Source organism: Protobothrops mucrosquamatus, unplaced genomic scaffold, assembly GCF_001527695.2.
Source record: "Protobothrops mucrosquamatus isolate PMUCROS unplaced genomic scaffold, P.Mucros_1.0 scaffold450, whole genome shotgun sequence".
In the NCBI taxonomy this organism is placed as follows: Eukaryota; Metazoa; Chordata; class Lepidosauria; order Squamata; family Viperidae; genus Protobothrops; species Protobothrops mucrosquamatus.
The window spans coordinates 116,074-188,162 of record NW_015386773.1 but is presented as its reverse complement, the minus strand read 5'-3'; the positions used below and the strand labels follow the sequence as shown (position 1 = coordinate 188,162).

The window sequence follows — 72,089 nt, the reverse complement described above, 5'->3', positions numbered from 1 at the left end:
GCAAGCCATGCCTTTTTGAACATCTGTCAATGGTTTATCAGCACAGATAGAAGCATTTTTAACAAAGTATGATTTTGTAAGCCAACTTCCAACAACTGTTGTATTATTCTGGATCACATATCAGTGAAATACCTTGAAGTATGTTGAAAGGAAGGCATCTATGCTTCAAAGGTAATGCAATTCTAGTTTATTTTGGCTTAAACAATCAAGGAGCTTACCTTTGAGCCATCCAAGCTGATGATCCTATAGACGTTTCTTGTGCTGTCATAGAAATAGGACACAGTAACAGCATGCTTGCTGGTGGGAACCCAGTTCTTCTTTGTATTTGGATCAATTTGGAAGACATGAGCTCGGGTGCTGTAAATGGGTTGCTCCCTGTAGGGCAGAAAGTAAAAGTGATGGATCTGGTTTGGACGTAGTATGATTGTACACGGGTCATTGGAATATTTCATCCATTGGATCCTACTAATGATTTCACTTTGCATCAGTAATAAACTTGCCTTCCTAAGACTTATATGTATAGACTGAGATTTCAGTGTAGCACATGAAAAGTATTCAGAGAACTGCAAGTCCATTAAAATAAATTGAGTGGCCAGCTGTACAGTCAAATAAAGGAGACGTATCTAAATATAGAGGCATTACTGATATACCACCTCCTCCTCTACCCTCCTCCATCTGTCAGCTTCTTTAAATATGGGCTGTCAATATTGCGTTTTCAATTAAAGGTCACCTAATTATATGACTTATTCTGGTTTATTTAATTTATTATTATTAAAATAATATTATGCTATTTCTGATCATTATCAATCTTATTGGTGAAATATGCTTACAAGGACTGATCATGCTGATAGTGGGAGAAAAGAATCCAATAATATCAATTCCCGATCTGTTAATAGAACACATTCCCTTTGCTATGCTCCCTGTGTTGTAAAGTGTTGGGGTCACCCAGAGAGTTGGGGAATTTTTTAAAAGTATCTGAATGACGTCTGATAAAGAACCCTTCAATATTTTCACACTAATCCATTTTCAAATATCAAAAATATGTTTTTCAGCAATAAAAGCTGGAAATACCATCAGCAGAAAATGGAAAAACAAATGAAGAAATAAACAGATCCCAAACATGTTTAAGAAAACTAAAAGGGCTTGGCCTACAGCTTCTCCTACTGCAGCATGGAGTATAGGATGGCCAGTAGTCCATTGACATCTCTCCTTAGTTCATGGTATCCTTCTCAACCTTATTTCTGAACTTATAGGCTTAAGGATCTGGAGAACCTGTAGGAGTAGCTAGACCCTACAAAGCTAAAGAGGTCTTTTTACAAAGGGATAATCTTCATTAAGACTCACAGTTTGATCTAAACACAAGTAGTCTTGTAGCTAATGATCAACTGCATATTTGCTTTCATCTAACTTAATCACTTTCATATGTGCACAGAGATTTCAAAGCTGGTGGTTTATTAAGTGGTAACCATTTATGAATTACAACAAAGATCCATTAAATTAGCTTGGAGAGTTACTACATTCTTTTAGAGCTTCATCAGATAGCAGATAGCCATCCTTGGAAGTGAAATAGATTAGGCCCAATAATCCTTGGATGGGGACAATGAGAGAATATCAGCTCTGTAAGCTAGACTTAGAAGAAGAAAAAAGATATCTTGAAAAAAAAACCCAATATCAAGCCACTTATTATGGCATAGACATAACCATGAAATCGCCAGGAGTTCAGCAAAATGCAAAGTAGATCTGCATCTCAATGCAGATGCTTATTTTAAAACAAAACAGGCAAACTATTGCCTTTCAGATGTTCTAGCTCAGGGGTGTCAAACTCGCAATGTCACATGATATGTCGTGACGTATCGTGATTTTTTTTCCATTGCCGGCAATGGGATGGGTGTGGTTTTGCCATGACACATCCGGCCTGCGGGCCAGCAGTTTGACCCCCCTATTCTAGCCTATAAGAAGTAATTTTAAGGAGACTTCTGGTTTTGCGCCGTAGCGCCTGGTCACGGGATTGCGGACCTCCACACCCCGTGGCTAGTTTCGCCCTTCCAGGGGACCCTAAATGGGTCTAAGTCACCCCAGAGAGGTGGTGAAGAAAAGAAGGGTACTGTTCTGTCCCAGCCTACGTGAGTCTTTGTTAAGCTCACAAGGAGAAATCTCTCTTCCAACAAGCAGGCTGGAACCGAGGAAAAAACCAATCCCCTTTTATTATTTATAGACCTGAGTAAATGTTCAAAGGCAAAGGCAAACAAAACACAATTCATTGAAATCTGATTCCTTAACACAAATGGTTGCCTTCAGCACCTCCCACACCTTCCCTTTTATTATGCAGCCAAGGCGTGGCTTCATAATACCTTCCCCTTTGCCTTTGGAGCCCCCCATTGCATTCTTCTGTCTGACTCTCTTTGCCTGCCGGCATTTACTAGCATCCTGGATATCTTTCAGCTGTGAATCATCACTGTCCAACTCAGCCTCCCAGCACGGCTATGTCTCAGCCTTAGCACGAGTAGAGGGGCCAGGCTCCTCATCAGACTGTAAGTCTTGGAGCTTATCAGATCCTTCCTCTGACTCTGATGTCACTCCAGGCCCCTCCTTCTCCTCCTCTGATTCCCCAGACTCAGCTGCCGGGTCCACTGGCTGACGAGGAATCACAACAGGTGCCCCGACAATTCTGGAACAACGGCGGTCATTTCATCAATTCGGGGAAAGCCTTCTAACCCGACAGAAGAAAGGCTGGTCACACTTTGTTGACCAGCCCAAGCTACTTGCAGCCAAAGTCCAAAGGCACTAACCAGCACAACAGTGAACAGTGTGCTTGAAACTGGATGAGGAATTTGATCTTCTCTCTCCTATTTTATATCTGATTTCCTGGAAAAGTTCTTCAAGAAGCAAAAAGCCTCCCAAAATGAGAAGGGAGGGGATTACCTCATCCTTCTATAGACAGAAGCAGCAAATTAAACCCTTATGGGGAATAAAAATATAAAATACTACAGTTTGGATAAATTTGAAAGCTAACAAAGCATTGAGCTATCTACTACTGAGTGAAACTACATATGTTTAGAACAGTGTTTCTCAACCTTGATAATTTTAAGGCATGTGGACTTCAACTCCCAGAATTCCACAGCCAGCAATGCTGGCTGTGGAATTCTGGGAGTTGAAGTCCACATGCCTTAAAATTGTCAAGGTTGAGAAACACTGGTTTAGAAACTGCTGACCTACTGGGATTACAAACACACTGAGCTGCATTCGTAAACCTAAGAACTATTTGCAGAGAAAGAAAAATCTTGGCCTTTGGCTAATCTTCTAAAGGAAAATTACTGGAAAACTTTTAGATGGTCAAATACTTTGGACTGAATCCTGACTGGTTGATAATTACAAGACTCCTGAAAAGAAGAACTGTCACAAAATATTGTTTTCAGTGGTACCTTGACAATTGGAAACATATTGGATTATAAAACCATTTTATAAAGATAAGAACTACGTAAGATTTGGCTGTTTGGATTTTAAGATGGGTTGGCTTGATAAAGCTAATTAAAAAGATTATGACACTGATGAAAAACTACTTAGAGGGGAGAGATAAAATGGATATTATATACCTATCTAAAAGTGATAGAAAACCATACCCAACACCTTCTGCTGAAGGCCCAAGTTTGGAGCTTCAAAGATCTGCAGGAACAATGACTCAAGACAAAACAAATACATTCCAGGAGAAAATATACACAATACTGTGACAGATTCAAATGATAATTGTTTCAAACTATGAGGAGATTAAAAAAAAATTGACAATATAAACGAACATATCTCTAACTTAAACCTACAATTAAATAACACTCAAAAAATGACAACAAAGAATGAACAAAAAAATCAGATAACAGAACATAAATTAAATGAAAGTGACTTAAATAAAAAGCTACAAATGAAGAAAACTACAATTTAATACAAAAAAAATCTGCAAAACCTCACTATAATAAAGAAGACAAAAAAGATGCTTTATCCTCCAGGACTTCAAAACAAATTTGAGGATAAAATAGAACAACTAATAAAATGGATTAAAGAACTGTCAGAAGAATCATTAAAACGTGGGAGACAAAACCTGATACTTTACTTGATTTGTCTTTTTTGTCCCCAACAACACTTACAAAAATACAATGTGGCAAGCCAAACTTACTGATTTGGAAAGTGACCTGGCAAAAGAAGATTAAAGTTGGAGAGAAGAGACGTGATTCAACCGATCAGATGGAATATTATATGACTAAACACTTGTTTGAATACGGTTAATATATATATAAAGTTTGGACATAAAGGGGCCCCAGAGAAAGATTATTAGATGGTGTATTATAAGATTAAATATTGTTGGAATATGGCCAAAAGAATAGATAAAGTTGTAAAGGGGCCCTATAGTAAGAGGAATAAGATATACCTTAAGTAGTATAATATTTTTAGAATATATGAAATGTTAAAACATTGAGAGGGTCTATTTAAATGAAAAGTTTGGATATTTAAAGGTAATGAATTTTGAGAAAATTATGATGAGTGGTCTAAATACTGAGGGGAAACTAAGCTTCAATAAGAATCTTGAAAACAGGACATATAATGATTTAATAAGATGACTTTTATAAATACAATGGAAACAAGCTGATTAAAAAACATGTTATATGTTGATGTTATTATTATATGCATAAATACTAAAAAATGTTTATATTCAACTTGGTATATACTGAAAATATTAAGAATTATAATTATTTAATGTAGACAAAAGGAGAATATTACAGGAAGAAGAGAGGATCAAGAAATATATTACCAACATATTGATTAATTGTAGAAATTAATTTATCATTGATGGTTTTAAATATATGAACCCAGACAACACACTGTTCACGAAGTACTAAATATTGTTATTGTAAAAAAAAAATACAATATATATATTTTTAAAAGAAATAATTTTAAAAAGAAGCAAGATAATTTCAGAATGTTAATGATTTTGGACCCTTCTGTGAATGACTAATTTAGTGCAGTATCTGAACCCTATTAATGGTGTTCTTCACCAAATAATGGATTGACATGATGTATGAACTTGTAATTCTTTCTGAAAATTAAGCATGATTGTAGTAAATGTACACTAGGTGGTCTTAAAAATAGTTTGTCCATTTTAAAATTTACAATAGGTAAACTAAATCTGCATTACTATAAATCTCTTCTCCAAGAAAGAAAAATTCACTCCACTTTCAAAGAATATCAATGGAATTTTGGAAAAGATTTTGTAAGTTCATTATTATAAACTAAGAGTCTTATAATTAGGAAAAATCATGTTTTTATATTTACATGCTAGTACGACCTACTGAAAGACAGAAAAGCAGTATTAATCATATCAGAGTTCTAAAATCCTCCAGGTTTTTATTGGGAATTTCATCCACAAAAGCTTCTTGATAATTGCTGGCTAGATGATAATCCTAAGTGAACTTTTGAGCTAGGGAGTTAATTCAAGTATGCCATGTCTTCAGAATTGGTCTATAATTAAAAGATCTTTAGTACCATTATGAATTTCTTTCAGATTCAAACATGGGGCAAGATACACTGTTGGACTAATATTTTATTCTAAGTTAGGGAAAAGATGTTACTATATTTGAAGTCATGGGGAAAGCCATTTGATTTCATTCAACTAATTTTACACTAGTCTTTTACTCTGATGAATTTCATAGTTACTATTAACAAAGCCATATATCTCTGTTCTTCTACTCCTTTAGGACTGCTAAATAAATTACTGAAATTAACCTATTCATAGATTACAAGCCAAGAAAATTTCAGAACCTATCTGGATATGTGCACCCATCTTGAGAACTACTTTTAGTTTATTGTACAGGATAATTTGGAGCCAAAAGGCAAAATGCACAGCTTTAATATTAATTATTTGATAAAAGCCTAGGAAGTCTCTGGCTAAGTGGTAAATGATATACTTGAACTGCATAAAAGTCTCAGATCCATCGTATTCCTAATAAAGCAGAGCTCTATCCAGACCAGGGATCTTCAAACTTGGCTCTTTTATGACTTGTGGACTTTAACTCCCAGAATTCCTCAGCCAGTGTGCCTGGCTGAGGAATTCTGGGAGTTGAAGTCTACAAATCATAAAAGGGCCAAGTTTGAAGATCCCTGATCCAGACCATAGAGGAACAGTGCCACAGCCACTGTACTCTTGACTAAAGGCAGTCAAATAGATTAACTCAGTATACATAAGTATCTGCAGGGTAGATGAGGAAACAAGTGACAAAACATGCCATCATGCAAATTCATTCCTTTGCATAGTTGCATGCAATCATGTGATGCAAGGATAACAGAGCAGCACTTCCAATGTGACATCATGATACCCTATTATTTTGTCCTCACTGTGATCAGGAATTGTTGTCTATGTCGATGTCTGCCCAAAGGCAAAGTATTCTAGATATGTTGGCAAGATTGCTTAATACTGTGTCAGCAGAGTACAGGCAAGTTGAAACTACAACATAGACTCTTGTCAATTCCTGATACTGAAAACATTTGAGCTCAGGATCAGTCTTTTTATGTCAAAATAAAGGTCCTAGAACTTTACTTCCTACTTTTAATTCATTTGGTCTAAAACCCAAAGATTGACACTTTTGTTAAGAAACCAGCAGCTAGATACTAAGATCTTTCAATACATTTAATTTACCAAGTACAAAAACTATGGTGGGAGTTTCTGTAGGAGTACTGAATTGCTTTATTCACATATAAGCCATGCACCCTAATTGTAGGAAAAATGTAGTATATGAACAGATAATGGCTCTTAGCACTACTAACTGATATATGGCAGCTATTCCTTCATTCTCTTTAAAATAATATTTTTATTTTTTTAAGTGTATAAATGAAATTGGTATAAGAAAGAAAAATGTTAAGCACATAAGAAAATATATAAAAATTATAAACTAATGTATAGATAATTATACCTATATTTTTGTGTCTTTGAGTCACTGTTGCTTCCTGGTGACTGCCTGAATTATCTAGACCAGGGGTAGTCAACCTTGGCTCTTTTAGGACTCGTGGACTTCAACTGAGCCAGCTGTGCTGGCTCAGGAATTCTGGGAGTTGAAGTCCACGAGTCCTAAAAGAGCCAAGGTTGACTACCCCTGATCTAGACCCTCAGTTTTTGAGCCAGATTTTCAGAAGTTTGTCACTGACTTCTCCACTAGGCTGACAGAGTGATTGGCCATTAGAAATCATAGTGTCCTGGTTTTTAGTCTGTTATTTCAATCACTAGACTAAACAGGCTCTCATTTAGATAATGATCCTCACAGAATTTCAAATTGAACATACTTGGTTAATACAGTACTGTATAAATCAACTTAATAAACAATAGTGGCAGCATTAGTAATAATAAAGTAGTAGTAAAACAATATAGTAAACAATACATTAGATCAATCTTGAAGCTTATACAATAGATCAAATTAAGATTTAATTCCATAGATTAGAGAACCCAAACTTTGGGATATACTTCTCTCTTAAATCTATTTTTCCCAGAAAGAAAAAGAAATCTAGAAATAGCAATGGAAAATAACAGGTAGAAAAATACTTGTCTGAACTGCCCATAAAGGTTTAAGCAGTCCAAGTGCAAGCAGTCAATCATAATATTGACCTAAGTATTCTTATTTTATTTCTAAGTTGCAAATATTTAAATGTAACACATACCCTACTCATTTATCTAATTGTTCGCAATTCCAGGAATTCAACATTCATGAACTCTCCATAAAGAAAAAAATAAAACCTCTGTTATTTGAGAGTACAAGGTAGAGTCTTACATAAATGAATGCATATAAAGAGAATCCCCTCGTATATAAACAATTAGCTAGAATTAGTGTAGATGTATATTTAAGGATGCCTGACAGTAACTTTCTCCTTTTAAATACACCATCGCTGCATTTAATAATTGTACTATATTTATTATGGGCAGAAGGAAGCCCTTAATAGAACTAATACATTTTAAATCAGGAGTGAAGTGTCATGGAACCTGGCAACTAATACTGCAATAATGTCCAGCAATTGCCATTGCCAACTGGATATCTTGGCTGAGTTGCACAACAAAACTGAGTAAATGAGAAGCCATTCCACTTGGTGGCCTTGATGCATGCAAATGCTTATTTCAGGTAAGATGTACCATAAAGTCTTGATACGATTGAATTAAAATGCTCTCCTTGCTTCAACAGCCTTTCTTTTACTATCCTGTTTTCTCTGTCTGCATAGGTACATCTATCTGATATATTTTATCAGCACATGGCCTTTCGTGGCACTTATAATAGTATATAATGAAGAGTGTCAAATTTACTAAACATCCAAACTAAATTACTTCATGGTAGCAATGGTAATACCATTACATGCTTTGCCTCCCTGAATTAAACCAGTGTGACAATCTTACTCTATGTCATTATTTCTCAATTGCAGCAACCTCAGGATGTGTGGACTTCTGGGGAATTCTGGGAGCTGAACTCCACACATCTTAAAGATGCTGAGGCTAAGAAATACTGCTCTACAGTATGTGAGTTTCTGTAGTAACACAAAACAGGTGCTCCTACACTAACCATTTGGAGACACTGAAACTAGGAATTTATTTGGTAAGAAAGAAACTCTACCCATGATGAGAAAACACGGGCAATAAAATACAGTGAAATCTGCACTTCTTCTAAAATGTGATTAAGACAAGGCACCAATGTAACAGGAATTTTTGCTTCTTTCTTCCAGTTTAATTTCCATCGAAATAACTTTTAACTATGGCAGTTTGTTTGGTGTCACAGATTTAATTTTGATACTTGACAACTGCATGGCAAATGCTAGCTGCCTTGGTTTGTTCCATCAAAAATTACTGATAATTCTTCCGAGAGTGTTCCAGTAATCTCTTTGATCCCACCAATCCATATTTCCTGTTATAATCCCTTTCTTCCTCTTCATTCCACCTTGCCAAGTAGAATATTTTCCAGTCCATCATCTCCTTAATACCATAGCAGCAGTTAGTAAATGGCAAACAAAAGAGTCTGAGATAAACGGTGCCATAGCATACTTTGTTCCACATACTTGTCTATATATTGCCAGTTTAATATCATAACAGTAGGGTAGAAGGATAGTGATTTTTAGGTATATAGCTTCTATCAAAAGGATTTCTTCTTACCAACTTTTGAAGTTCTTTAATAGGGTAGATAAATCAAGTCATTCCAAAAGCTCCTTCCAGATGCTGAACCACCCATTTTAAAGCAACTTTCTAACAGTCATGCCACAGGAGATTTTTAAAGGTCCAGGAAAAAACAGATCAAAAGATGTTTTTTCATAAAATTAGCAATCAATCATTAGTTAGCAATCAAGCAGCAACTGATGCAAATAAACTACCATTTCTCCCCAGTTTAGGGAAGCAGGAAATTATTAAATTGGCCCTATTTCATTTGTCATAAACTACCCAGCCAAGTGTCAGCAATAAGCTAGTCATATTAATGGATGATACCTCTGATTACTGGGAATAGTCACAATTCAAACAGAGTTGGGGCAAATTTTTAGAAGAATAATCAGGAATGAAATAAAAAGAAACCATGGTAAAAAAAAAAACTCCATGAAAATACCAACTCAATGTATAGCCAGTATGAAAAGAGCCAAATGCTAGTGGTTATTAAATTAAGAACAGAGCAAGATTTATATTAATGGATTTCATTCACTTTGGGTTTATGCACTGGCTTATTGTTTCAACAGAAATGTTGTGAACTGCCAGAGGTCTTATTGAAGTTAGCAGCCTTTAAGAATGGTAAGATAAATGGACAAATAAATAGATCTTTATTACAGGTCACATGCATAAGATTTTATAAGGTTTTGGTCCTTTTGTATATAAAAAAAAGCATATCAAGAAATAAGGGTGAGGGGAAAAAATGACCAAGTAACTAAGGTACAGGAGAACTTTTCCTTTCAGAAAAAGCTAAATATCTGGACTTTTAAGTTAAGTAATGAATTCAATCATATCAGGAAAGGAAGGCATAAGATAGGTCATTATTTTTCAAACTTGGCAACTTTAAAATGTATGTACTTCAACTTCCAAAAATCCCAAATCAGCACGCTGAGATTGAGAAATACTCTTCTAATGTAACTGGACACAACAATGGATAATAAGCAATTCATCATCATAGTTTGATATCAATCCAAGCAGTTTACTATACATTTAAAATATAGTCTAGGACTCTAGGCACCAGTGTAGTGTAGTGGTTAAGGCATCAGGCTAGAAACAGGGAGATTGTGAGTTCTAGTGCAGCCTTGGGCACAAAGGCAGCTGTGTAACTTTGGCTAGTATTCTTTATTAGCCCTAGTCGAAAGACAAAGGCAAATCACTTCTGAAATCTGAAATCAAAACCATAGGGACATGTCCAGGCTGTCAACAGAAATCAAGCCTGACTCAAAGGCACAATAAAATAAAATAAGGCTCTAAATTACCATTATATTTTAGTGATGTTGATCAATTATTTCTGAATCAAAATGCTTGCTATATGAAGCAAATGAAATCTGATTTAAAATCATTGTTTTAACTTTGTTGTAAAAGAAAATATCTTTCACCTTAAGTTGGGTTATACCAGGGGTGTCAAACTGCCAGCCTGTAGGCCGGTTTCATCATACCGGAGCCACGCCCACCCCATTGCCAGCAATGGCGAAAAAGCTCCGATACGTCGTGCGACGTCACGTGACGTCACAAGTTTGACATGCCTGGGTTATACTTTCTGCTCTCTATTATTTTTATAACTCCTCCTTCTAGGCCACCCTGAACTGTGGCGTTAGGGGGCAGCAGTGAGGCCAAGCCTGAAGTAGAGGCCTGGGCTTTAATTTCAGCCCTAAGGCCACCATTGCCACTCAAAAAGGCCATCTTGGTTCATTGCCAAGATGCACAAGCTTTGGGGAACGGCGCAATTATCCCAGGGGCACAATGATCCTCAGGATCTGCCATGGACCATTTACCTTCAGTTGGTGTTTTTTCTGTCTATAGGCCCCTGCTACTAACAGGCGTAATTGTGCTTACCTTGCACAATTTTCACAAACTCCAGGGGTTGTATGAGAGCATACCTCATTCCCACTCGGCTTCTGCAACCTCTGTAAATACTGGTATGTCATCCAAGATATTGTGACATGTCAGCTTTGACACACGTCATAGGTTCACCACCACTGCGCTACAGCTTCAAGAAAGACTCAGGTTCCTCCCACTGCTAATCTTTTCAACCCTCTCATGGCTCTGGTTGTCTCCCCTCTGCCCATCTAGTAAGTTTGTTTGTTAGACCATACCCAACACAGAAAGTGGGAAGTTGTCCAGAGTCATGTATGTGAGATGGGCAAATAAATTTGAAAGTGAGAGCCAGGTAAAAGAAAATACTATTGGCAAAGGTTCTGCATCCATGGAGTGCCAGCTGGATAACTGATAACATAAAGATATGCACTAACAGACAAAATAATAAAAAGAGGAAGCTTCTGACAAATGAAGACTTTGTCAGAAGACTTCTGATGGGTTGGGAACTCTGCAAGGCTGCAGAAGGCTTTCTAGTAATATGGTAGTAGTAGCTAATTTTACCCCATTATGGGAGTTTTTCAAGGACGAACGGGAAAAGGAGATTGCTGGGTGACAAGATATTCCACCCATCATTTTTAACCTCTCCCCCTAAACCCTGAAAAAAGTCTGAAGTTACACCCAAAATTGCACCAACAAAATTGTCAAATGTTGCAGTATAATTGGAGGAAGAATGTTTATGGAATTTTAAAGGCACAAATAGAAACAAACTGTACTCTCCTATTTAGAATATGAAACATGTTGCAAAAGGAAGGGGGTCATATTTGCTTTAAGAAAATCTTCTACCTTCTCTATGCATGATTGTTTTTATTTTTCAAGTTTCTATAAAATTACAAAATTACTACATGATCTGTACATTTATTTACTTTGAAATGGTATTGAAAGTAAATAAATGTACAGATTACAGAAAATATATGCAAGAAAGTTAGTTATATTCTTTGCTGCTAATGTGATATGCATATGTCAGGAGAAATATTTTTAAGAGGTTTATTTCTGCATAAATTACATAAAGATTGGGAATCCATATATAAACTATAATTTCACTGTCATTTATCTTACCAATTAACTTCTCACTGATGAATGGAGGAAAGAAAACAATTTTACCACAAAGAAATGTAGACAACCCCATTCTATTAGGTATATATTTTTGTCATCGCATTGCAAGAGGCTAAACTAGTTATGATAGTGACACAGAACTGTTACAGATGCACCAAAGAATTTTAATAGCAAATAGAACCATCTAGGCAAGATTCCAGATGCTCATGGTAAAATATTTTTGTTTAATAGTGTGCCATTTCCAACTGTTGTAATTGGAGAAGAGCTACTGCAGGAAGATAAATAGGGAGCACATGAAGTTCTTACTTCATCTGTATACATTCATCAAATAATCACAATTTTATTTTATTATTATTTTTAAAAACTAACCATTTACAAACTACCTTATTTCAATCAGACCATACTATTAGTTTGTAAGAAATGATCATCATAAATATTTTGGCCTGCTTGATAATATGTTCGATCTATCTATCCTGTACAACATGAAACTTTAGCTACAAGTGACATCAGAAGCAGCTGGCTATCATGTGTACCTAAGTCAAAATTAGAGCAACCCAATGACAGATGGGAATCCAGCCAGATGACACACATACACACAAAGAAAATCAACCAAAACTCAAACCATAATTTGTTGCAGAAAACAAATTAATTTATACAGGTTAAGTGTATCTAGCACACTTAACCAAGACTCTATAAAGGGTTCTCTAGAAAACATGATGATTAAACTTGTCCATTTTCTTTTTCAGTAAAAGCAGTAAAATGGCTTGCCAACAAATTATTTTGTAGTATGCTAATCAAATAATTTAAAATGTGAGCATTTTATGAAGCGCTATGATAAAAATCTGAGACCAGTCATCTGGTTGAACAGAAGATAGCTCATTAAAATTTGCAATAAAATATTATGTTTTTAAGATGGCACTGAATCTGTTCTTAATGTAATGTGAATGGGAATATTTTTAAAAATGACATCCAGGAGGATTTTTTTTCAACATTGCCTTAATTAGGACAGTTCACCAAATCATTCAAGATGCTTGGGAAACTCTGAAAAACAAGATATTAAAGCCCAATCAAACATAATACCACAGTGAAAGAAAGAAAGAAAAGAGAACCCAGACAAAGTGAGCATGGTTGCATAAATAGCTCTATGACAAACTGAAGGCCAAAAAGGACAAATATAAAAGATGGAAAGAAGGCTTCATAACGAGAACAGAAAACCAGCAAATAGCTCGAATCTGCCAAGGATGGAGTCAGAAAAGCTAAGGTTCAGGATGAACTAAGACTTGCAACAAATGCCAAAACTAACAAAAACAATTCTTCCAATATATAGGGAATAATAACAAAGTCAAAGACATTTATAGATCCATTAATGGAAGACGATGGCAAGACAATGATGGGCCAGCAGGAGAAAGCAGAACTGTTTAGTTCCTTCTTTGCATCTATTTTCACACAAAAAGAAAAAATAGTCCAACCTATCAAAAACAGCACTGTGGGAAACAGAACAGGAAAGCAGGTCAAAATAGGCAAAAAGATAGTAAGAAAACTCCTTTCAGTTTTAAATGAATTCAGATCGCCAGGACCAGATGGTTTATATCCCAGGATACTGAAAGAGTTGGCAGATGTAATCTCAAAACCACTGAACAAAATGTTTCAGAACTCCTGGAGCACAGGGGAAGTGCCAGACGACTGGAAAGGAGTTGATATGGTTCCAATTTTCAAAAAAAGGAAAAAAGTGAAACCAGGAAACTATAAGCCAATCAGCTTGACATCAATATTTGGAAAAATCCTTGAAAAGGTCATCAAGCAGGGGATTTGTGAGCACCTAGAAATGAACAAGGTGATTAAAATCAGTAGTTCAAGGAAATACTCTGGATATGGTATACTTGGGCTTCAGTAAGGCATTTGACAAAATAGATCACATTCTATTGAAACAATGCGGGATAGACAGTACCACCACCAAATGGCTTTGCAATTGGCTGACCAACCTACTCAATATGTAGCCTTCCACAGAACTACATATACATGCAGAGAAGCATGCAATGGGGAACCTCAAGGTTCTATCTTGGGTCCAGCGCTCTTCAACATTTTCATAAATGATCTAGATGAGGGGATAGAAGGGGAGCTCATCAAATTTGTAGACTGCACCAAGCTGGGGGGAATTGCTAACACTTTGGAAAAAAAATTCAAGATTCAGAAGGATCTTGACAGACTAGAGAAATAAGATGCAGTTCTGAGGTGAGAAAAATAAGGTCCTGCACTTAGGCAGGAAAAACTAAATGCACATGTATAGAATAAGCAGTACCTGGCTCAACATTAATAACTGTGAGAAGGATCTAAGTGTCCTAGTGAACCATCACTTAAGTATGAGTGCTGCAATTGCCAAAAAAGCCAATGCAGTTCTAGGCTGCATCAACTGAGAGATTGCATCAAGATCACAGGAAGTGATAGTACCACTCTATACTGCACTAGTGAGGCCATGTTTGAAATACTGTGCCCAGTTCTTATCACCACAATACAAAAATGATGCTGAGTTCCTAGAAAGAGAATAGAAAAGAGCAACAAACATGATAAGAAATATGGAGACTAAATCATAAGATGAAAGTTAAGGGAAATAAGTATGTAGCCTAATGAAGAAAAGGATTAGAGATGATATGATAGCTGTCCTCCAGTACTTGAGGGCAGTCACAGAGATGACAGGGTTAACTTATCCTCCAAAGCACTTGAGGGCAGGACAAGAAGCAATGCATGGAAGCTCTTTAAAGAGAGATACTACCTGGAACTCAGGAGAAATTTCCTGACAGTGATAGCAATTACCCAATGGAACAGCTTTTGGGTACCCTCTCGCTGGAGCTTTTCAAGAAAAGATTGGACATTTTGTCCGGGATGATATAAGGTCTGTTCCCTAGAACAGAGGTCCCCAACCTTTTGGACACCAGGGACTGGTTCCGTGGAGAAAGGTTTTTCCGCGGACTGGAGAGTGCATGGTTTTGTGTGCTGCCTGCATCTTACAGATGGGGCTTTGCTTGTTTGCACAGCCTGGTTGTTGGCATGCCGTGGCCCGATACTGGTCCAGAGACCAGGGGTTGGGGACCCTGCCCTAGAATACCTCCAAGGTCCCCTCCAGCCCTATAATTCTATGGTTCTAAATGTATATTTCTAACATCATGGGCAACTTTTTTGAAGAGAAGGGTCATAATTAGTTCTGAGAGATATGTCAGGAACCACTCTCTAGAACAGTGTTTTTTATTCTTATTCATTTTTAAATGTATGGCGTTAAACACCCAGAATGCTCACTGCGGTATTCTGGGAGTGGAAGTCCACACATCTTAATATAGTTAACATTGAGAAACACTCTTTAAAAGATCAGTTGGGCTGAAACAAAGAAGGGGTTGATATCAGAACAAATGCTGCATGAACTCTTGATTTAAAGTTCACTGAATTAAACACACTCCCATATACTTAACAATTTTAAACTTCAGTTAAAATTTCAATTCCATAACCATTTTTGAAGAGGTCCTTGAGGATACATCTAATGTTTTAAAAGCCTGGGCCTCAACTTGTGAAAATCTGCCAAGTAAGTAACAGACAGGAAGTATGTGAGGATGCTACTTCCTCATGTGTAAGCAGAGTATAGGTGTACAATAAAGGGGGAAAGGATTTAAGAGCAAAAAGGATGGTCCAGGGAATCTGCCAAACTCTCATTTTTGTGTCCCTCTTCAATACTTTTCTTTCAGCTTTGATATCTAGCTGAGACATGACTGGGGAAGTGATATAGCCAAGATTTAAGCACAGCCCAACAATGTCTTTATTGTTATAGATTTCTATGGAATGCCAGGGAATGTTTAAAATCAGACTCCCACCATTGAGATAATCACCTGTAGGGCTTTTACTATATAGGAAATATTGGATAGCACTGTATATATCATAAACACTTTTATATTTGGAATATGCAAAATATGTAATTTTGAATCATTTGAGTCCCAAATGTTGTGAAATAGCATTGTTCTGACCACATTGGTGTATTTTGAACTCAAGACAAATGGTTGTTAAGCTCTAAGTGACCCATCATGGCCTTGAAATACAGTTACAGCAGTTTCGTGTTTGGAACACAGAATTTTGGAAATTTCAAGCTCAAAATTGAAAAATTTGCACATTTAAAATTATGAAGAGATAAATCACCTGAGGGAAAGCAGCAATTGCCCAAAAATAATTTTCATTCAACTTCTGTATTTGATGCAAAAATGAGAGTCCTACATTTCTGTAAAGTATAATTTAACTGAGCCATGAAACATCTTGCAATTAGTAATAATGTTCATTTTCACAATAACCATAAGCTCATATGCTTGGAATTGAAACAAGTAGCAAACAGGTAGGATAAATGCAACACCATAGTATTACACCAAAAATGGAACTATCGATGAAAACTCCAAGATCTGTAGAACTAGATGTTTTAAATGCCAGCCCTGCTGCCCATGATAATTCTGATATTTATTTCTATGTCCTAGCTCCCTAGTTGTTTATTAGATTTTTATCCCACCTTTATTACTTTATAAGTAACTCAAGGCGGCAAACATACATAATACTCCTTCCTCCTCTTATTTTTCCCACAACAATAATCCTATGAAGTGGGTTGAGCTGAGAGAGATGGACTGGCTCAAGTCATCAGCTGCCTTTCATGCCTAAAGCGGAACTAGAATTCACAGTCTCCTGACTTCTAGCTTATTGCCTTAATCACTACACCAAATTATCATCCACTCTCTGAGCAGTTTTTGTTGGATCCTTGACTATCCTGTATTTCACCTACACTTCCCTCTATTCATGGTTGAAAAATTAGAGCTGTCCTCTTGTATTTTTTTCTTCTTCTACAGTACTTGGATTCCTTTTCTGGTTATGATAGAAGAGGGTATCTAATAGCATATTAGAATTTGAATCCCAGAAGAAGCAGATGAAACACATTTATCTCCTTTGTGTTTAGTTCTCTAATAAGGCCTATCTCATCCTGGGCAACCTGCAAACCAATACAATTAGTGAAACATTATAAACAATGTGTAAATTATTCAGTAGCCTACAAATGACATATACGATAGTTGTCATTAGCTACAATCAGCTCTAGTAGATGTAGCATGCAAGTTCTTTAAGTACAAAGGAAGAGAATCCATTAATTCTGGAACCTCTAACTGAAGGTTCATGTCTTCAAAATACTATCTATTATCCCTAGTCTAAATCCAAGAAACAAAGTGTAAGTTATATTTGTCAAAAAAAGAACTTGTAAGCAAGGCAGTTCAACCTGCTGATTCTCTACACTTCAACAGCTCTGAGAAGCACTCCTCTAAGAGAACAAATTAATGACTAGAAGAGTCATGCAGTAACAGATCTTTTATTGCCTTTTGCTACTTAAGAGTAACAATACACAAAGAAAGTTCATCATTACCTATAATATTCATACAGAAAGAAAAACATCTTTCTTACCCAATGCTTTTTGAAAAAAACCCTATTTTTAAAACAATAACACATTATTTAAAATGTTGCAACAAAAAATAAAGACTGCAGATTTTGAAGTTCAGAGCTGAGGTTTGAGATTTCAAAAATGACAATAACAGTTCGGGATATAGTTAAGAAATCTGCAGAAGCTGTTCACTCAATTCACAATTTCCTTCAGTTTTGAAAATCACCCCCCCACCCCCATGGCGGCCAAGAACCAGCCTTCTAAGTTTGCTTCCAACAGAGGATCTCAGAGCTTGTAGATAGGGACACCTCTTTGGACTCCGTATACCTAGAACAAGCACTCTCTCCAATCAACAGTGTGTCCTACCTTCATGACAAAAATCAGAGGGACATGTTTTCTGGTTCCTGGCTAAAAAGACCCAGGAAAATGTTAGATTCCCTACATTCAGATCTGAATAGATTGTTGAATGGACAATTCTCAGGGCTGCTGACCAAGCAAGCTATCTAACTGCCATTCAGAAGTTGAGTTTTTAATTCTAGCACTCTCCCAGACGATGCTTTGCTCTGTCTCTTAAAGATTAAAAAAAACCCCATAAACCGAATACTCGATTTTCCTGTTACAACTCCACGATTTAGTATGAAATCCTTACCCCATGATGACCGATGAAGACGTGCCGGGCGCGTTGCTTAGCAGATCAATTCTTAAAAAGATTTCCGCCCCCCCCCCCCGTTTCCTACGCTGCGAGCGCACCCCGACCAGTTACAGGATTAATCCTGGCAGGTCCCTCCAGCCAATTTTCTGCCTTTCCAGGGTGATCTTAACGTGCCTTCTTCGGCCGGATTTTAAACACAGAAGTCTGCAGGCATTTGGGAATGTAGAAGAGATTTGGGGGAGGGGGCGGGAGGGGGGGGGGAAAATCGCAACCCTTTCGAGGGGGAGGAGGAGAATCGACCTAGGGCATCAACATGAAGAGACCCCCCCCCCGATAGCCTCCCAGAGACCGTCTTCTTCACCGAGCCCCCTGCACGAAGGGGGCCAGGGAGAGCTCCAGCTCCCTGTCAGGAGGAGGCGGATAAGAAGGAGGTAGTAGCAGAGGCAGCACCAAGCCAATCCTCCTCCTGCGGGGAGAAGGGGAGGCACTCGCCCGCCTCTAGCAGGAGGATTAAAAAAAAAAAAATCCACAGCAGCTCGGATGCCTAAGCAGTTTATTGAAATGCCCGAGAACCACAAGCGCCCAGATCGCGGTCCGTCTCAGGTACAGAGCAGGCTCGTGGGGCTTGCGGTGTGCGCAGCGCTCCGCGCCGCCCTTCCTTCTAACACCCCCGTCGGTAGCAGCAGCAGCAGCAGCAGCGAGAGCATGGGGGGTGTCGCTTCATTTTTCCAAGCAGTAGCAGCAGCCGGCAGAAGCCCCCTTGCCGGCGCTGACATCGGGCTCCGGTAGACCGGCAGCTGAGGCAGGGCACGGGCCACGCATCCCCTCTTTAAGGGCGGGAGCGGGTGCGGGCAGAAGATGAAACGGGAAGGCAGTGGATACAACGCGGGAGGCGGCCAAAGAGCCGCGGTCCTTCCCACGGCAAGGCAGGGCAGGTCCCCTTCAATCCCGCCCGCTTCTGCAGCGGGGCATCCTCTTCCTCCGTCTCGTGTCCGGCAGATCAATCATGCTCAGCAGCAGCCAAGCAGGAGGAGTGGCAGCAGCGGCGGCGTTGGCGCCAACAGCAGCAGCGCCCCTCTAGCCCCTCGCTGCAGCAGCGGGGCCAAAGCGCGGGCTGCAGCGGCGGGAGGAGGAGGAGGGGGGGGCGGTTGCTTCTCCAGCACCTCCGACGCGGAGCTTCCCAGTCCAGGGCCGAGGCGCGCCGGGCGGCTCAGGTTCTCCTGCTCCTCCTCACACCTCCTCCCCGTGCCCGCGCACACGCCACCGCGCTCGGCTAAGCGGCCACTCGCTCCCTTTCCAGGTTCCCTGCGCAGGGCACTGAAGAGAGCGCGCCCTACTCCCCCCACGCTCGGGGCCTGAGAGGGCAGGAGGAGCGGAAGGCGGAGCGGAAGGCGCCCGCTCTCGCTTTGCCTCACTCCGACCCTCCCACCGGCCCCCGCAGCCACCAAAAAAAGGGGAGGAACGGGAGGGAGAATGGCGCGAACGATCTCCGCTTATTGCCCCACTCAGGCCCAGCACTCTCGGCGAGGGTGCACGGTGCAGTCTCCCTCTGCTACTCCGCAGCCACGGACCCCCACGCGGTAGCAGCACTTGCTGATTCTGCCTCCATCCTCTACTTCGGGACCTTTAAATAGGATACGTCACCACGTTCCCCTACGCACTGTCGTCACACACTGCTCCCGGGGCTGACGTCATTGGGGTGCGGGGGGGGGTGATGTCAGAATGCTACATGCCGCCGGAAGCGCTTCTATAATAAGGAATAGAAAAGAAGAATGCGGGGAACCAAAATAGAGGGGTTTGGTCCGTGTTCTACAACACACCTCCAGGAATTGGATAAGCTCCTGCAATTCGTCCGTCTGCCACTTCCGTAACTGTCCTTAAAAAATGTGTGTGTTAAGAACGATGAGACTTATTTTATTTTTTATGTAAAGTTCCCGAAAATGTACCCCCCCCCCCCCAAAATAGCAAATGCTAGAAGTAAGCTAAACTTGGGCTCTATCAACTTAGACGCTTACTGGTGTTCCCACTGTGAAACCCACTATTGAAATCTTAACCGTTTTGTGCCACTTTGCAAATTGGAAAGAAAATGAAGTCATATATACTTAAAATGAGAAATTTTAAGTCATTCAATGAGAATAACTGAAGAATAAGGAGATTCAGTGAGTCTGGAGGAGAAAATGTGAAATTACAATTACAAGTAATTTAGGAATATATTATCAATGATATTGATATTGTAACAAACAAATATTTAAAGTAAAAATATCAATCCATTTAAGTCTTTATAGTTATGATATTTTTTCAAGAAAACTCATCCAGGTAGTTGACAGGACTCAACACTGACTCATTCTGAAATTTGTTTTTGTGTTGGAGCACCGTACATATCTCTCAAATCTTTTGGCTTAAGTTCTCTTATTCTGCTGTACTCTAATTCCCTCAGTTCATATATTGAGTAGAAATACAAACTACAGTGGTTCAACATTCAGAACTAAACAAACTACATTATGGCTCACTGCAGTGTGTGAATCCAGTCTATGGAAGCCAGTGGTTTGAGCTCTCAGATTCAAATCTGTTTGAAAAACTGATAGCAGAAGCCTCAGCCCACCACATACAAGTATCCTTTCAGAGAAAGGTGGGATGATAGAGCTTCACCAATATCTTGGTTAGGGTAAACTGCTGTTGTGGTCTTGAACTCTTTCAGAAATCCTTCTGAGAAAATCCATTGCCTGATTGCTTTCAGGATGGGTACCTGGAGTATCCTTTTCCAACTACATTGTATAGCTTAGGTTTACATGAAGAAGAGTGTCCCAAAGACAACAAGAACCCAAGCTATACAGGACATAGATGATCACCAGCACCTTGTATTGGGCCCCAAAACTTCTTGGTGACAATTGTAGAAAGCCACAGAGATGGCCATGAGGTAAATATTCAGAAGCTATCATGTATTGTATGGTAAACAAAAAGGACAGAAGCATTCAAATCAAATCAAATCAAATCAATCTTTATTTGTTCCTAGACCAGCAAATAAAACACAAGAGACACAATTAATTATGATAAAGGGAAAATATATTCTAAAATATCTGAAAAGGATTAGAGTTAATACTATAAAATACTGTGTGGCCTATAGAACAACACTCAACGGGTCAGAAGCATTCCTTAAATCCTGGCAAAGGAAATAGCATTAAGAAGTGACTCAGACTGATTCCTCTCTGATTCATTGTGGAATAAGAGGGAAGGGAAGAAAAGCATAAGCAAATTTGCAAGATTGTGTTACTATAGTCTTTCTCAATTAATAAAGTCTTCTCAACTCTTCCTACAGAGTTTTAGTCTACCTCGTAGGTCTGATACCAATGCAATTCCTGAAGAACAGATGTTATTTTTGTAAACCCATTAAGGCCGGGCACCAAGTAGGAGGCTGTGATTTGTGCCAGCTGTAGGTTCTGAGTAATATAATAGAAATAGTTATAGAACTTTTCTACCGAGAAAATGTTTGACTAACTCAACTTTCTCTCCTTCATCTTTTGCACACTGCAATAAGCCCAAATATGGTCTGATTGATTTCGGCTTCACCATACACAGCTTAATGCAATATGAGAAACCAGTTTACTCTACTTCAAAAGTAACTCATAAATGACCAGACATCTATAGTTATAGCTTATCCACATGAACACCTTGATACAACTGCCCTACTGACCATTTCTCAAGTGCCGGAGTGCTTGGCATTGTCCTGTATCCACCATAGCCCACTTTGGAAGGCAACATCACCCACTAAAAGTTGTGTTTTCTGCCTTGAAGCAGCTCAAGTGATGTGCACTACATTTTATAGTAGGCAAAATGTTTGCATTCTGTTTGGCTCCTATGTAGTGTTGCAAGAAGTTTGCTCTCCTCTGGTACTGGACCCTGCCCTCCATGGCAATTTTTCTGTACAACTTCACTTATAAAATAATGAAAAGCTGAGTGGTTAAAAAAAACAAGTTAGATGAAATTGGCAACAGTTCTGCCCTTTTCTCCTTCTACCCAGGTGACAGGAAAAAGATAAATCAGGTATGTTTCCTTCCTTTTCTTGATTTACTAATCCAGGAATAGATACCTATGTATTGGTATCTATTCCAGGGTATATGCCAGGAGGGTTAAAGATGGTGAATTTGCCAACCAGCGGCGGTGGTAAAAATGCAGTCCTGGTAGAACATCAGGTCATCATGGGGTACAAAGCAAAGGAAGGGTTTGAAATTTGGGGAGAGTCGGTTTCCTTTCCAGCAGATTTACATGCAGGAGTCAGCAGCTTGAGACTGCATTGTGGAAAAATATGTATTTCTACATATTTAAGACTGTTTCTTCTCTGCCATGCTTTTCATTCTTACAAAGAATTATCTGTAGGGCAGAAGAACAGACTGTATTGGGCTACTGAGAAATGAGTTTGAATTTCCAGTCTTTAACCAGAAGAGAGCCAGTTTGGTGTAGTGTCAAGGCATCAAGCTAGAAATTAGGAGACTTTGAGTTCTACTGTTCCATACAGGATGACCTTGGGACAGTCACTCTCTGGCAGCTTTTGGAAGGATACAGTGGCAACATACTGCAAGGACTAGTGCAGGCACTTGTCAAGAGTCAACACTGACTTGAAAGCACAAACAACAATAAGGACAATAGCAAAAACCCTGGAATTTGCCCAGTTTGTAGATACATGCCTTTCCTTGCATAATCTTCTTTGTCTCTGAGCATCTGATAAAGAAGCCAAAATAAGCTATTTTACAAAATCCCAAGTGCTTTCCTTTGACAGTTATGTCATTTACTTTTTATTAGAATTTAGACCCTATGTAGTTAGTTAATTTTACATTTCATATTATTTTAAAATCTTGATCATTCTAACCTTCTTCCTCCTTCCTCCACATTCTCAGTTGGAGCTGCTTTCTATTTCTGTTTTCTTACCTACTTTGAGAATGGCCAATACACCTATTTGTACTTTGTACTGTGATTGTACTTTGCTTTTCAGAAGAGTGAAGACCTTCAGGGAAAGTTGAACTGTTCAGCATGTGTAAATCTTAAACTTGGAATCCTCTGTGTCCATTTTAACAATTATGATCTATCCCTCGGGCAGTGGCAATTTTACTCTGAAACAATGGCAGATGATATTCAGGCAATTCTGAAATTATTTAAACTCCAAATAAATGACATAAAATTATTGCCCTGTGGATTATTATCAAGGTCCACCCATTAATTTGCATGGAGCCAAATGCCCTTTTGTTCCAAAAATAACTTTTGTAACTAGTTTTTCTATCTGATTCCAACAGAGGAATTGATAGGCTTTCTTTGTCTACTGCCTTTTCTCCCCTTTTCTTTATCCAGAAATGTTTTCTTTAGTGGATATTCTAGTACGTCATTTAACATTTCTGAGACAATGTCTAGAGATGCTTGTGCTCTTTATCTTAGGTCTACTGTATAGATAGGAATTGCTTTGTTGTTTCTTCATCTTTAAACATTAATGGTGATGATGCAGTATTCCTACATCTAATATTTTATTTGTCTTATTATTCCAAAGAACTATACATCTAAAAATAAATTGTTATTGTTGTTCATCAAGAATTCACACACTGCTATAATAACAGCATAATAATGTGGAATTTATTCTTTCTTCAGATTTCTTGAAAATTCAATAGTCGAACAGTCTCAAGGCTATACAATGGAAATCTTTTCAGCAATATCCAGAACTCATGTTATTTCAGATTTAAGAATCACACATTCCTGATGTGGTAGGAAAAAGGCTACATTGTTCTTATAAATGCCATCCATCCAAATGGGAAGTAGAATTCACGTTATTCTTTTTAAAATTCTGATTACTTCTCAAAACCACATCTCATAGGAGCCATTTACATCACTATTTTTAAACCTTCATTCTCTGAAGTGTTTCAAAGACAATAAAGTGGGAATTTAGCTTTTAAGTTTCAGCACAATTTGATTTAATGATGCCATTTAATTGCAGGTGATATATGCTTCTTGACTTTCATTAGGCATTCAAATCCAAAAAAGTGTCTGGATCTCACCTACATAACCAAAAATATGCTGAGGTCATATTTGTTGTGAACATGTCCTTTCAAGCAACTACATTGAATAAGTGTATTCCAATACTTGTAACACAGTAGAAACAAATATTAATTTTAATCATAAAACAAATTACTATTACACAGTATTAATTCTTATGTTAAATACTGTAAGTTTCTTTCTGTTTACTGATATTTATGTTGCAATTTGTTGTATTTCATCCATGTGAGGCCAGGAAAGAAAAATCTTTAGGAGAAGTTATAAAAATTATAGCAGATAAATATTGATGATTATTACTTCTTAAAAGTTAGTAAGCATGTTATTTGCAGTCTCTATGATTGATCTCTTTTCAAACCTCTGCAGGTTGATCTCTCACATAGCTAAAATCTCCTTCCGCTCCTTTTTATTTTACAGCCAAGTTGAGACTCCATCTTTTGCAGGTTTATTCCTGTTTGGGGCATGCCCATTAAGTGTGCCTCTTCTAACTCTCCAAGCCTGATCTGCAGATCCTTATTGTCATATGCCTATTACTTGGAAAATTGTTTTAAAATCTTTGTCACTCAAGACTCACAGCCTATATAGATATGTGAAACTTAGTGCATATTATAAATTAACATAATAAAATACTGGTAAAGCTACAAACAAATATTAAACATCCTTAAGGAAAAATAATAAAAATAATAAAATGATAGTGACTGTTACAAAATTCTTGGGGAAAAATTCATTAAAGATTTCATAGATACAGTAATCCTTCTCTTATGACAACTGAGCCCCAAATTTCCATTGCTAAAGCAAGACAGTTTTAAGTGAGCTTTGCCCATTTATGACCTTTCTTGCCACAGTTTTTAAGGGAATCACTGCAGTTGTTAAATTAGAAGCATGGGTTGTTAAGTGAATCTGACTTCCCCATTAGTTTTGCTTGACAGAAGGTTGCAAAAAGTGATCACATGATCCCAGGATCTCTACAGCGGTCATAAGTACTTGCCAAGTTGAATTTTGATCAGGTGACCATGGGGATGATGCAATGGTCATATGAAAAATGGCCATAAGTCACTTTTTTCAGTGCAATTGTAACTTCAAACATTCACTGAACAAAGGATTGTAAATCGAGGGCTACCTGTATGTCCTATCCCACTTAAAAAGCAGCACTGTCAGCACTGTCATATGTTTATACATTATATATTTTATTATTTATATTTAAGCTGATTTCTTAGATATGATGCAAGAAAACATTCTCTGTGATTTTTGCTTTTGATGTTTATTGTCCTCTTCTACCATGGTTCACAGCACATTCCTTCACTCCTTACATCAATGGCAGATCTTGGGGTTCTCCAGGGAAGCTGAACTACAACATTCAGCATCCCTCACTTGACTGACTGAGATAGCTGCTGGAAGTTGTAATTCAGCCATGTTGTAATAGACCATAGCTATTTAAAAAGCTAAGCAGAGTTGGTCCAGATTAATAGTTGAATGGAAGTTATCTTGGATATTCAAAGCTGTTGGCTAGATTGACAGGTTCAAAAAAATTCCCAGGCACTTATCAATAATACCTGTCTCATTCCAAGAAAAGTATTTCTCCATGTCTATTTAGTTACTAAGAATGTAAATGCATTCAGAGGTGAACTTGATGTTATTACATGCACTGCAAGCTGCTTTAGCATCTAAACAATTAATCCAAGAGAATAAGTCCAGCATATATACTAACCCAAATTCTGTGCATCAAACAAATGCTTGTGTAGATTTTTAACAAAATGTGTTACTTATAGCAGCAGAAGTTATATAATATTTGCATGTCTGCAATAGTTCTGGTTAAAATTGTTCTTAAATTGAAGGAATGGTACCCTATATTACCACTCGGTGAGTGATAATTTTAATATTCTGTCATTACAGAAATCAAAACTGTCTTCCACATTATTAAAATATGAATGTTGCAGCCAAACTTTCAAAGGTAAATGTCCACCTCTGAGCTTCCAAATTGTTGAAATGCAATTCCTAACTTCCTTTATTATTGTTAGTCATAGGGTTTGGCATTGTTGAGAATTCTAGTTCTAATACATTTCATGTGATAAGCTGCCTGGGAAAGCCAAGGGAAATCATCAAAACAATTAAAAAACAAAAATTAGAATATTTCGGACATGTGATGCGACACCCAGAAAAATACGGCATACTCCATTTAATACTCCAGGGAAAGACTGAAGGCAAATGAGGTCCAGGCAGAAGAAGAACATCATGGCTTCAAAATCTAAGGGACTGGTTTGGACAAAACTCAGCAGCACTTTTTCATGCGGCTGCTGATAAAAACAGGATCGCCAACATGATCGCCAACGTCCAATAACGGATATGGCACAACAACAAGAAGAAAATACATTTTAAAGATCTCAGCTTTATGCTATAAAGAAATCTATTCATATGTAAAATTCTGCTAAAAGTCCATCTTGATAATTTACAGTCTTTCAATAAACATTTTAATAGATAATAGTTCAGCAGAACTATCACAAAATATCAAAACAAAGATGAAAGAGGCTTAGGCAGAATTTGTTTCAGAATTTGTTTCAAAAGTACAGTGGAACCATTACTATAAATTTAGGCAGTAATGTATATATAAAACTAGCTTCAGAACTATCTTCATCCTATTACATTGGCCTATCTCACCTGGTCAGAAAGGGGAAGTATATTGCGAACTCCCATCGGTGAAAGAACTCTGATTCACTAGGTCTAGGAAGAGAGCCTTCTTGGCCGTTGCCCCTGCCCTATGGAGTTCCTGTTCTTCCAAAAAGATATCAAAACATGGCTCTTAGGCCTGCTTGATAAGCAGTTTGCTTCCCCAACCATCCCAAAATGAAATATGACATCTCAAGAATTTTACCTTAGAATTGGCTTGAGAAGAAAGCCTATGGAAAACATTGAAGTCAGATGTTAAAGCTATGAACTAAAGTCTCTCCATGACTTCTTTTGGTAGATTCATGTAGACGTTAATGAAATTAGAAAGAGGATGGGACTCTGCAGTATCCAATAAACCAGTGGTTCTCAACCTGTGGGTCGGGACCCCATTTGGGGTCGATTGACCATTTCATGGGGGTTGCCAAGCAAGGCAGTCCACCATTTTTTTTGTCCGCCATTTTTTTCCCCTTTTCCGGCGGGTGCCTTACCTCTCTTGGGCTGGGCCAGCTGGTGGTCGGCCTGCTCCGTCTCTGCCGCTTGCCAGCTACGCCTCGGCCGGCGTAGGGGGCGGAACCACGCATGTGCGGCGCTCCCGGGCAGGGAAAGTCCTCGACTTACGACCGGTTGGGTAGTCCTCGACTTACGACCGGTTTAGTCCTCGACTTACGACCGGTTTAGTCCTCGACTTACGACCAGTTGGGGTCGCGGCATTAAAAAGGTTGAGAACCACTGCAATAAACCAAAAGCCTTCTGATGCACATACTAAAAGATACTGTTGTGTTCTCCTTTTTAAGACTCTATCAGGCTGCCAGTGAAGAGTATAGTCAGCATGATCAATGATGAAAAATAACCATATTTGGAGGATGACACCATCTCCCCTAAGAAAGTAATGGAACAAGGTACCAACTTCAAAATTAACAGACTATTCAGTCAATGTAATTATTCTTTATTGATTGTAAGTTTCTTGAATAATTAAATTTATTACCCAACAATTAATTATTATAAACTACACAATATTGTTATGTTGTTGCTATAGAAACTTTGATTTTGGCTAGATTGACAGGTTCAAAAAAATTCCCAGGCACTTATCAATAATACCAGTCTCATTCTAAGAAAAGTATGTGTCCATGTCTATTTAGTTACTAAGAATTTAAATGCACTCAGAGGTGATGTTACTACATGCACTGCATCTTCTGTTTTCTCATTTAAAATTTAGCACTCCTTAACATTTTTTTCACACTGGTATTTTTGCCAACAAAGGAATATTTAGGAGCTTGACATTTCTGATGTGAATAATGCTATAATTAATTTCCACAGCAACACTGCAAATTTTAAAATGTAGAAATATTAATCCTCAAATAAAATGCCCAAGGTGATGTATCTTTAAGATATTAGCCACTTTAAGCTTCCTATTACACCAACTTCAAGAAGGTTCTTCCTTCATATCCATCTGCAACTTTATGGAGGAAGTGTATAAGCTTAAAATAAATAGAGATCAAAATAAAGCAGGAAATTAATGCACCATAATGGACTATAACTCCAGTAAATGCACAAACACATTCCAATAAACAAAAGCACAGGAAACTTCCCAATAGTTGGCACTTGCTTAGAATTAGATAAAAGTCAATGGCAAACAACGGGGTTGGACTTAGTCCTCTTGTGGCTACATAGGGATTCTAGGCTCAAGCTCCTTTTCACTCCACCCTCAGGTTCTGCCATCCCTTTTCTTATAAGAACCACAGACTAGGTAATCACAGTTTAGCCTAGCATATTGTAATTAGCCAGACACTCATGGCAGAATGGAAAAGGTTAACACGCTCTGCTATCCTATGATATGAGCTCTTTGACATATAAACTGTACTCGTGGATGATAGCCTTTTAGGAAATGAATCAGATAGCAATTTTCATACCCAAAGAGACTCTAAAGCAGGGAGATGGGAAGTTGAAGAGGTTAAACAAAAATGATGTGAAGTAGTATGCTGAGGGAGAGAAAGAACGAAGATAGTTAGTAAATTAAGGAGAAATTGGTGAGTCTCGGGCAGCTAACGAGGTACGTGTTCCAAAATGGCTTAAAGCCTTCAAAGAGGAATTTGCATAAGGATCATTATGCAAAAAGGATGACATATAGTGTGGCATCTGTCTACTCTAAATTGATATCCAGAAGAACTGAATCTGAAGATAACAAAAAAGAAGGTTCAGGTTTTGCTAGCCATAAGAAGTGGTCAGATAAGTTTTAAGTGGAGCTCTTGATTTTAGTATGGTCTCAGCACTTATACAAAAGGACGGGGCTTTGATTGCATAGTTGTGAGTGCCACTGTGCCTTTTAAAATGCTCCTTCCCACAGAAACCCCTGCCATTGTTGTATAAAATATATTATAATCTCTAAAGTTATTACTGTTATCTGGCACTAGTGACCACCCAGGAAATAGAAGAAAAAGCATACTTCCTATTGAGAATACCAATAAGCACACCGGAATTTAATTCTGAGTTCACATATTTAGATTGCTGTTAAAGAATCCTATAGTCATAAAAATACTATGTCTTTCCTATTTTATAAGGATTTTTTTTGGCACAATCTAGCCTTGTCCTGCTATCATTGTGGTACAATCAGTTTCTTTGTCTGCAGTTACAGCATAATCCCAGATCAGTCAAACACAGACAAACTTGGAAACAGGTAGTCCTTGATTTACAACAGTTCATTTAGTGACTGTTCAAAGTTACTATGACACTGAAAAAAGTGACTTATGACCTTTTTTCACGCTTACGCCTGCTGCAGCATCCCCATGGTTAGGTGATCAAAATTCAGACACTTGGCAACTGACTTATATTTCTAATGGTTGTTGTGTCCCAGAGTCATGGGATCACCTTTTGCGACCTTCTGACAAGAAAAGTCAATGAGGAAGCTATATTCACTTAACAACTGTGTTACTAATTTAACAACTGCAGTGATTCACTTAACAACTGTGGCAAGAAAGATGGTAAAATGGGGCAAAACTCACTTAACAACTGTCTCACTTAGCAAGAGAGATTTTGGGCTCAATTGTGGTGGTAAGCCGAGGACTACCTACATTCCTGTAATTTTTTTAGTAAAGGAAAATCCTGGTTTGTCTTTTTTAATTATTCTGAAATAGTTTAATCTGATCCTATATTTTGTGCAATATATACGATCAGATATTACAATTATTGTTTCAACCTCTACCTCTTAGAAATGTTCTAACATTAGATTGCATTTCATAGCTTTCATTTTTTTTCATGTAAAGTTCTGTTCCTAACCTTTCTCTTAAAATTAATTATAGAATGATAATGTTTTGGTTTCGACAAATGAAACTCTTTAAAAGAACTTCGAGGCATTGCTTACCTTAAAGAATTTTTTATTCGAGAAATAAAGCATCGGCACTACATAGTTAAAGCCAAAAACTGAATCCCACCCCCGCACAAAGTAGCAAAGCACAATTCCCTCCTCCAATTAACAGTCATAAATCACATTCCCCAATTAGCTTGAAGCCCGGGCTTTCTCCCCAGCTCTCTGGCCCACCAAATCCTTATCAGCTCTAGGCACAATAACCTTGATTCCCCCAGCTGAGTTATTGTTGTTATGACTCACTGGACTCTCATCCACATCCCCCCTCCCAGCATCATCTAACTCTAAAAGCGAAAGAGAAAAGATGGCTACATTTCCATCTGTTGTCAAAGCAAGAACATCCGATGTTAGTAGCGTTGACAGATGGTTTGTAGTATATTACAGAAATGTTTTCTGTTTTTTTAAATAATGTTTTGTTTAAAGCTAAACTGATCTTTTGGAGTCCATCCCATAATTCAAAGTATTTTTTTTAAATGTATTATGTGCATGAAGTTGATATTGACTCTTAACAACCACATAGATTTTTCTCCATGATAATTTGTCACTAATATGGTCCTTCAATCTACTAACCATGCACCTATTGCTACTGTAACTGAAACTACCCACCTTGCTGCTGATCATCCTCTTCTTCTCTTTCTTTCAACCTTCCCCAGAGAGCTAGATCTTTGCCTGATGCTCCCCTAGTACTATAATTTGAACCTTGTCATTTGTGCCTCAAGTGAGAATTCTGGATTGATTTGTTCAGTGTTCCATTTTTTTTCTTGTTTGTCCATGGTATTTTCAGGATTTTTTTCCAATATCAAAGTTCAGAAGGGTCAATAGTCTTTCAATCATGCTTCTCCGAAGTCCAACTTTTAAATATAATTTTAAATATTTTTCTCTCCCAGCTGATCAGTAAATGAATTAATCTATAAAGCTATTTGCAAATATGTTTTCTGGCAAACTAAAAAGACAGATGTAACATAATGGGCCCTACACAAATTCTGGAGTGGAAGGTCCGGTACATTCCTTATTACATACGCATATGACTTGGCTGCATGGCTGCAGTTCCTAAATCTCACTAATCAAATGCAATAGGTAAATACACTACATAGAACAACAGATGGAAGTATTTCTGAATATGCATGCTTATGACTGTGCTGAAAATATTACAGCAAATGCCAAGAGATGACTAGGTTCATACAGGTTCATACATACTACATAATGCGGTTTGCTTGATTTTGGCTTATACCCCAGGCAAGTGACAGAACGTGCATTGTGACATCAGGATGCAAATACAAAAAGCTGGTGTTTGCATTGTGGTATCATAATATTTGTTTCATCATTCTTTGGTCATAACAATTAAAGTGGATGCCTTTATTTAAGTTATCTATATCCAGTCATTGTACTTGTAAATCATGGTTTGCAGCATAGCATATGAGTTTACAGTATGTAACATAATGAGCCGTAATTGATTAGGTGACAAACCAGAAGGCTAAGAACACCCAATATGCTAAATGAGACTAAATAAACCTTTCAAACTAGTCCCCACGTCTAGCCTTCTGTTGTCTTCTTGTGTGCCAGATACCAGAGCACGGAAAGCCCTGGGCTCCAGCTGGTGTTTCTAAATGTCAGATCTGCCCATGATAAATCTTTCTTCATTCACAATTTGAATAAGAACAAGAGGCAAACCTGGTACATACAATCTAGGTGGCAAAGGAATGTTTGTGCCTTTTACGGAGATGTGCTGATTTGGATTTTAGGTTTTGCACTAGAATGACCCCAAAGCAGAAGAGAAGAAATAGGGACAATCATGCAAGAAACTCTGCAGGTAGTCAAAGATACTGGCTGTGAGGCCTTATTTGTGAGGTTCAGTTTTTACGGTTACCGAGGGGACTGGTGAAATAGGTTGTCAGCTTCAAATGCTGACAGGCAGTCAGTCAACTCAGGTAGACAGAGGACACAATGGGCATGAGTAGGTGAGGGCAGAGTTAGATGGTGAAGGGCCAGTTCCTTGCAGGGTGCTTGGCCCTAAGACATCTTGCAGCTTCAAAGAACAGAGTGATGGTGATTGGCTTAGCTAACTACAAAAGCAATGGCGATGCTTGTAAATGAGCTGTGCTCACAGATGTAGCTACATAGAAGCAATGGCCAAGACCTGATTCTCTATTGGAAATAATAATTAGCCCTGTATTACTTATCCTTGCTCTACTTGTGGAGTCTAGGCTGTACAACTCAAACTAGCTTTGGAACTTTCTAGTGTTGAATCCTGAATTGAAATAAACTACCTGTTTCTCTGTTTCTCTTCTTTCTTTATCTTGCCCCATTTTTCTGAACCTACATACCATTAGTTTTCCACATCCTAACCCTGCCTCTTGTCTATTATACCTGTAGGACTGGACTGGGGTCTTTGGATTCTTGGCTTTGGATTCTTGAACTCTTAGCTTTAACCTATATTGGCTCTATGAGCACTATACCCTAGCTACAAGATCTTGTCTTCCCTGTGTTTCTCCTGAAGTGTATATGCAAATACATTCTGTCTGCTTTTTTAGTTGCAAAATCAACATCAGACTAGTTTCATCTTAGATTAGTGTGACTGTTCAGTCTAGGAAAGAATAAAAGCTGGGGTTGCTGTTGCTGTATTAGTTTCCCTGTTGCACAGTGGCATCACTATCCAAACTCAAATTCAAGTCCTCCCTTAACCATGAAAGCCAGTGGGATGGCTTTGGGTCAGTCACTGTTTCTTAGCTCACCTCACAGGGTTGTTGCTGTGGGAAAAATAGGAAGATAAAGTTATGTTGTATACGTTTTCCACCTTGAGTTATAGAGAAATAATAAAGGTGAGATTAAAATAAAATAAAGTAAATTGCTGGGCCTCATTGGAAAGGTGATGTTGGGTGTCCCAGTCTTTTGTTGCTTGGGAAGTTCAATTTATCTTTCCTAGGAAGAGCACATCTCATATTCTTGGCCACTGGGGACTTGTCTTAAGGGATTACAGGGGATTATCCATCAATCCTGCCTTGGAGCAGTTGAGATGAAATCTGAAAGTGGAGGTCATTAGCATCAGTCCTTTTTTTTAAAAAAAAATTTTTTTATTAATTTTCTGTTATTACAATTCATTAGTGCTTAATGAATGTGTTGTCTGGGTTAATTTTTTGCTTAGTAATATTAGTCCTTTTTTCATGGTTACATCATTGTCCAGTATTTATAGAATTTTCTTATGCAAGGAGGAGAGACCTATTCAATCAATCCATCCCAGGGACTTAATGGATTAAAAGAATTTCCAAAGGGAAATTCCTGGAGTATTTATGAGTGATTCTGTAGAGTGCTTAGTTGACCTCTGAAATAAATGATTCACAATAGCTCCTTAGAACAGGGGTGTCAAACTGCCGGCCCACGGGCCGGACGCATCATCCGGAAGCCGCTCCCATCCACTGCCGGCAATGGCAAAACCATCCCGATACGTTGCGCGACATCACAAGTTTGACATGTCTGCCTTAGAAGATTGCTCCTGAACATCCTCTCCCTGTTTGTTGATCTTCAGAAAACCAAAAGGCAAAAGAGAGTTTTGGGATTATAGAATTGGAAGAGATCTTAAATGTCATTGGGTCTAATGCTCTTTATCAGTGAAGGTTCTACTAACTAGAGCATCTCTAACGAACGACCTCCACCTGCTTGAAAAGTTCTAGCCAAGAAGAACTCAATCCACTACCAGTTCATATTATAGGAAGCACTTCCTTATACCTAGCATGTAGTTTTAACATCACTGGTTTGGATATTTTCCTTCTTCTGTGTGACACCTTCAGATATTTAAAACTGCTATTGTATCTCCCCTTGGTCTTTTTTCCCTGAAGGCTAAACATAATAGGTTCTTTTAATTGTTCCTCACAGGACTTGATTTCCAGGCCCTTCACCATCTTGATAGACCTCCTCATGCTCCAATTTGTCACTAGTTTTGAAATATTGTGTTCTGAGCATCTGTATTCAATAATGGTATATAGAATTTACAATATTGTATGATTTGATGTTTGTTTATTTCTAAGTTGCTCATTGCTCCTGTTGCTCATCCTAAATGCATTTAGCTATGGTAGTTTGTTGTCATTTGCCAAGGGTGCCAACATATTTAACTTAAAATTGTTGCTAATTACTGTGATTTATGGGAAATATATTATTTCAACATCAGTAAAAAGTGATTCAAGGCCTTCTCATATTGGGGCTAAGATGAAGGCAAAGCAACAGGGACACAGAATAGAAATATTGCCAAGGGATTGGGGGAAGAATCCAGAGAAAGAAATATTTTGGGGAATATTAAAAAGGCAAAATATATTTCTCCAAAGGAATAATGGAGATCTTTAAAAAGGCAGAAACTTCTCCCCACCCCCAGCCAGAAAATACAGCAGAAACCAACTTTTAGAAATGCAGATGTAATAATCCATTCAGGAAGGTTGGAGCCAGGAAGCTAGAAGCTGATGATATTAGGACCCCTAAAATCTACATACCCCACCCAAACTGTTAAAGACATGATCTTTGGGGACATAATAGGATTAACCCATCAATACCAAAAGGGCACACTCACTCAAATCAAAGTACATGACACAGGAAATAGAAAAGCCTCAAACAGGAACAGGAATCACTTCAAAAGCCCAAGAAGGTATAAAAACCCACCACTCCCAGCTACATGTGGTCAGCTTTCCCAGAGCTACGCTCCTGTCTGGCTTTGTTCTTCAATAAACTCCAACCTTCTTTCTAAAGCAGTCTCCATTTTGTTTATTCCTGGCTTGGACTGGACCCTGATAATTTTTCTTTCAACAGGATATTGGCACTTTCTGAACAGCTTTATAGTGTTCCTACTCATCATTCACTTACTTACTTAACCATGTGACACATTTCAAAACAGTTGATGAAAGATATCAGAAAAAAATATCAATATATATAGACCTTATCAGATTTCTGAACACGTGGAACCTATTTCTGAATAATTGCCTAAAATTGGACTGAAGTTCAGCAATCTTGCCATTTTGAAATGAGTGGAATTTTCTGCCCACTGACAATTGTAATCTGTATCTTCAAGAACTAGTTTATTCTATCAGAGTAGTGGGCCTTTATATCGCCCCCAAACGATAGTTATTTAGGTGGAAACTCATGCTAATCTTTTGTAAGGCAAGTCAAGAGAAATCTTTCTCCAGGAACCAGGAGCGTACAACCCGCTCAGCAGTCCGATCCCAGTGCTTGAACAAGGGACCAAAGGCGCATGCGTAGAATGGGATGTCAAAGAGTTGCGAAGAGCGGGGAGGGAAGTTACCGAGGCTGAGCATAAGCGTGGGGGCTTTGGAGCGCTTCCGGTCGGAGCGCTTTGGATCCGGGGTAGACCAAAGCCTCAGCCATAGAGATGGTCCTGTTTAAGGAATTTCCGGTTTACTTCCGGATAATTCTACCTGCCTTTCTCTTTCTCTCCAGAAAGGAAGGGAAGAAAACAGAATAGGCGGTTGGCCTCGGAAAGCGGTGGGCCTCGACCCTCAGCCGCTCCTTTCGCCCTCCTGAATTCTACGCCCTCGTCGGAGTAAGTTAAAGCAACCTTCGCGCAGGTTGTAGCCCGGAGCGGAAGAGATGAAGAGAGCGCCTCTTGGGCTTCTTCTTGGCCGAGCGGGGATCCTGCTGGGTCTTCCTTTTCAAGCGAGCGGCTTTTGAGAGAAGGCAAGAGAGCTTGTTTCTGGGCCATTGGTTAGGATGCCCTAGGGTCCCTGCCAAGGCGAGTAACTTTCGGCGGGGCATCTGGGAAGAGAGAAATCTGGAGAAAACCAGCCTCAGAAGTGGGGATCTTCACGAGAGTCGGGGGTTATGACGCCTTGGCAATTCTCGGTGCCCTACACCACTTATTGTTATTATTAGAAATAACAAGTCACACGTCAATTCATGGTGGTTTGGGTATAAACGATACTTTCCTTTCAGGTACAGTATTCTCCTATACATAGGTTATGTCGTCTTTACAGTTTGGCAATTACTTCTAAATTGTCTTAAAAGGAGATGGAAGTATATTTCAACCTCACCTGAAGAAACTCTTTCTAACTTTGCAGACTGATTCTTTAATCCAAGAAAGATTGGAAGGTGAAGGTGAATGCTTTGCCAAGCCAATAATTGGAAACTCCTGAAAGTTGGTGTGCTGCATCTTTGGTGAATTAGTGCAAAAAGGGTATCTACTAGCTTCTCCTGCATTTTTGGTTTATTTATTTGTGAGGATGTCTCATTTGGAAAGATTTGGTTCTTCTGGATGTTAATGGAAATCTATAAGAAAAAATAAGCAATTTTTACTTAAGGAAAAAATTAAAAATACTGTTGATATATCCCGACAGTAAGTGTCAGTAAAATGAAATCAAAGTGATTTGGGAAAAGTCATTTACAGTAATGATATCTGGTAAGGAAGAGTATTAGTGTATTTATTGTTTTTAACCTCAGTTGTATGCAACTGCATAAGAAAGCTTTATTCTTATGAACTTCTCCATAGTTCATCTCCTATCAGTTTGTAAAATTGATTTTAAAGTTTTCTGAATTGTTATAACAAATTCAATAATTTCAGTATGTGTTATGTAATTAAATATTTCTTTTTGTCTGACAATTGTTTGATAAACTTCAAATGCCATAAAAGAGAAGAAAAATATGCTCCCCTTTTCTAATCCATTGTCCGTCAAACTAGCAAACCTCAGGGGATTTCAGTTCCTGTAATTCCCTAACAGCTTGACTATTTGTTATGCTAATCTGGGATTATGGAAATTGAAGTCAGGACACCTTGAGAACATGGGTTGGGTAAGTGTTTTTACACAATATACAAATATATGAATCTCATCACATTTCCTTTGCCATTTTCAAACTTACAGAATAAGTGATGTTCCTGCATAATTGCTGCAACCCCTTGATAATTTTGATTATTTTGAGATGTTATGATCAGAAATATATTGGAAGTCATTTCTAATCTTTCTTGAGCTAGCAAATTGCCAAACTAATGGCCTTAATGTCCATCATCTTAGAACACGGATGACAAACTTGCCGCATCATGTGATGTGTCGCGATGTACGTGACTTTTTTTGCATTGCCGGAGTTGGGGTGGGCAAGGCCTCCGCATGATGCAATCGGCCCACGGGTTGGCTGTTTGACACCCCTTTCTTAGAATAAGCTTTTTTGAAGATGAATCAAATGAGAACAGTTACCAAAGGGAAGCCTTACTTCATTTAGCCATTTGTGTACGGTGAGTGGGTCAGCAAGCATGCAAATGCAAATTATTTGCAAAGCTGTTAGCACTACAAGTTCCACAAAAGGTAGTGAAAATAAATACATACCTCCTTTCCCTCATCATGGTAGAAATTATAATCAGCTGTTAAAAGTTCAAAGATATTAAATCAATGACATATAGCATATGGCCATCTTGTTTTACACCTGGTATCCCTGCTATTGGCCATGCTAGATTGGGCTGGTGGGAGTTGTATCTCAGAACAAGACAGATCCATGAAGGCAGTCCTGTTAATGATTCTTCAATGCAGTGCTGAAATTGCCAGGCTGCTGGAAGACAAGCAATAGGAAAGGCTCTTGCTTCTCTGCCACGTTTGAGTTTTTGTGAGCAGTTCTTAACTTACAAATATTAGTTTTACAAAGTTATATTGACACTGAAAAAAGTGACTTATGGCTGGTCGCAGCATCCCCACAGTCATGTATTTGATGATTGTCGCAGCATCCCCATGGTCACGTAACCAAAATTCGGATGCTTGGCAACCAGCATGTATTTACAATGGTTGCAGCATCCTTAGGTCATGTGATTATCATTTGCAACCTTCCCAACCAGCTTCTGATAACAAGGGGGGGAAGCTGAATTTGCTTAACTATTGCAGTGCTTCATTTAACTGGCAAAAAAAAAGATCATAAAATTGGGAACAATTCACATAAAACCACCTTTCTTAGGAACAGAAATTCTGGTCCCAGTTATCCTACATCGAAGATTACCTGTAGTCTATTAAAGTTCTGGATGACATATATTGTTTATATGAACTCTCCTCAATGCAGTATATTTTAACTGTTTGGTTTATTGCTTGTTTTTAATTTTTTGGCATCTGCCCTGAGCTATATAGTAAATGGGCAGCCATATAAATTGGTAGAATAAATAAATAATATCAACTTCATTACAGATTTCTTTTGTATGCAGTGCAGATTATTTTTGATTGTGTTTCTGATACATGCATGTGCTAAAGAGCAGAATGAAAATATATTTAAGATCTTGCTTGATCATATTGATTACCATATGCTATTTTCTCAATTCCTATAGTAGTTTGATGTGTATTTTGTAATCAGTTAGAGACTAATATAGTTGCAACTCTTTAAGTAGTCCTTCTATTTTTGGTATTATTATTCTGGATATCTATGAAAAATAGAATGGAATAGTGGAAATGCAGCTTACTGAAGGAATATCATCACTGAAGGGATTGCATATAAACTATAACAAAGGGGGTCTGCGTTGACTTCATACAAATATAATACAAAAAGTATTTCAATATTAATAAGTTATAAAATATGCAATATTATGTAACTGTATAATTATATAATACAATATTATACCAAACATGTTAATAGAAGTATTAATACCAAAATGGTGAATATTATCTACACTTTTCTTGCTAAATATTAATGTAAATGTTTTGAGAATATATTTGTCAAAAATCGTATCACTTTATAGTAATTATGAATAGGTTTTTTTTTACTTCAGTTTCATTTAAAATTTATATAGGTAGAAGAATACATGTTCACTTATAGCACAGAAGAGCATGTTCCCAAATTCTTCCACTTTGAGTCGTCCACCTTTTCCACTAGAACACCAACGATATAATCTCTTCATTAATCTTCCAGTAAATGTACCTCCAGTTGTCTTTCCTCAGCCACTTCGGAGTACCACGTAAGTTTGGTATCATTTTAATATGAAGTTTATCAGATGTACATTTTCAGAACAAATCATGTGGGGTAGCAAATCTTGAAATGTTGAAAATGCAAATCATTATAGAGAAGTAATTTTATATATATGTATATTTGTCTGTATATATGTTTTAAAAACTGCATTAGAAGACAAAGTTGTGTAATCAGTTTAAATAGTTTCTGATTCTTTTATAAAATAGTTAATACGTAATTCTAGGGTAGATACTGATGTGTTAATTATTTAAATAACAGTTTCACTGAATGTGTGTGTGCAAATAATGTTTGTTCATCTAGCAAGCATTTTACAAGTAGGGAAATCCGGTTGTAAGTCACTAGAGTCGTAAGTCGAGGTATCCACATGACTGGAAGTGATATTATGATCTTTTTTGCGGTGTCCAGTAAGTGAACCTTGCAGTTGTAAGTGCAAATCTTTTTAAAAGGGGATTTTTTGCTGGCAAAAACCATTGTGAATCGTGGTCACATGATTGTGCAATGCCACAATTGGTCATAAAGGTGACTAGTTGCCACGTACCACACATGCAGTCATGTGATCATGGGGGGAGGATAGCATGATCATAATCAACAGCAGGGAGTGCTTCATGGGCTATAAAGCACCTGTTCTGTGGCTATTGTAAATGTGAATGATCAATAAGCAACTGGTCATAAGCTAAGGACAACTATAATGGAAAAAGAAAATGAAAAAGCAAAAGAAGAAAAAATAATAATAAAAGCGTGAAATAAATGGATTAGAGATTTAGAAGCATAATAAAACTGAGTAAATTAAAACAAATTATTAGAGCAACTTTAATACACTTCTGGTTTTAAGAGCTTGGTAAGTTTCATAAGCAGTAATATTGCACTTTAATATCCTTAGAACTCTAGTGAATGGTACTCTTTCAACCATCCCACCTGTTTCACCACCACGCTTTGCCTGTCAAAATGATAATCCATCGCATGGATCACCTACACCTATGTTATTCCGGCGCAGAAAGTAAGTGAGATATATAAATGTGACAGGAAGAATTTATTATATTTATAGAAGTTGTGGAACCAATGGCTTGTTCTGTACTTGCTTTTAACTTAAATTATTGTATTTGTATTGTTTGTATAGATCCCGTTTGGAAATCAAATCAACAGCTTAATGTATGAAAATGTGCTGGGCAGTGATAAGTTTGACAATTTTAGTTTCCAGTTTAGATTGTCATATGAAATGAACAGATAATTAATATTGCCCAGTAAGTTTGAAACTAGCAGATATCATAAGGTGAGCCTCACATTTCATGTGACACTAGGTTAAAGATGAACAACCTGAAGCTTCAGAGTTTCCACCATCTCCAAAGATTGGAGGCAGCCCATCCCAATCTCTTTCCAAAAATTGCCACTGAATTATCATTTTTAATACAACAGAAGGGAAACATTAAATATAAGTTACTTGGAAATGAGAACAAATTTACTTCTAGCTAGAAGTAAATTTTAAAATGTTTGAATACAAATAGCAATGGAAATTTTCTGAATTGTCCACTACTGAGCTAAAAAAAAGTTCAGAAAAAAGTTTAGAAAAGTTTAGAGGCTCAGCGCATACTGGGACTTAGATATGATGTTACTGAACTAGATCCAGTGTAAATGGAGTTTTATTCAGAATGATTCTGCTGTGAGAATTTTTTTCTTCCCCTGCATTCCTTGGACTTACATCCTTACTGTTCTGAATGTGTTCTCGGATATTCAAAGCACATAGATTGGAATCTAAGTTAGTTACAGGGAAGAGTAGTGGTAAATTGATTAAATGTTTTTCCATTCCATTTGTGAGAAAATTTTGATGGCTCCGAAGTTATCTCCTTCCATTTTTAGAAAACAAACACTAAATCCAAGCCTGCTTTATTTTTAACTTGGTGCTTACCTTACTGGATAATGGAGGTCTCTCATATTCAAAATTTGGATATTTTCTCATTGTTATATGCCTCCGTCTGAATAGGATTTACTGTATTTTTCAAATGGCTATATATGTGTGGCTTGCTTTGTGTTTCTTGTCTTTCTACTTACAATATCAAAAACGTCAGGAAAAGAGTATCAGCTTCCCAGAACCACAAGTCAAAAGTGGTCCATCACTTATTATATGGTGGGAAATACATCAGCCAAACTGTATCAGAGGAACCCGTGTGTGGTTTTTTTTTTTTTAAAAAAGTGTATTAGTAAGAGAACAGCTTCAAATCATATAATACAGCCTATATTTTTGTCTAATTTGGATGATAGTAATAGCCAACGGAAATATTTAGAACATATTGTAGGTTAAAGTGCAATTTGTATCTAAACTTGATACTTTCATCAAAAAGCTGAGAAAAGAAAACTTTGGCTTAGATTTATCAGCTTGTATTCAAAATGTAGCTAATTAAAAATATTTTTCTTGCTACAGTGTTTAAAAAGTATCTTTATGTTTCTCAAATGCTTGTTCTTTGTCTGTTACATTATCAGCTACATGTACATGGCATTCAGATTAAATAACTGAATGATTTGATTGTTACCACTGTGAGATATCCAGAATATTTTTTCCAAGGATTCATTTAGCTTTTAATTGACCATTTGAATGCCAAGAAAGCCAAATGCCTGAAAATTCACTTGGCTGCATATCTGTTCTTTGCTTTGTATCAGGGATTGTAGAGCACTAGCATTTTTATCTGCTACTAAATAGACATAATCCATAATATTCTTGCTCTGAAATTTCACTAAAGATCACCTTAAATTACTGATCATCTATTTTCAGGGGAGTATTCCTTTTACATAACATTGGTGCATTTTCACTTTTTCTGATAAGTAATCCTTGTAATCTCACTAGAGGCCTAATGGTTATTATGATTTATTTGTGGGCTACTGCTTTGTCTCCTAGCGTCACATCAAATAAGCCTTTGTCAAAGCTTTTTTTCAAAGAGAACCCACTGAAATCTTTGTATGGGCTTAAAACTTATCTTGTATGCGGCGACTGCTGCTTTGTTTAAAAAGTAATGGCAAGATATCCTGTATGAGTGGCAGGAACGTTTCTCAGTATTTCTGGAATTGAAAGTGTGTGAATCTTTACTTTCAGACCACAGCATTCATAATTAACAAGATACTTGCTTGATTAGTATTAAACAAGTGTGTTGTTTATTGTGAATATTGTAGTTTAAAAATAATAAAATCATGTCAAGCTTACTGAGGCTGTTGAAAGCAAGATGTTTTGTAATACACAATTGTTGCTTTCATATATAAATATTGTGAAATGAAATAGAGGTTCTTTTTTGCCCAGATCAAACACTTTACTGTCTGTACAATCTAAACCTACACAGACACTTTCTACATTTTGAATGGCTGTTGTGGTAAGTTTTTCCATCTGATCTATCTTTCTTATCACCCTTATCACTGGGTACACATTGGACACAACTTCTCACTAAAGTACACTTTATAAAATGTGAACTTATTCTCTTGGACAAGGAGTATTTCAAAAACAGTATGGTTTGTGTAAGATTGTCTTCATTAGATCAAACTTTCAGTAATAAAACTTGTATGTATTTAATCTATCACTGTTTTCCATGGGGCACAATTGGGTTTTCTGTTTAAAAGAATTTGGTAAATCCTTATAAAGCATAATGCACAATTTTGTTGGAATATTCACGTTAATCAGAAGTATTTATAATTGAGGTTTTTGTTGCATATTTTAAGTGGAAAACTGGAATAATCAAATCTTTTATGTTTTTAGGAGGTTGAAAGAAGAGGATGTTCCTTATGAAGTAAAGCGTCAGCGATTTCATTCACCTCATCGTGAATTAACTTCAGCTAACCAATTAGTGCCTTTAATAGAAGATCATAGATATTCATTCCCTGGATCAATTTCTTCGCCATTATTTCAAGCACATTACATCTCAGATTTAACAGGATGTGTGCCACCATTACGAGAACCTTCCTTTAATAATGCTATAGAAGCTACACTTCCTGTAGCCAAAGATAAGGTAAGATTGAAAAGAATATTGTTTATAATATTACAAAATAAGTGTTATAAGCACAAAGTCTCAGGTTGGTTTGAAGAAGAGGAGTCAAGCCATTCTCCAAAGCCCCTGAGGGTAGGACAAGAAGCAACGGATGGAAACTAATCAAGGAGAGAAACAACCTAGAACTAAGGAGAAACTTCCTGACAGTTAGAACAATTAACCAATGGAACAACCTGCCTCCAGAAGCGGTGAATGCTCCAACACTGGAAGTTTTTAAGAAGAGACTGGATAGCCATCTGTCCAAAATGGTGTAGGGTTTCCTGCCTGTGCAGGGAGTTGGACTCGATGACCTCCAAGGTCCCTTCCAAATTATTATTATTATTATTATTATTATTATTATTATTATTATTATTATTATTATTATTATTATTATTATTATTATTTACAATTATGAATCAGTTTATAGAAAATCCACATTTCTATAGATGTAGAAGAGAAAATGCATTTTCTTTAAATTAGAAACTTTAAAATTAAAAAAAATATATACTCTCTTCCTACAGAAGCTTTTTGTCCCCTGCAGTAGATTAAACACTGCCTCCAGTCCTAATCAAAGTGGGAGGAAGGAGGCTGTGTTTCATGCTGCATTAATCTTGTCATCCAGGCTAAGAACTATTACAGTAGCAAAGGTTTTCCACTACTTATTGCTGTATAGCAGTAATTTTAAAGGTAAATCTACCAGATTATCCAAAATGATTATTCAGTTAAAACAAAATCCAATTTGGTTTTGACTGTCTCCAACTTCCAAGAATAATTGTTTCTTGGTCTTGTGCTGCTTAACTTCATAGACCTGAAATAATCTCACTCATCAGGATCTAGATAATTTGTTATTTGCAGACAGATCTAGTATGAACTAGATAAAGAACAATGTGGGATTGATGACTTTTTATCCTAAAAAGGTCTACGTTCAATAAGAATTTAAAAAAAACTGGATTAATATTTGTATATTAAATATAAGTTTTATATTTTTTATTCACAAAGTTAAGTCAGCAAGTACTGGAGTTATTTCAAGCATGTCAACAACAAACCTATGACTTGAACAAAAAAGAGCTTTGCCGTACTCAACTCCAAAGGGAAATTCAGCAGATCTTTCCAAGTATGTTATAATTCTGTATATTTATTATTCCATACTTAGACTTTTGGTGTTTGAGTTCTTTCAAAGAAGAACACAATTTTTAAATTATTTTTGCCTTGCAGATAGTAGGCTATTTTTGGTTGGATCTTCATTGAATGGATTTGGTACTCGTAGCAGTGATGGTGATTTGTGCCTAGTGGTTAAAGAGGAGCCAGTAAGTACAGGAAAAATATTAAATCTCAATATCCATATGTTTTTTTTAAAGAGAGAGTACTGAAAGGGAGATAAATATAGAACAACAAGTAAAACTAGTTTTTAAAAAATCAAATTTAGCAATAAGGTGCAAGTTGAGCGTGTGCAAATTATTCATTGAAAATAGCTATTCATTCAAATGAGTATTCTAATATTTCCATGTAACATTTCAGGCAATAAAATAGAAAAATAAAAGCAATGTTAATATAGTATAATGTAATGTATTACCCTGTCTTTGTTGGATATAAAGTATAAGAATTCTCCATAGCCATGCTTGTATTATTTGTATAAATTTTCTTGTTTACATAATGGAAATACTTTTCCATCTAAGAAAAATAGAGAACTGCCTCTTACAGCATAACTTTTTTAAGATCACAAGAAGGACACATCCTTCATGCTGTTTTTTCTGTAACAAAAATAAGACAATTAGTGGGGTGAGCTCTGCAATTTTAAAGAAGCTGTGTCCTTGCAAAAATGGAAAATAAAACCCCACCAGATAATTTGAAAGAAATCACTTTAAGTTAAAAGGGTGGCTTGCTGCATTACATGCTACATTAGTTTTAATAACATTTTTAGAAGGCATTTACATCAGTAGTAAAAGCCACTAATAAGTGACTTTTGAAACAATAATTATGCAAATACACATCATATAGAGAATTCAGTTTATATGCTAAGAACTACTGCCTAACTACTGGTTCTGATTTAATTCCATTTGTCTGTTTTGTTGTTTGGATTTTTGAAATAGCGTGTGAGTGTGACAAATAGCTTGAAGCAAATTTGGGAGGAGACTGTGAAATACCACTTAAATGATTTATATAGTCATTAGCCTTATTCTTACGGAGACATTGATACTATTATTAACAAAATGAAATACTTGGAAGAATTGAGCCCTATTCTCTATTTACTATTGCTCTAAACAATTGCTGTAATCCCAATACAATTGAATATGGCAGAAATTACCTTTCTTGAATGACTCACTTTTACAAGCTCCTATATTTTGATAAATGAAATTATTGTGTGTGTGTTGGGAATTCTAAATGTATTGCCCATAGTTCTAAATTTCCTTGGGACTTCACATGATAGAAGAAATACCCCTGGTATAGTAGTTGAGCTTTAGCACATGGGCTGCTCTAAGCCTTGGACATCTGAGCTTGTTCCTGCTATCCTGTAATGAACAAAGGGATTTCTTCTTGTGGGTTTACTCCTTTTCTTTCTCATTTTATGCATTCATTTGATAAAATGTTTCCACTTCAGAGTGGTCTATACATGTCCAAATATTTCCATCTTCAAACATTATTAAACATCATTAAAACATTAGTGATTAATTTATTTCAGATGAATCAGAAGACTGAAGCAAGACACATACTCAGCGTACTCCAAAAACACTTCTGTAGGAAGCTTGGTAAGTTCTAGACTATGTTTAGTGAAATGAATATTGTTAATTTGTTTATAGTTTTCACTAACAGAAATACACACTCAATGCATTCTTCAGTTAATGACCCTTATTTGAATTTGAAATATATTTCTTGTGTGTGTGTGTTGTCAGTAGCATGTATTTTACCATTTTAGAACATTTCAAGAAAACATATTTTTGATGAAGATTTGTATGTTATATTTCTAGGGAAGTAGAATACAATGCCTTACAGCCAAAGTAAGTGGTAGATATTATGATGGGATGTTATGCAGATTAATTTTCTGGTGTTTTAGTAAATGAAATTTCAAGCTAAAACAAGTTTTTAAATTGCCCATTTCAGGTACAATCCCAAAGACATGTTTTGGAGCTTACATAAGATCATCACCTTTTTTCTGTTCATTAAAGCAGACAATCTCTTTTTTTATGTCAGTTCCAGAGAGAAGGTGATGCTGTCTTAATGAATTGAGTCATTAAAGCAACATGTATTTACACTGTCTCTTAAGGCAGAACCCTGTACAAAATCAGGTTTTTATGAATAGCAGGGATGCACTGAACTCTCACAAAGTTATTTGTACACACACACACACACTTGTACACTGTACAGAGTCTCTCCGTGAGGGAAATTGGCAGTTTCTAAATTAGATGGATGGATAGTCTGAAGCACTTCTGAATATTTTTTAAAATATGAGCAATCCAATTCTGCAAAGTTAATTTGCTGTATTTATTTATTGATATTTCTATCCTGCTTCAATGATATATTCTTTGATAATCAAAAAGCATACAATTATAACAATTACAATAATGATTATGTTAAGAACCCTATTCAGTAAAATACAATAGCAGCAACCCACAATACCTAAAGATACAAAGGTCTAGCAACAGAATATAATTTCAAGTTTCCTCTTGATACTCAGTCATGGAAAATATCTATTTGGTGACTAAGATTCAATGATTTGATGACACATAATCCAGCAATCAAACTGAATGTCAGCTGAAAGGGGGTCATCTATTCATATAGAAAATCTCTATAAATTGAATAAAAATCCTGCCAGAAATGATGTAGCATGGCCTAAGAGGTTCTGTGCAATAAAATCACTAATTAGATTTTATCTATTTATTTAATTACATCTGAGCAACATGAAACTGTATAGGAAATATGTTCTGCTAAATTTACTGCTGCAAAATAGCATTTATATTAGATGTTACAGGAGTTTTTTGTTTTCTTTACAGCAAGCTACATTGAGAGACCTCAACTGATCCGAGCAAAAGTGCCAATAGTAAAGTTCAGGGATAAAGTCAGGCAAGTAACTGCAATTACCATTATTTTTTTTCATATATTACCATTTAGACAGGGTGGGCTTACTAGTATGGGACATGTTTCTTAGAGTTTTCTTATCCATCTGCCATTTGTTTTCTCATTGGTACAGTAATGGTGACAATGACTTGCAAATATTACAGTGAATAGCGCTATTCAATTATTTCAGTGAAGTTTAAGTATACTTTTTTCTGATATTTTGTCTCTGTACATGCTTTTATTAGTAGAGAAGTGGCTGAAGTTGTAATGATTGATCTAGTTCAAACAATAAAGCTAATTCCATTTACTGTTTTAACAGAATTCAAAAGAAAAAATGGGGAACTTGTGGCCTTCCACCTACTACTAATTCCCACTAACCCAGCATCATGCCCAGAAACACACTGTCCTGTACAGTGAGAGCAGACTAGAGAGGGGAACTATGTAGCAAGAAAGCTTTAGGGTGCTGGATGCATAACCTGGTCAGCCAGTCCCTGAGACAAGCCCAGAGACCATTGCTGCCAGGCTGATCTTTTCTGTATCTCAGCCTGTATGTGGCAGTCAGCGCTTTGGTCTTTTGGGTAGTGGAGTATTGATGTGGGACTATAGAAAATGACTTGAAAAGTCACCATTTCGGTTTTGGAGAGCAAAGGATTGGTATATATCTTTCCATTATCAATTATTTTAATATCATATATTTATATTTGGTGAGTCCTGGCTGCTTGTGTGAATAAGGAAGAGATTGTGCTATCACACCTATTCCCCAGTATATCTGTGTCTATGATCATTTTACCAATTAAATGTTTTTCCTGCTGTTGCTCAGGAGTTTACAGGCTTGGCCAAATTATCAGCAGAACAATACACTGAGCGTTAGAACATTTTGGCTACTTCAGAGTTTGTAGGATTTCCTGATTGTCTCACTAGCAGATTTTGTATCTTTCTTATAACTTGCTATTTCTCAAAAGGTTTGGTTAGCAACTACGATCAATGCATTGCACTCACTTTGATTATATTCAGTTGTTCAAGCTCTTCTACAATTCATTAGAATCTGTTTTCCCAAGACCTTGATAAATGATGTGTCTGCTTAAATAAATGGCTTCTTAAGGAGCAACACTTAATTGTTGCTTGTTCTCAGCAGTAGCACATTTAAAGCTGTAGTGCCTTTGAGCAAAAGCCAAGTGCATTTCGTTTACCACTCAGTATCAATGGTCCAATTGTGCAGTCTAGAATTCATAGGCAGAACAAAGAGTGTCTAAGGTAGGCTGCCACACATGCTAATTTTACTATAGACCCCATGTGCTTACAGAAATAGTCACTCACTTCAATAACTGGACATGAATGGAGGACTTCATGATATATTTTTTCCCCATTATGATCATGTACATAATCAAATAATGATGTTGACCAAAAAGGGAATGTAAAGATACACTTAAATGGACAAAACACGGATTTTTTTTATTTGCCTTTGGAATGCCAGCCTTTCCAATACTATGCTTTTTCCAACATGGGGGCATCCCTGTCCAAGTGCTTGAAAGAAAACTTTATTCCTAGTGAAGTGGGAAAATCTATCATCCTAATAAATATATGGAAGTTGTTGCTCAACTCCAAATAGGCAGTACAGGGAGCCATGCCGAAGAATTAGAGGTTTTAGGGTTGCCAAATGTTGAAAAGATTATCTTTATTTTGTGTATATGTACACACACACAAAAGGTATTGTTATTCTACTACGGAGAATTATGTTGAAAATTAGGTTTTTCCATCATTGTTTTTAATGTAATATAATTTGGATTTGTTTGTATAAGTACTGGTGCAAATTAAATTTGATTTTTCTCCTAGCTGTGTAGATTTTGACTTGAATGTAAACAATGTTGCAGGAATAAGAAATACATTCCTTCTGAGAACCTATGCATACAGTAAGTAGTTTATTCATTGTATCATGGATTGGGTTCCTTTTGGTATCCTTACTTTCTTTGAAAACTGAGGATACTCAGTACCTAAAATGTTTGGAGCCATACATGCAAACTTGAGAGAAACCATTGTACTGAAAAACCAAGCAAACGTGATGATGGTTGTAAAGACCACGTCAGAATTCTGATACAGGTAGTCCTCAAACTTACAACCATTCTCCCATTGACTTTGCTTGTCGGAATTCCCCTGGGAAGATCATAAATGGTGATCACATGACCCCAAGAAGCTGCAACCATCATAAATACATGGCAATTACCAAGTGCCCAAATTTTGATCATGTGACTCCAGGGCAGTCATAAGTGTGAGACTGTTGTAAGTCACTTTTTTTACTACCTTTGTAACTGAACGGTTGCTAAATGAATGGTTGTAAGGACTAGAATAGCAGAATGTGGCAGGTAATATAACAGATATTTTTTTGTCCCAAAATGCTCATAATTCCTAAATTTAAGTAGTATTAGGGGATGGCAAAAAAGGGAAAGGTTTGTTTCTGGATAAATAAAATTGCCTGTGAGAGATTTTGGGTTTTAGCTCTTTTAGCTCAAATACTTTGGCTGCCAAATGAGAAGAGAGGATTCATTGGAAAAGACACTGATGTTGGGAAAAATTGAAGGCAAAAGGAGAAGGGGACGGCAGATGATGAGATGATTAGATAGTGTCATTGACGCAGCGGGCATGTGTTTGAGCAGACTCTGGGAGACAGTGGAGGACGGGGGGGGGGGCTGGCATGCTATGGTCCATGAGGTTGCAAAGAGTCGGACATGACAGTGACTAAAAGACAACAAACAACACTTTAGTTAAGGAAAAGTATTTAGAGGTGAAGCTATGAAAAATGTTAATGATAAAAGGAATAGATTCTCATAGATAGGAAGAATTTCAAGTGTAAATAAGGACAAAACTATTTTAAAAGCAAAATATCTGTTAGTATACATAACCCTAGTAATGATACATGAATATGTACTCTAGTTGAGATGTCAATCTTTTACACTGTATATGTCCATTGAATAACCATGTAAGTGTTCTGTCTGTCAAAATTTTATTTCTTGTTTACAGTTGAGAACCGAGTACGTCCATTAGCACTGGTTGTAAAAAAATGGGCAAGCTTTCATGGTATAAATGATGCTAGCCGAGGCACTTTAAACAGCTATAGTCTTGTGTTGATGGTTTTGCACTATTTACAAAGTAAGTACTTGGTGAACTTTTCAAATGACTTTTGCCCTGAATATAACACTTGTCAAATTGTCTTCTTAGAATCAGTTGTTAAGAAACTGCTAGCAATGTCTCTAGATAAAATACTTGCTTTTGCTTTTACTTCTTTCACTTATGCCATGTTTTTGATGTATGAAAGTTCTTCTCTGGGAAACATGCATATTTATGAAAAATACTGAAACAGTCACTATATAATCACTAGAGTTCTTGCTGTTTCTTAAATACAATAGAGAACAAATTTAAAAAATCAGTCATTAACATTGTTTTATTAACTGTTAACATTAATATTAACTGCTAAACTTTAATAGTTAACATGAACTATTTTAATATTCTGCTAACTGACTATATTTTAAATGGATTTGAATATTTAAAAAACAATTGCTGCCACAAATTATTGTAATTTTCTGTTTCAAGCTTTGTTTATCAGGAATTCTATGATGAACAAAAACTGAATGCATGAGGATATACAGTATAACCATCATTAAACGTTTATTACAGACAAGAAAAGCTTGATCTTATGTGTAAATTATTTCAAGAGAAATATATGTGCACAGATCCTGAGCTCATTGCAAAAAAGGATAAGATGAAATTATGCTAATCATTCTCAGATTCTGTTTGTAGTTGTGTCTTTTAGCGATGGTAATTATAATTAGTCATTAGGGAAATAAAAATGGGGATTCTTTTTTAAAACGTTGTATTTATATTACTGTAGAAACTTCTCTTAGAGATTATAATGTGATAAGTTATTACCATTAACTTTAAGCCATACTTTATAATAGTATATAAGTAGTCCTCGAGATAATCAATGGTCACTTAATGGCTGTTTGAAATTATAACATGTCCTCCAAAAGCTACTTACAACTTTGTTTTGAAGTTACAGCTGTTGCAGTGTCCCTGCAGTCACCCTTACAATTGACCACAGGGATGTGTAGCGCCCCCGCTTTCCCCCTCCCATCCCACACTGCTGGGTCCCTGCAGGCCTTGGCCTATTCCCCACAAGCCTGTTACCCAATGCACATTTACCTTTTGAAGATCTCCAGACTTCATGATGGGGAAGGAGGTCAGGCCACTCATTCCTGGGCGGAATGGGGCTGACTTGTCCCAGCTGTTTCACCATGGCTGACTCTCTGCATCTAGTTTGCCACAGGACAACTCACTGGAGAACAACTTGCCGCACGACAATTCAATGCGGGATAACTCAAGAGAAGGCCAAGTAGAATCGGAACTCACCCCAGCCTTGAATACCTGTAACTTGAGAAGGTTCAAACCCTAAAGCAAGACAAGACCCACTGTAATTGTCCCTTTCTTGAGTTATCCTATGTTGAATTGTCCCACAGTGAGTCAGCTGTGGTGAGTCAGCCAGGGTGAGTTGGCTAGGTCAAGATGGCTGGGGCAAAGCAGCCATGGCGCGTTGACCTAGACTCTACCTGGACCATATGGCCACCTCCCAGTCATTTTCAGCATCTCCGCAATTGCCTGGCCCTCGCCTACACGGCAGTGACCCAGAGGTGGATGCTGTTTGGCGACACCCGCAAGGAATTGTGGGTGCGCTGAAATTTATGGTTGCTTCCAGAAGGCAGCTACACAGCCAGGGATGTGTGGCCTGCCCTCATTCCCAAATGACTGGAGATTTTCAAAAGGTAAATTAGGGTGAAAGTCTGCGGCCCAGTGGGGTGGGAATCAGGCCTAAGGTCTGCAGGGAACTGGTGAAAGGGTGAAAAGGCCTCAGAGACCCAGTGTGAAAGAGGAAGGCCTGCAGAAACCTGGTGGGAGAGGGAAAGGCCTACAGGGGCCGATAGGAAACAGAATATAGGATGTCTCAGGGATGGGGGACGCCTGGAGCAGGTGGACCTGGGTCTCCATTCTAAGTATAACTGGGGCTCCTGCACTCCTAAAGCACTCTGCTTAACCTGTACATTTGTTTAACAGTTGCATCAGGGAGAGAAAGAGATGGGGTCATTGAGTGATACTATCTCACTTAATGGCCATCACCACTTGTGACTGTAATGGGCAGGCTCCGTTATAGCCATATCTTGAGAACTATCTGTGATATAGTAATTATAAAGCACATATTTGTTATCATGCAGGTATCAGTTCAGCCATTTCATGTATCTGATGAAGTTCACAAAAGCCTTTGCCTTATAATAAAATCATTAACCAGAAACACTCCTGAGTTTTGGCTACCATAATATATCACAATTTTTTGCCTTTAATCTAATTAATTATATTTTTCTTTAAGTATAAATATGAGCATTGAAGTAAGACATTGATGGGAAACTGAGCCTTCTATAGACATACTTTGTTCATTTTCCTTTGAGACCAATTAAATATGTTGATGCTCCAAATCATAAATTCTCTGACCTAGTGGAATTATATAGTTCACTCAAGAGTTTTGCAGATAAGGAGAGAGGGAGGGAGGGAGGGAGGGAGGAGGGAGAGAGAGAGAGAGAGAGAGAGAGAGAGAGAGAGAGAGAGAGAGAGAGAGAGAGAGATTCACTGATACATTCTAGAAGAGGATCAATTTGGACAGATTGGCCTTTTAGTCAAAGAGTTATAAAATTGCATATAAAATAGGCCAGTTCTTTCATGAGCATTTTCAACTTGGGAGTACGGAATTGCTGCCCATTGCATGCCCTCAGGATTCTGATAGGTATTTTTTTAAAAGATGTACAGGTAATCTTTCAAAGATCTCTGAGCTCTAGAACTCATGTTGGGGAAGGAAGGCAAGCTGCTGCATCCCTTGGTGTCCCTGAGTGTGGTTCCAGAAGGGGTGCCATTTTCAGAGTGGCCACAATTCATTGCAGTCGCTTCTGTGATGAAGCCATGCAGCCCAGTGATGCTGAGAGATTGGAGCTCCCACCCCTCCTTCTCTAACACAAGCTCTGGAACAATTCATTGGACTGTTCCACAAGCGGCATCTGCTTCTGGGATGAAGCATTTGTCCCAGGGACACTGAGAACAGAGCGCCCTGCTTCCCCCCTCCCTGTCCCCAATGCAAGCTCTGGAGCTCCAGAGATCCTCAAAAGGTAAGTGCATGATGGGTGATGGGGGGGTCGGGTGGAAAAAAGGATCTAGGGTCCAGTGGGTGAGAAGTAGGCCCCTGGTCTGTGGGGTCTTGAGGGGGAGGAAAATGTGTCTCGGAGGGGAGAGGAGGCCCTGGGTGGCCCAGTGCAGGTGGGTTTGGCCTATACTAGGCTTCTCAGGACCTCTCCCCTGTGGTACCCGGTTCTCTGCTTTACAACTTATGCGGTGATCTAATGACTGTATCACAGAGAATTGGGGTGGAGGATGTTAAATAATGTGATCATATGGTCACTTTGCTTAATGACCATCACAATTTGCAACTTTAATGGACAGGCTCAATTATAGTTATGAGTTGAAGAATACCTGTAAATAATTAGAACACAAGTTTTTATTCATTTTTAATATTAATAGTGGCTATTTTTAAATAAATTACATTTTCCATTCATTGAAAGCTAGATATTATTCCAGATAACTATTGAGAAAGTAATTTACACCTTAATCCAATGTTGATAAATTAGAACTGCATAATCTGCAAAACCTAAAAACATTATTGTTTATAATTAAATAAAATGTCTTCAGTGTTGAAAATTTCACATGTCCCTCGATAAATTTATATTACAACTTTGGCTTAAATGAGTGTCATATTCTCGAATGTTTAATCAGTTTTCTCACACATTTATGTAGGTAATATGTTTAATTTTAAAACCTAGAAATTTGAGTTTTGGGATAAGCATTTGATCCTAAACGTTCAGTTCACAATACTAGTGTAGCTGGTATGTTGTTTTCTGTGAAATATATGAATCACAGTGACTTTAAACTTTTTTTTTATAGCCCTACCTGAACCTATCCTTCCATCCCTCCAAAAAAATTACCCAGTAAGTGCTTCTTATAAATTACTACATAATATGTTTATTAAAATGATTACCTTCCACATGAATGTTGCTGTTACTTTGGGATAATGACAAAATATGCCTTAGACCATGTTTGTTAGAACTCCACAATGCTCCAACATGTGTATAGAAAATTCTCCTGCAGACTGACACATTCATCCTTTTTAAATACAAATAAAATTTTAAAAGCCAATTCTGATTATCACATTTGGCTGAGAAATATGAATTACAGTATTTATTTTTATAAGTTGTATGCATGCCTTTTTTGTTAGCTATGGAAAAGGCAATACCTACAGTTGGATTTCTCTTCCTTCAATGTCTTATGCACTATTAGATTTGTTCCAGAGGTTTAGGGAATCTCCCTGAAAAAATTTGGGAGGCATATGTTGGGAGAAGAGTAATTGGATGTAGACCTATGAATCTGGATTGTATTTTGTGTTTAGAACTGCAGCATATTATCTTATGAATTTTGAATTGAATACTCTATTAGACACACAAGGAATTTGTCTCCAGTGCTCTCAGTGTACATGCAGGGCAACAGAATAATGGTAATCATAATAATAATATCAATAAGGGGGGGGGAGTAAAGAAGATAGTAAGAAAGATAAATAATAATATTACAGCCTACTACATGAGTAAATACACATAGAGATGATCCATTCTGCATGGCAGTACTGTGTTATCTCACCTTGCCCTGGTGGTAATCTACCTTTTAATGTTTTACAGGTAGGCCTTGACTTACAACAGTTTATTTAGTGACTGTTCAGACAACAGCATTGAAAAAAGTGACTTATGACCGTTTTTCACACTTACAACTGTTGCAGTATCCCCATGGTCACTTGATCAAAATTAAGATGCTTGGCAACTGACTCATATTTATGATGGTTGCAATGTCCTGGGATCATGTGATCACCTTTTGTGACCTTATAAGCAAAGTCAATGGGAAAGCCAGATTCATTAACAACCATGTTATTAACTTAACAACTGCAGTCATTCACTTAACAACTGTGGCACAAAAGGTTGTAAAATAAGGCAAAATTCACTTAACAAATATTTCACAAAAAAATTTGGGCTCAGTTGTGGTTGTAAGTCGAGAACTACCTGTAATATATTCACTTTGAACTTATTTCCATAATGATTTTTTGCTCTGCTTCTGCCCACCTATTTTTTAAACATTCTTGTGACAGTGATGGTACTGATAAATTTTGATGCTAAAATATATCAAAACATTGATATAATAGAAAGACGTAAACTAGCATGCAGGACACTAAGAACAAAGTGGGTGATTAAGGTATGGCAGTTGCACAGAAAATGTAGAAGCAATTTAAAACTAACACTGCTCCTCTTATATCAAAATAACTAATTAAAAGTTCCTGATTTCAGGATCATGTTTGGTAAAGTAACGTAGTAGGGTCACTCATTTTTGTTTTATAAAATTATTATTGAAGTAAAAAGTTGAACAAAATTTTTCATTGAAATTAATGTATAGTATAAAGGCCTTTGATATTTAAATACTTAATTATTAAGGTTCACCGTATTGGAATATTTCTGTTTTCAGTTATGTTGAATCATTAAAAGATCCACACTATATATGTCTATAATCTCAGTGGAAAAAATGCTTTTTAAAATGCTGGACATGCAGTTATGTATCTAAAACAAGTAACTGCACATTATTAAAAGACTGTAAAGATCAGTGGATAATTTTTTGACATAGCAGCATTTTAAACAAGTAGTTTTAGCTGAGATGTGAGAATACCAAGTCTTAAAGTAATATTTAAGATCAATAAAACAATATTTGATTTAGCAATTGCAGTTTGCAGTTATACATGTCTTTCTATATAAATATTTTCATACTGCAATATATTTGAAATGGTATTATGTCACCTGTTTATCAATTAACACTGCTTATTAATATGTAAGGATTACAGGGCTTTGGATATAGTTCAGAATACATTCTTTGGATCATGCAGAAGTATGAAAATGGCATCTTTGATTCACTAAAACAACCATGTCATTTTCCAGACTTACATAGCTGCTGCAGAAGCTACACATTACAGAAATCAAATGTGGCTGCCTTTATACAATGTTGGGTTTGTGTTTCCATGGTTTTGAACCAAAGCATTGCACAGCCAAACACTGCACAGCCGTAATAACTGGACTGCTTTAAATATAGTTTATTTTGGATATTTAGCTTGGATCAGTCTGCCGATAGAATAGGACTTTCAAAATTAATCCTACCGGAAGGACGGAGAGGTTTTTTTTTCAGTACAAACACCAATTAAAACTGGATGCTATCCTACTGGGAATTGTTCAATGTTGGATAAAATCCAAATAGTGTATGCCCTCAAGAAAATATCTCAGAGGCATTAATTGCTAATGCACCATTGTGTTTAAATCAGCATGTAGGTCTACTTAGAATTGAGTTTAGAATTCTGTTCAAAATCACAGGGAGCACTTCTTGAAAACTACTTCCTTAGGCATGTTTAACCAGAAATAAAGCAGCAATTGCTAATATAGCTCTATTTGAGAAGCAATTTGTGACTGCAATATTATACACATCTGCTGAGATGTACATTTTAAAAATTCAGAAGAACGGTCCAGTATATTTTGTATATTTATCAAGGGGTAAAGTAGTGTGAAAATATTGCTTAGTTGCAGAAATCATGATAGCACCTTGAAGTAAGCAAATGTTCCCAAGGACTTTTTTGTTGCAAGGTGCCTGGAAATGACCAGATGCCAGAGCACTTGGGAGCAAACCACAGAGGAAGCAGAATCAAAGGTAAGGGACTTGCTGCATCAGATGCTATGTGGGACACTTTGGGAATTGCAAATGCCAGATTAGGTAAAGACTGGAATACTTTAATTTAACCCATTGGATAATTTAGTTTTGTCCATAATCTGGCAAGATTACTGAATAATCAGTGTTTATTTAAATGAGTTGGCCTTGTATATGTTTTCTTCGTTTATGTTTTCTCCTTAATGTGGTCATTGGCATTTCCTGGGATAGTTTTCATTTTTGAGGACAAAAATATAGGTGTTTTTTTTTTAAGTTTTAAAATTGTAAGCTGCCCAGAGTTACCCTGTGGTAAGATGGGCAGCCAATAAATTAAATAATAAATAAATAAATAAAATTTGACTTAACCATTTTGCATTAATAACTATAGAAATTCCTGTTGTCTCTGTAGTACTCACTGTATGCTCCTGTGTTAGTCAAGTTTAGAATATCTGGTGTTTTCAGCAACAAAAAGCAGAAATTATGTCTTTCTGCCAGGGGATGGATATTGCTTTTTTTTTTTTTTTTTTTTTTTTTACAAAATGGCATTTTTACATATTCAGAATTACACAAGCACAATAGCAATTTGGAGAGTTTTTTTGGCTACTGTGCTGTTATGAACTACAAGGATCTTTTAAAAAGACTTAGGTACTGCAAGCAAGACTGAAATGATCCATTCAACCAACTTGAAGTTATTTGTTTGGATATGCTCGATTTGGGCATTCAAAATGAGATTTCCCTATGAGTATTCCCAGGAATACCTCTTCCCTTCCCCACATCAATATTACTCAAATTACATTAACTCTTTCCATCTACATACAGTACATAAGGTAGATTTCTTAAGGAGAGGGCAGGCTTGTGTGCTTGCTCACATGGAAGTCAGTCACCTGAAAACTGAATAGAGCTACATATTTCTGGTTTCTGATGTCTTCAGGATGAATTTCTGTTTGATCCAGTTTGATTAACAGAAGTGCAGTGTTTTAGTATAAGAGTAAGATGGTTTAAGGAGGAGGGATTTAGATGCACTGAATTAGATTATATTTACTGCACTAGGATAAAGAAATGTCAGAGGACACTGGGTGGGCTATTTCAGGGAAAAGAAGGTTGCTAGTGTCAGTTTCAACTTTTGGTCTGGGGAATCTTGGCTTAAACTGTTGGTAAACACCAAATTTATATGGACAAGGCCATGTTTAGCTATGACTTGGAGGGGATGAGTAGGTGGACCTGGTTTGTGTTACCCGGACATGATTTGGACAGCTAATATTGCTAAGAACTGCCCTCCTGGATTTCAGGTTAATAGCAATTTCAGTACCAGGCTGGGAAGTGGAGATGCTGTGGTTGACCTTCAAAGACATTTGCAGCTAGGGACTCCTGCTGAAATAGTAGGCATATATGTTTAATTTAGCCATGACTTTATGTTAATTTAGGGTTTAGTTTAGCTATACTTTATATACATATAGCTTAACTGAGCTATATAGGGTTAGTCTGTATGTTAATTTAGGTTTAATTTAGGCTGCATATATGTTAATTTAGGCCAGGGGTGTCAAGCTCGCAACGTCATGTGACGTGTCATGGCGTATCGCTATTTTTTTCCATTGCTGGCAATGGGGTGGGTGCGGTTTCGCTATAATGCATCCGCCCCGCAGGCCGGCAGTTTGACACCGCTGATTTAGGCAATGGGGACAGTCTAGGGATTATGCTGTTATGCTGATTATCTTGCTATCTGGGATAGCTTCCTGGGCTCTGGACTTGATGCCAAGACTGGGTTTGGAGTTCTCTTACCTGTTACTGCTGGATAATTCCAGGTTTCATATATTGGGGATTGGATCCAAGAGAGACCAGGTTTTTATAGTAATTGTGGGCTTATTTCAAGTATTAGTTAACCGGACATGCATATATGCTTATTTGTAAACTTCTGGAAGTCCTAGATTTGTGTTGGATCAGATTTGTTTTGTTGTGTTAAATCTGGAGAAAAATGAATTGCGGATCTGAGTCTAAAACATGAGCTATTTCTATCACATGAAATTTCTGATTAGGTTCTATGAATTGTCGCACAAATTATCTCTTCCCCTGTTTTGCACAAGTGCATGTTTAGTAGTTACAAAATTATGACTCCATTGAGGCTAGGGCTTTATGTTATAACCACCCCACCCCCACCCCAACCTTATCAACTGAAGTGTTCTTAATTTGACTGTATTGTATGCCTCCTTTGGATAGACATTTAACTAAATGCATTTCCATTTTAGAAATTTACAAATAAAGGCAAATTTGCATTCTGGCATGGCTAATTGCTATCATGATTAGTGCTATGTCAGAACTCATAGGGTGGGTTTGGGTAGTAATTCCCTCTGTGCAGCCCATTTTATTGTTTTATTATGGAGATAAAAGGTGGTAGCTGCATTTATACAAGCCTTAGGTTTTGAAGAGATACAATGCAATATAATGCAAAAAATTTACAATTTCCCCACCACTTCCTTGATTTGTATTTTATAACAACCGTGAGCATCTAAAGAATGCTTCTTACTACGCCCATTTCTCAAAATGGCGAGGTAAATCCTTCTGAGTCCCATCAGAAGTGCTTAAACGAAAATATCCCTCTCACTACCACATAGCAACCTGCATCATTTATATATTTGGAGATTCATGAAATGGTCTGTTTAATCCTTCTGAAACTGACAGAATCTGTGTCTCTAACTTATGGAATCTAAGTGAATAGGGGTTTTTTTATACACTTTTCTATCAGTTTTCCCTGAGGGGCCTCAGTTACACTATTTTGTGTGGAAACTTAGAAATGGGATTATTTGCATTTTTTTAGAATGCAAACGGGCAGAAAATGCAAGAAGACGCATGGAGGTTTCCTGTATATTTGTAGAAATTTCCTATATATATTAAAGGAAATTTATTTTTCTGGCCACCACAGTAGAAGAAACTGTTCAGCTTTACTTATCTTGATAATTATCAGCTTCAAGAACAGCTGCTGTTTCCATTGTTTAAAACATATATATTGAGATGGATTTAGCATCATGTGTACTTCCTCCCTGAGAGAGAAAAATAAACCCATGCATTCTGTACATCAGACAGATATTAATGTCCATTTCTCCTATTGAAATTGCTTGGATACTTTGCCTTATATATTTTTCTTCATTGTATCTTTCTGAAATTCATGATGTTTTTTTCTAAATTGATTGACCAAAACTATGATTTTTCAAACTTATGGGTTCATAAAACAGTAATTGGTGACATGGTATATCTTTTCACCACTTGGCAGAATAACATAAATAAATGGCTGATGCCAAAAATGATCAGTTGTTAAGCTAGCATATTATAGATAATTTTATGTTAATCGCCAAGCAGGAACTAATAACTTATGGACAAGGCCATAAGTTGACCTTGTTGTATTCTTACCTCAGAATGGAATGGCATAGTGGAAGGAATAGCTCTAAAGTAGAGCAAAGATGTTTATATGAAAGCAAAAAATCTGTTTTCAAATTTAGTTACCTTCTTTCTTTGTTGGTCTTGGCTTTGTCACTCCTTGCTGTAGTACATTGAGACTAGTGAAGAATCTTTCAGAGGTGTCAGAAGACGTAAAGGCTTTACATCTAGAACAGGGCTTTTCAACCAGTGGTACAGGTACCACCTGTGCTACATTGGCACCTGGCAGGTGGTACGCGACCATCCTAGAAAAGTGGTAGCGGGGGAGGGGAATGAGCTGAACCAGTGGCAGCACCGCACAAGTCTGAGCAAGAGATGGCTGGAGCTGCAGGGCTGTCAGGGCTCAGCAGAAGCGCCAGGATCAGCGTCAGTCTCCAGCTGGAGCTCGGCGCTGATCCTGGCGCTTCTGCTGAGCCCAGAAGAAGCGCCAATCAGCTGGAATGTTGCAGCATCTTCACGGTCTTGTGATTTACATTCAGATGCTTGGCAACTGATTCATATTTGTGACGGTCACAGTGCCCCAGGGTCATGTGAAGTGACCAAAACCTGCTGCAACCACCCAGCAGACGGGGGGAATAAAAACCAAACACCCCCCCACCCCACCCCCACTGCCAATCCTCAACAGAAATGCTCACAACAGTGAAAACCTTGGACAGGAGAAAGAGCGCCACCGCTGGGCAGGCAGGCAGGTGTCTTGCTCGGCTGTGATTTGGGGGGCACTTTTTTCAGTGCCATTGTAACTTCGAACAGTCACTAAGTGAACTGTTGTAAGTCGAGGACTACCTGTACTTCATCACTTTTTTCCTTTTTTTTTTTTTTTGGTCATCAAGTTTTTGACAGCTTGCTAGGCAACTGGTAGTACTCGGATGTTGCCATATCCTAAAAGTGGTACAATGGGTGAAAAGATTGAAAAGCCCTGATCTAGAATGCTATGTAATTGATTAATAACATTATTCAAGTAATTGCTGTGACCGTCATAAATAATTTTTCAGTTCAGCTGAACCAGTTGTTATGAACATTTGATAACAACTTTGATTTGTTACATGCAAATGGACCAGAATGGTAAAAGTCTAGAATTGATCCTTCCTATCACTACCTTTTTTCAGAAAAGCTTATATGTGTAAGATTTAAGTCAGGATTGGTAACTGCAAGTGAAATATTAGATTGCTCAATCAAAATAAAAATGCATTTATTGCCTGGGAAACATATATGGGTACCTAAATGGCACAGGACCAGGTTTTTATTTATTTTATTTTGTTTATGTATTTAATTTCTATAGCCACTCAACTCAACCAAGGGACTCTGAGCAGGACCACGTCTCTATAAGAACACCTACCTGTCCTACCAGATCGGATAGGATGATCAGGATCCTACTAATTCCTTTAAACATTATCATCTTATGGGAAGTGGCCCTTTTCCATGGCAGTCCCTGCCCTGTGGAACATCATTCCCCCTGAGGTTTGGCAGGCCTCTACCTTCCAAGCCTTCCCAAAAGCACTTTCCCCCCAAGCGCTGGAATAGGGTGAAGCAGAAGAGGGGATTTAACAAGGAATTGCAAGTGGAAGCTTAACTTTGGTGCTAGATTTTTAATGTGTATTGTTTTCATACATATAATTCGTTTTTATTATTGACGTTTTAATTATTGATTGGGAGCCACCCAGAGTTTGATATAAGATGGGCGACTACATAAATGTTTCAAATAAATATTAAAGCTTTAGCTACCCAGTACAGAAACTAAATATTGCAAAAGATTCTTAAACTATCCCTTTCCTCTATTTTTCTTATCTTTCTTGTTTTAAGCATGTTATTTAGTTTTATTCAAATCAGAAAACAGGATATTAAAGTTTTGATTTTAATGCAGTTTGTCAAAAGAATTAACTGAAGCAAAATCAATAAACAAGCCATCATCACTTTCTATAAATATTTGTCACTTGTATCCTATTGCTCTGCAGAGAAACTCAGATGCGCATATATGAAGATTTTTTGTTAGGGTGGCTGCTTGGTTGTATTCCAGCACTTTGTTCTCCTGTTCCATTTTACGGGACATTTTTAATTATCTGGCAGCATGACAAACCTTTTCCTTCCTATAAATCAACAAAAGAATTAGATTAAATGTGTATAATTTTCTTTGTATTAAAAAAAGAAGTAATTTAGATTGGCAGGTAATGGTCAAATGCCTGAAGATTTAGGACAGTGGTGGCGAACCTATGGCACGCGTGCCAGAGGCGGCACTCAGAGCCCTCTATGTGGGCACATGCGCCATGCCCCGGAGATGGCAACTGTCCCTCTTCAATCAGCCGCCCACTAACTCGCTGAGGTCCCACGTGGCCGGATGCATCCCAGCACGACTGGTTTCCCTCCCCTCTGTCCCATCCCTCCTGGCCTCACATGCTCTCCTTTTCCTGGGCACGACCCACTGCATCGCCTCCTCAGCTGTCGGTGGCTTCTCTGAACTGCTAGCGGCAGGCTGCGGAGCCCCAGAGTGTGCCGGTCGATAGGCCAGCAGGCTGTGGCTGCTGACGGACACTGTCGGCCCCCATGCACTGGCTGGCCTCTGTGTGTGGGGGACGATGGTGTCAGGCAGCAGCCGCCCCGGCCCCTGCATCGCCTTGCCCTGCGACAATGGCATCCCTGCCCTGCCTCGCCTTGCCTCGTCTCACCCTGCAGAACGAGCCTCCTGCCCACCACCCCACCTGCCAGAGACCCCCTGGATCTCCCCCAACCCTGCCCGGCCCCCACAGGCATCCCTCCCCACGAGCAACATTGAGGTGACCACGTCCACCTTGGCCACACCCACCCACTCTGCCATGACCATCACAACCACGCCCACCCAGTGGGCCACGCCCACCTGGCACCCAGTGATAAATAAGTGAGTTTTGGGTTGTAGTTTGGGCACTTGGTCTCTAAAAGGTTCGCCATCCCTGATTTAGGAAATTTATGAATGGCAGAATGATAAGCAAAACCAACTAAAAGCTGATATACCAAAACTTTCAGAAATCTTTCAACTTCTCTCTTGCACAGACTTTGTACTTTTTTTCTACAGTGTTGTGTAATATGAAGATTTGAAAAGAAGCAGGCAATAACCTGCTCAAAACTATTAATATTACTTATTTTGTAGACGAGAGGCTTGCACATTGAATTTTTAAGAGACTGATCAAATTGGCATATTAGTTAAAGTAGTTCTGTATGTGAAAAGAACATATTTACTTTTGAAAGTATCTGAACAGGTTATATACAGCATCATATTCTGGTTCATAAATAGAACTCTATTTTTGTTTCTTTGTCTTTACAGGAATCTTTTGATCCTACTATGCAACTACATCTTGTACATCGAGCACCATGCACCATCCCTCCTTACATTTCAAAAAATCAATCTACACTTGGAGAGCTATTGCTAGGTTTCCTGAAATACTATGCTACAGAATTTGAGTGAGTGATCAACTTTTCATTTTAACAACTTTTCTGGTTGCTTTGTTCTACTCTGGTTGCAGTTTATAGATGAGTTCCAATTCTTCTCTATTATCATTTAAGGAGCAAAGGGTTCCTTTTTAGTAGCTTGTTTATAATGGAAAAAGAAAGCTGGATAGAGATAAGTTAAATGCTTACATGTAGAGACAGGCTTAAAATGTATGACATAATCTACTAGTTAGATTTGGCAGTCTCTAGTTCACAGTTGTTCAAATGGGTACAAGCCATATTTAAAGGAGCTCTGTTACACATCAACACCTATTCAGGCAGATGGTAATGATGGTGACACAATTATTTGGTATTATGTGCATTGCTATTTTATCCTGCTTTTCTATATCTAGAGAGGTACTATATCTTCTCTTGAAGTGTTTAAGATGGACTCATTAAGATCTGGATCATTCTGTCTGGCACTGTGATGCTGGAGTTCGTTTGTTTTTTCCTTTAAGGATACCTTATTTTGTTTTGGTGCTCTGTGCTTCTCACTGCTATTCAGCACCAAGTGCCATTTCTTAATTCACAAGGCAGTTTTCAGTGAAAGGATTCATAGGAATCTTCTCCATCATTGACACTTTATATGTGGAATTCAGCTCCCAAGATTCCCTGGTCAGTATGGCCATTGTTAAGAATCCCAGGAGATAGTTCATACATGTTGAGAGCACTTAGATTAAACAATGCTGTTTCAAAACGAAGTTGCTGCCTGATGTTGCTATGCATTTAGTTAATTGTGATTTCTTCATGGTGATTTGGCCTTTTGGTTAAGTTTGCAGTATGTAAGCCTGAACTGTTTGGCAGGATAAAAAATAACATCATAGCAGAACTGGAATTAATTGTACAGTGGCATCCGTTAAATACAAAGTAAAACATTGAAGCATGATGATTTAATTTTGCTCTCTTGTTGCATTTGAATCAAGTTACATGAGCTGTGTTTCTGCTGAGTTACATGTGGGTGTCTGGAACAAAAACTGTTTCTAGTTCACTGCCATTCTTTTTATTGCCTGTAAATAAATTCTGGAGAATAGTGTGGGAAGTGACCAGTATTTTCCGAGCTAGTTTTAAATTTATAAACTCCTTGGAATTTGCAACATTCATCTGTGCTTTGGAAGATACATGATGGCAGCAGGATCTGCCATGTTGTACTACTCCAAAACAGGTCTCCCATGTGACGATACAGAGGGTTTCTAAGACCTCTGGCCATCTAGCTTTTGGGTTTATATTTTTATTTTTAAAACGAAAGTATTGTCTTGTGCCTTGTACACACAGGCATAGGCATTTTTTTTCCTATTTTCTAAACATCTCTAAACTTGTTTAGCAAAGATAATAGAGGCTTGCATATACAAATGTTGTTTTTATTTCCAACTTGTGGGCTTAGATTAGAATGGGAGGGAATGCTCTAGAAATCTCCTGTATGTTAGTGGGAAGAAATTTATTTCTGCCTACCATCAGAAGACGTCTTGAGGGACAACTTGTCACATTCCGAAACTGTTGTACCTGCAACCAGGTCATCCAATCCAGCCACCTCAGTATGACCCACTGACCACATCAGTTAAAAAAAATAGGATGCTCAATTGATTATATAGAGGCCTTTGATTCAGTCATAAGCTGTGGGCTGCATTTAGAAAAAAGGGAATCTCAGAATATCTCATTTTCCTCCTGAGAAATTTATATTCGGGATTAAGGGACAGTTCTCCCCTCCCCATAGTCCGGTGTAATTTGAATTCAGCAGCCTTTTAAATTATTTACTTTCTCTTCCTGGATGCAGCAATTGTATTTCTATTTCTAAGGGACATAGATAGGAACTTGTGTTAAAGTCTAACTTTTCTAGGATGGTAGTCCACTCTAATATTTAAAAATCATTTCCAAATGGCTTTTACATGAAACTTATTACATTTTATTCAAAAACTTTAGACAATTATTTTCCCTTTCTGTTTGCTAGTTGGAACAATCAGATGATTTCAGTTCGTGAAGGCAAAGCTATTCCAAGACCGGATGGTATTGAATGGAGAAACAAATTCATTTGCATAGAAGGTAAATTCTACATCCTTGTCATAATTTATGTTTTCTAGAATTGTAAATTATCTGCTGATATAAAGTAATTGTTTAGTTTTTATTTATTTTTTTTAGAATTTTTAGTTTTGCTTCTGGGTGAGTGTAGCTCTGGGACTCATGGGCATTACATCAAGAGTGAGACAAGGCTTTCCACCTTTTTTTTCTTTTTGGTCCCTTCAAATCAGTTTTGATTGTAGGCAACTGCCTGCACTAGTCCTTAAAGTTTTCTTGGCATGGTTTTATTTCAGAAGTGGTTTGCCATTGCCTCCTTCCTAGGGCTAAGAGAGAGTGACTGGCCGCAGCTGGTTTTATGCTTAAGGCAGGATTAGAACTCACAGTCTCCCAATTTCTAGCCTGACACCTTAATCTCCAGACCAACTGGCTCCTTTGTACCTTTGTTGTACTTTAATTTGCTTGATTTAAACTGCCCAAAATAGGAAAAATTGGGGATGTTTGCAGACAGGTGCTGAGAGTAATATATAGGCCCTTGGCTGCCTACTTCTATATTACATGGACAAGGTAAGAGGAGCCTCAGGCTTATATATTCTTTCTCTCTATGTGGTTAGGAATTTAGTATTTTGATTTGTGGAAACCACTGTTTACCATTTCATTAAACAGGCTAACTATATTCCTCTCTGTTAATTTGTTTTAAATAATAATAATGTATTTATCCAAAATAAAAACAGCCCTCCACTGAAGAAAGTTAGAAGCAATATATATCATATGCCAAATTTTAATGTGGGAAGACAACATTCTGGAAAACTCTGGAATGCCCCCCTTTCCTCCAGACGATATTGAATCAACTTGCAGTTCCAGGGGTGGAAGTTAATCCTCCAAATCAGAGGCAGGTTCAGAACACCCTGAATTGTTCCGATTTCATAGGATTTACTTCTTGAAATCACACCAAGCCATTCCCAGAAAACACAGAATGGGAAGAGGTTCAGCATTATCCCAAGGGATATTAAATTGAATGGTGCTACTGGTTATAAATAATTTCTGAAGACCTTCCTGGAAAGCCATGTTTTCACCTATTTATAGAAGGCCTTATGGGTGGGCACTATATATGTACAACACTCTTTAAATGTGGTTACATTTTTGTTCCACTTTCAACTGTTGAAATGGGGAAATTATTTTTTTTTTGCTAGAAATGTCTTTTTAATAATAAACTAGCAAAAAAAATTAAAACATTCTAAATGTGTATTAATTAAAAATCTGTCTTTAGGGATAGATGTAATCAAGGGATATATAATCAATTGATAAAATGTACTGGAAAAGATCATTTTGACGTTTCTTTGCAAAATAAATTAAATTTAAAAACAGCATTGTGAAAATAGTTTTAAATAATGTCAATGATGCCAACAATTTTTCATAAGTGTATAAAGTTAGATAAATTGATATGTAAATATAAGTAAAATTATACATAATTCAATTTTTCCAGAACCTTTTGATAGAACAAATACTGCTAGAGCAGTACATGAAAAACAGAAGTTTGACGTTATCATAGATGAATTTCAAAAGGTAAAAGTACATACAATTTAATAAAACATTTTATTTAAGTTAATTGTATGTAACAATTGTTCCAGGAAAAGATTTTTGTCTGTAATAGACACAATGTATATATCTATTCTCTTCATTTTTTAAGACTGCTTTTCTGTATGTTGCTGACAATGACGCAACTTCCATTTCCCAAACAGTTACTCCAATATACCTGACAAATGCCTTTCAGTGTTGCAGTTTTCTTTCAATATGTTCACAATAATTCTTCTTTAATATACTTGTTTTTCCTTAGATTGACTCTTACAAATTGGTTAAGTAATTATTATGGCATCTTGTTTGACTATAGATTGATTTTCATTTACAAAGCGAAGAAATGTGTGAAGGGTTGACAATGAGGAATTCATTCTGTCAGTAATCAGTTAGTCAAAATCTTGCCTTTTGTTCATGTCCCTCTTTTCTCCTGTGTTCAGTGGGCTGAGAAAAAAATGACTGGCCCAAGTCACCCAAGACACCTTATGTTTGAACTTGTAGCTGAGTCTTCCTAATGCCAGGTTGGGGTTAGGCAATAAGTGATATCACCCCTTAAAATCTGAATTTCTAAATTGAAGTAATTTTACTGTGCAGTTCTGAATCCATAGAACTGAAAAGTTCTTTGTTTTTGAATTGCATTACAGTTACAATTTAATTGCCATGTTTCCCTGAAAGTAAGGCCTACTCCGAAAATAAGCCCTAGCTTGATTTGGGGGGATGGGCCTAATATAAGCTCTACCCCAAAAATAAGCCCTAGTTTTGGGGTGAGGCGCACACTTAAAAATCAAGCTAGGGTGGGGGTGGAGGTGTGGATCTACCCCATGTGCCACGCACCCATTTATCTTGCAGCCAGGCCTCTCCTCGCTGGCCCATTTCTTCTGCGGCCTCTTCTGCAGCCAGGCCTGCATTTCGCAGTCACAAGCCTTTCCAAAAGGCCTGCGCAGCCAAGAACCGAGCTATGGATTCAATACATAGCTCGGTTCTGCAAGACCTCTGCAGCCGACAATTCTGAAAGGCAGAGGCCTTCCAGAAAGGCCTGCCTGCAAAATGCAGGCCAGAATGCACCTGCAGAATGAAGCTTCTCCTTCGGCCCCAGAAGAAGTGGACCTGCTGGGCGGTGCTGTCGGTGCTGGAGGTGAATAAGACATTCCCTGAAAATAAGACCTGGTGCCTCTTTTGGAGGCAAAAAAAAAAAAAGACCTGGTGTTATTTTCAGGGAAACACAGGTACAAAATTACATTTTTTGTAATTACATATGTTTTGATTGACTTCTAATCCATTTTGGGAAGATTGGGGCAGGAAAAGGCTATAATATATTTAAAAAATCCTTTCCTCCCCCTTCTAAAAGTATTTTAATACAACATGAAGTTTTGCTTCTCAGAAACCATAAAGAGTTTTTATTAATGGAAACATTTAATGCAGTTTTATATGTCTTTGTTATGATTATGAGTACTAATATTCTTTTGATGTTGTATGATTTTAAAAGTATGGCTATACTATACTAACGTAATTGTATGATCTGTTCTCTATCCCGTAGTCATGGCAGAGGCTGAGAGACAGGAAGGATTTGAACTGTATACTGCCTGTAAGAGGAATTATACAAAAAAGATGATTGGCCTCTGTCTCACTAACTGGACTTTTCTGAAATACAGCATATAAATACATGAGATGCCCGGGATGTGATTTTTCTCCCTTCCCTGCTGCACTTTTTTTAAGAAGAGAATTTTCTTTCAGGTTTTTGGTAGGAAAATTTTTGTAAGAATTCAAAGAAGATTGCAACCTTTATAACATTAAATCAATTTGAACATTGGCTTCTGGAGTTATTCAATCAGTGACCAATAAAGAAACTACTGCTGTAATATGAACTTTGCAAAATCTGTTGCAGTTTGATTTCCTGTTATTATTTATTGTAGTAGTTTATGCATCCACACTAAATACTGAAACAGAAAGATGAATGTATGACAGCCAGCAGTGATAATAAAAGATATAATGGTGTACTTTTCCATAAGAGTAAGAAGTACAAGCCAGTAGGCCCTGCTTTACAACTACTAATTATAATATGCACTTTAGCTCATTCCAGTTTTAATACCATAGTAATAAACACCAGCTTTTAAGCAATATTAACAACTTAGTCCTGATTATTCCTATTGATCCAGGCTGATTCTCATTGAAACATGACTTGTATTTGGCCTATGCTAATTGCATACAAGAATCTATTTGATTAGATGTTGCTGTATACAAGAATGAAAATCTTCACAAAGAAATGTAAATATTGAGAAATATATATTTTTTATTTTGATTTGATTTGATATTTCCCAAATATGCAGAATTTTATCACAGGTAACATTCAGTAACAGGAGGCCCTAGCTGTTGTCTGAATTAGTACATCCCAAATATGCAATTATTGCCTTTTTGAAGAATTTCTGTCTGTGGAACCTTAGTTGAAATTTTATAACTAGGAGTTTACTAATATTTAGGCTGTAGTGTCAAATTACTATATTCTAGTGATCATGTACTGTAGTGCCTTCCTGAGGGAGTAAAAATAAACAAAACAGAAGCCTAGGTACTTCAGATCTGAAATTTTTGTCCTTTCCTTTTTTTTTTCAAAATGAAGTAGCAAGAGTTTGATGCTCCTTTCAGACCGGCTGTAGCTTTAAACTATTATGAAGCAGATGGAAAGCAAGCACAATCAAAAGTGATGGTCCCCTTAATTGCACTTCTGATATAATATGAAAAAATGAAAACCTGCAAAGGTTGTACTGCTGCCTGTACATCCTTGCTATATAAAATCCTTGCATCACTTCCTCATGCTTTGCGCCAGGATGTGGATCTGCCCTGAGTCAGGCTCTCAACATATTCTTTCTGTATCAATAATGTACTGATGATTGCTAATCGTAACTGCTACAATAACATTTTTTTTAAATTTTTGTTTCTATGTAAATATTAGAACCGCTATATAACTTGGGATTTAAAACAAATCTTAAATTTTAACTTTTTTTCTAAAAAGTTTAGGACTTCTTTTAGATCTGCTGTAGCACAATTTGTGCCTCTTATATTTATTGCAGACCATGTTATTATATGTTAACAAATAATTACTTTTCATTGGTGTCAACCTTGCATTTTTTTTCCTTTAAGTTTAAATGTTTTATTGTGTTAAGTGGAATAAAGTTTCTCTGTTGAAAATAAAGTAGTTTTGTTATACGGGCTTGTTTTCTTTCAGTCAACTGTTTAATTTCTTTTTCCTTTTCTTTCCCTAGCTTAAGCTACTAAAATAATTGTATTTAGCCTTGCACAATTTTGTCATTTTTGACCTTATTATATTAGAACATTGCACATTAGATTTGTGCAATCCTTGGAGTTTAGCGTGTTGTGACTTTTTCTCAGTTTTGGGTGATGGTTTTAAGGAGTTGCACACAGATGTTAAATTTATATCCTTCTGCATCCAAAGTGCTACACAGCTTTAATGCACAACCTAAGTGCAACATCTTGGTACTGAAGTTCCACTTTGTATTGTGAATGCAGGATAAACAACCTGCAGCTTTAGCTAATTTCACAAACCCTTAGAGCAGTGTTTCTCAACCTTGACAATTTTAAGGCATGTGGACTTCAACTCCCAGAATTCCACAGCCAGCAATGCTGGCTGTGGAATTCTGGGAGTTGAAGTCCACATGCCTTAAAATTGTCAAGGTTGAGAAACACTGCCTTAGAGCAATTCCACAACTCTGGGCAAATCGGTTTAGAGCTCTGCTGAGAGTGATTTCCCTGGTAGCCTACTGCTTGGAAGAAAAGTAAAAAAGAACAGTATTACCACAAAGAGCTATGTTTCTCTCCCTCCCTATTATGGCTCCACTTTTGAATTTGGCTCTCTATTTCCTGCCTCATTTTAGGTTCTGGATTCATCAGTCACACAGAGAGTACTAGTTTCTCTCTGAGGGCATCTAGCTGCTGAAAGTAGAGGAATTTGTGTGAAAGAGGCAACAGAGGTAGTACTATTGCCAAATGGCCCAGCAAATTGCATGGTTGATGCTTGGACATCCAATTAACATTTGTTATACTAGTGAATTTAGATCCAATATTGTCAGTTTTCTAGTTTAGCAATCACTGATAAGCCAAAATGCATAGAACCTGACTTTCCTTATAGTCCAGTACATCTCTGAATATTTGTATCTAGAAAAAAAAAATGACTTGCCAGAGTGTTCTCTTGTAAGAGTTACCATTTTCTGCAAGTAAGGGATTTTTTATTTTCAAATTTATGGCCTTTTATATAACCTTGTGCTACCTATTCAGTCTCAGTTTTGCAGAAAAAATACATTTCCAAGAGTAAGAAGCATAATGTAGTCATAGGCTTGAGCTCAGCACAGAAACAACTTTTATAGTTAATGATTTGGAAAGACAATTTTAATTACAACATGCAGTTTATTTTAGATAGGAGATATATGCAAAGGAAAAAAATTGATTGTGTATTTAAATTGATCACATGACCTGGGCTCCTCCAACCT

The 72,089-nt window shown here is 37.3% G+C and overlaps 2 protein-coding genes across 2 annotated transcripts in view; one reads left to right on the top strand and one right to left on the bottom strand.

Moving 5' to 3' along the window:
- HOMER1 (homer scaffold protein 1) overlaps window positions 1-18,296 on the bottom strand; it is a 64,600-nt gene extending 46,304 nt beyond the window's left edge. Inside the window, exons 1-2 of the mRNA XM_015816427.1 lie at window positions 18,226-18,296; window positions 219-375 (exon numbers count right to left, since the gene is read on the bottom strand). Coding sequence (XP_015671913.1) covers window positions 219-375; window positions 18,226-18,230 — 162 coding nt within the window. The 5' untranslated portion in view covers window positions 18,231-18,296. The remainder of the gene's footprint in view (window positions 1-218; window positions 376-18,225) is intronic.
- A 17,430-nt stretch (window positions 18,297-35,726) lies between these two features.
- TENT2 (terminal nucleotidyltransferase 2) lies at window positions 35,727-69,400 on the top strand. The gene is made up of 15 exons (XM_015816426.1): window positions 35,727-36,452; window positions 39,030-39,194; window positions 40,086-40,202; window positions 42,939-43,188; window positions 44,206-44,320; window positions 44,422-44,513; window positions 45,887-45,953; window positions 47,196-47,265; window positions 49,093-49,169; window positions 50,275-50,403; window positions 54,286-54,329; window positions 63,842-63,978; window positions 65,951-66,042; window positions 67,502-67,581; window positions 69,128-69,400. The coding sequence occupies exons 2-15, from the start codon at window positions 39,067-39,069 to the stop codon at window positions 69,200-69,202; spliced, it is 1,473 nt and encodes a 490-aa protein (XP_015671912.1). The 5' UTR covers window positions 35,727-36,452; window positions 39,030-39,066; the 3' UTR covers window positions 69,203-69,400.
- Window positions 69,401-72,089: the final 2,689 nt, after the last annotated feature.

Coding starts and splice junctions, on each gene's coding strand:
- TENT2 (XM_015816426.1), top strand. CDS start 39,067: ATGTTCCCAAATTCTTCCACTTTGAGTCGTCCACCTTTTCCACTAGAA. Junction 44,514..45,886: donor TAGTGGTTAAAGAGGAGCCA/GTAAGTACAGGA, acceptor AATTTATTTCAG/ATGAATCAGAAGACTGAAGC. Junction 66,043..67,501: donor CAAATTCATTTGCATAGAAG/GTAAATTCTACA, acceptor CAATTTTTCCAG/AACCTTTTGATAGAACAAAT.